Source organism: Vigna unguiculata, chromosome 1 (assembly GCF_004118075.2).
Source record: "Vigna unguiculata cultivar IT97K-499-35 chromosome 1, ASM411807v1, whole genome shotgun sequence".
NCBI classification, from domain to species: domain Eukaryota; kingdom Viridiplantae; phylum Streptophyta; class Magnoliopsida; order Fabales; family Fabaceae; genus Vigna; species Vigna unguiculata.
The window spans coordinates 24,187,063-24,259,151 of record NC_040279.1 but is presented as its reverse complement, the minus strand read 5'-3'; the positions used below and the strand labels follow the sequence as shown (position 1 = coordinate 24,259,151).

Here is a 72,089-nt window from a genome sequence, read left to right as displayed (position 1 = left end):
TTTTAGTTGATATTTGCTTAACTTTTTCTTGATTGACGTTAACTGAGATTGTTTCAGTTGATGTTGAGCACAATTATTTTAGTTAACATTAATCAATGCTATTTTTACAATGTTGATGGTTGGGGTGTTTCTGCCAGCTTTTTTTTTATCAATGTCGACTGAAAAATTTCCCCAGTTGACATATTGGTATAAAAGAACAATCCTAATTAATGTTGTCCGAAAATTTTCCAGTTAACATTAAAAAATAGCTAACAAAGTATTTACAAAAATTAAAATCTTTGTTGATGATTAAAAAAACCATTGCAGTGACAAAAAGATAATCATGGCAAACATCGATTGAAAAAAAAAATTAATTCATATATGCAAGAAAATAGTCTCCCCTACATTGATCGATAAAACTTTAATTAATATCGAGCAAGAAATAATACTGGTATACAAAAAATATTCTAACAAAACAAAAAAACTAATTCTTATTAACATCAATGAAAAGAATCCGAGTTGTAAGTAGTCATCCTGGCAACGTCTTAGTCTTAGTCAAGCTAATGATGCCAAAACCAAATCAAGCAAACGGGAAAATGCCAAAAGCAAATTGATCACATTGTGATACTCTCATTGTATGCTAGGTAGATCCTGGATATTGGATTCTGATGCTTTTGATCACATTGCCAGTATTCCTTCTCTTTTCTCAAAATTCTCATCCACCAAATGTCCTCATTTCATAACCCTTGGGGATGCTTCAAAGGCTAAAGCCATTTTGAAATTAGTCAAGCTATAACTCTTCTTTCATTAACTTTTGAATTCAGTTTTTTATCTTTAGATGCCCTTTTAACTTAATTTCCCCAGAAGTCACTAAGGATTAGATCACCTAAAGTTTACAAATTTTTTATGTGAGTCTTGTCAGTTTGGGCAACTTGTTCGGGCTACATTCCTAAGAACGGAAAATAGTCAAATAGATCCTCCCATCGATATTCATTCAAATGTTTGGGATCCTAGTTGTGTTTGTTATACATAGGCAATTTGTTTCTTTCACAAATTATTTCTCAAGATGCAGTTTGATATTTTTAACAGAAAGTCATTCTAAATTGTTTGTTTCTTTTCCAAAATTGGTCTTCATACTCCATTTTTGTAGTGACCATCCCAGAATATTTTCCTGTCTAGTTGTCCTAATTCACACGATAAAATGGCATTGAGAAAGAAAACAGATTCACCTTCATGACATTCCTGTCAGATTTCATCTTAAAACCAATTAACAAACAAAGTTGCTCAAAATATGAGTAGCACTCTAAAAATTGACACAGACGACATTAAGCGAAGTTGTCCAATAGATGCATAAGTCTTTCTCTAACAATTGAGATAGGTGATGTGAGACTTCCCAACAGTTTCTGGAGGATGGAGGTTACTGTTCTTATAGAGATTATTTAATAAAAGTATCATCAGTTCTTCATTCTCTCATTTCCTAAAGAGTCTCTTTTGTAAAGTTTCACGTTGTGTATTTGGTTATACTTGTTTTTTGTTCATGAGCTTTCTCTAGGTAAAAGTATGTTATCTGCTTGTGCTGTCAAATGCATCTTTTTTGAACAATCCAGTTTTGTTAATCCTCTGATTTTGAATACACAAGAATCAATAATTTCTTCCCAGCCACAATAGGTGTTCGTTACTCCCTCGTTACTTATCAGCTTCTTCCTTGACATATGAATCTAGAACTCAGTATTTTCTGATGACAGGTGACTGCTTGTGCCAAATGCAACTCCAAAAAGGGTAAAAAAACTTTGGAGGAGGCAAAAATGAAGTTGATTAAGGCCCCAAAGGTACCACCTACTTAACTAGCTACAACATAGTTGCTTTCTTCCCATAATTCATGAAAGGGCAACATACCAAGGAGTTGTCAATGTTAAAATTCCAACTTTCACTTACGGTGTTGTATTGAAACATAGTACTATTTCAAAGTATTCAGGCTTTATAATGTTTCCATTTTCACGATTAAGTGAATGTTACTCTTGTACTTCAGGCTCCAAAGGACTATGACATTCTTGCCATACCTCTAACTGCTGCGGCCCTAAGAATGCTGACATTAAGAAAGGGAACACCTGAAGAATGGCGTCAGTATCTTAGGTCTCCTTGAGTTAACACTCGGTGATAGCTGTATAGTCCTGCATGTCATGAAAACTGAATTTATCCTTGGGCACCCCCCAGAATAAATAGAAATTGAAGAAAGAAAAAAGAAAAAAGAAAATCTTGATTTTTAGGTTATTTTAAGATACTTCAACTTTGTAAAGAAATTCATTGTAAACAAGGCTCTCCAATCACAACGATGTGTAAAACCTATGCATATTAATTCCTGTCTGAATTTGGAGGATTTGGTGTTGTAGCTGCTTGTGGGTGCATGGATTAGTATGTGTGGAAGCCTTGGTGGAATGCAAATATTTAACTAATCTATTCTCAGATTTCACCCATCTCATCTATTATTTTTGCTTAACTTTGTGAGTTAAAATTGGTTTTCATAATTAATCAGTAACCTTGACTAAGCAACCATTTCATTGTAAATTTGAATTATTCACCATCAGAAAATTGAAATTTGATCATAATGCTTTCAAGATATTGTAATGGGGCCACATTGTGATTCCTTTAGTGAACTCACATTCAATTTCATACCAGATGAGAATGCAGAGCTGTTGCAAGATGGGTACTGGTAAGTAATGTGTCCTGAGCGAACCTAGGCAAAACAAAAATGAACGGTTGATACTGATTTTGGAAGTGTAATGCTTACTGACACAAGTTTAAATTCAAATGTAATCATATCTGAGAATCTTGGTATTAGTAGACATTTCTTTATATTAATACTAAGAATGGATGATACTAAAATGATTCAAAATAGTTTTGTTCTTCATTCATTCAGACTAATACCTATACATATTAAGCAGATGTTGGTAATAGACATTTCTCTTAATCCTCTTCATGCATAAAATTTTAAGAACAGAAGCTTTGGTAACAGATGAGTTGTCAAAAGGGTAAATATGATAAGAACCTTTGTTCTGATCCATCTTTGTTCTCATCCTTCGGTACCATGTTCAGTCTTTTCAAAGTTTGAAAATGGTTTTTCAGAGATGATAAATGCCCCCTAAAATTTTAAATGTTTGCCCAGTAGGAGCTCCTCTTCTGGTACTGCACATGGTTCTCTGTTTGAATGAAGCAACTTGTGTTGATCTGCAAATGGCAAACACTATCATGCATTGGTTCAGTGAAATGGACCTAACACATGACAAGTATTTATGCCATTTACATATTTATGCAGTGGAGACAGGTTTTCTTATTGGCCAAAACCCAGATACATTTTTCCAAGTATTTTTGTATTGTTCTTCCATCGCAATTGAGGTTCAACTTGACAACAGTACAGTAAAGGTGGACATAAATTACAAGATAAAATAGTATTTTTTTTTTTTAATGGAAGTGTATTTAAGTTTGTCTTTTAATGTTAGTCTAATTATGTACTTTAGTGGTCAATGCAAATAAATGTTGAAACCTCCCACAGATACAAGAGCAGTATTGTTTAGAAATAAATAAGTTCTAAAACTATTTCCAAGATGAATAAAGGCTCTATACAAGTCTCCAGATATCAATTGTTGTTTTTGATTATTGATTATGGATTTTTTATATCATGAGACATGTAAAATGATCATTCGTATTAATTTAAATTTAACTTGTATTTTAGACTATGTAATGCACTTGAACAAAAAAAAAAATTAAATACTATTTTAATATATCAATTATATTTTAGATTTCATATAAGTAATTTATATTTGATACAACATTATTTTTAACCACGAATAATGACAGTATTGATGATTTAGTGTAAAAAAATGAGAAAGAGAAAGACTCCACTTTGTGCACAGAAGATTGATGTAAAAAAAGGAAAGGTGGGTTTGGTTTGGTATGGTTAGAATTAAACTGTGTGTGGGTTGGTGTAAAAGTGACGTGGATTTCAAAAACATAGCACATATCAAGGAAAAGATAAAAAGGAGGCATTTGAAAATTGTACATTTAATTTGAAGTTGATATAACTTTTTTTTTCAAATCCCATTAATAATTTTTTTCAAAAGATCCAACATTGGATTGAATTTGCATGTTATTCAAGTTTAAAAGGAAAAGGTTTTTGTACTTAGCCAAATCCTTGTGAGGGTGGCAATGGCTAAGATTTGTGATTAATTTATTGGAATAGTTTTGGTGTGAGCCCTAAAGTGATGAAATTATTGGTTGCGGTGCCCCTGAGTTGCACAGTGAAGAGTCATGATTCATAGGACCTCATCCATTCCCATATCCAATCAAACTAGGGAACAGTGTTCCCTTCATTATTTAGATGTGCCCTTTTTCTTCCATCTCAGGGCACTCATAGAGATGAAAGGCATGAGAGAGAGAATGTATCCAAGTCAAAGCATCACTTACTCAACACTTTTAATTGCAGTTGGATGGGTGTGTACCATGTGTATGTCTGGTCACTTGTTGTCACAGAAAACAAGGATTCATGCTTCATTTTCAAGCACTTGGGTGGGTGGTAGCTTAAGTGCCTACAACTTCAAACCAAACTCTCAGTATTTGTGGGTCCTCCTTCTCTTGTGACCATGACCAGGTTGCATGCATCATCAATCAATGCCTCATAATACAACATTGCCTATTATTCTGCTTCATTGCACATTCACCCCTTTCATTTCATTTAGACACCATGGCATGGGGAGCTTTTGTATGGGAAGTCAACAAAGCTTCATTCCTCATGTGCGATCCAAGTGACATCGATTGTTCCGTGCGAGAGAGGTCAAAGTGATATCAATTGTTCCGTGCCAGAGAGGTCAAGTGGGACGGGTCAAAATTGAATCGTGGTGTGTAAGTTGTTACACTCTTAAGTAAAAAAAGTTAAGTTCTGACTAATGACTATAACTTTTGACCTAGTAATAAATGTTTATTTCCAACCACGTGTTTTCTTCCGATCTTAAATTCATTAATATAAGATTATTATGATTTTAAGTCTTTTGAGATAATTATCTCGATAAGTATGCTGAGTTAATATTGTTAACATCAATTATTGTATATTAGATATTTCATCAAAGTTTTGTTTTAAAAATTGTTTCAAAAAATTAAGAAAACATATTTTAAATTTGAGAATAATTGAAGTATAAATTTAAATTTCACATTAGACAGTAGAAATAACAAAATTAAACACTATAAAAAAAACTCGTATATTTACTATTTTGAGATTTTAGTTATATATGTTTTTCTCTAATAAATCCGTCGAAAAGAGAAAAAAAAAAAAAGACCAATTCATTAATGTTGGTAACGGTTTATACTCTTATGTGATTAACAACAACAAAAACACAACTACAACAATTTAACTGAAAATTACTCGAGAAAAAAATATACCAAATGACTATTAAAATAAAAATGTCTACATTCCAATCACAAACCAATAAAGTTTTATATGTCTAATTCAACCAATTTCTTCATAATAAAAACAGAAATATAGATTAATGTACATATGTCAATTTTATTTTGAGCAACAAAAATTTATGAAGTTGAATTTTTTTAATATATTTACCAAATTTTTGGTTTATGATATAATGACAAAAAAAAAACATGTGAAAGCCGGTGATATGAGAGTTGAGAGGAATAAGGAGTATTGAAATTATTCATATTTTGTTATGTTACTCTCTAGGTTCTGTTTCAAGCTGCTGCTTTCAAAATCATTCATTTTCAATTAATTACTCATCCAACTCAGACCCACCATAGTTCATCATGCACATATTGGTGGTGGAATTTTATTTTGCTTTAATTCTTTAGTTTTCAAGCAATCAACAAGAAACCATATTGTAATTGAGTTTCACTTTCAAATTCAAATATGCATCCTTTCAAATTCAAATGTGAAACCATGACCTTTCTTTCTTTTATTTACTTCTCTAAAGTTAGTTTTTAGTTATTTATAATTTTACACATTACTTTTATATATATTATTGACAATAATACGTAGTAGATAAAAGTGTGAAAGTATAGTTTCATGAAACTAAAATTAAAGTGAAATTAAATATATAGTAGAGATGAATTGTTCAAATATTGATGGATGGGTAGTTATATAAAGTTGCACACATGTACATGTAAAATAAGAGTGACAAGTGAAAAAATAGCACTAGTGTAGGTTTTCAAATATTGAAACTTTTGACAACTACATCTAACATCTTTTTAAACAAATATATTAAAAAGCTTTATTTTTAAGTACAATCGGAACATTATTAGTATCTTTATGAAATTTATACAATAATAAATATAAAAATCAAATATGTTTTCTTCATAGTACTACAAATACATTATTATAACATGACATATTTTATTGATGTGATCTTCTTAACTCATTCATATGCATCTAACATATTCACATTAGAAATCGGTAGTAACGTTAATCTAGATAAAAAAAATTCACACACTTTAATTTTTTATTTATCAATTTCGTTTCTACAAAAAGCAATATACATTTCTTTCAATAACCAGACAACATTATTGGGAATCAAAGAAATTGACACAATGATGTTGGTTATTTACGAGTTCAGATTTTTTTTTTTGATTTTTTAATGTTGTTTTATGTTTTGTCTTCAAAATATATTAATGTTGATACTTTAAAACTTTTTAATATATTTTAAAATATCAAAATAAGTGTTTATCAGTATAGAAAAACATATGGGTTAATTTACACATTGATTAGTGAATCTTATTGAACATTTGAAGCTTAATTTAGTAAGATTGTTTGAGTTGGATAAAAACGGGGAAATTAAAGACTCAATGCAAGATATGGGTAAAAGCAATTCATAAATCACAATCCTGTGATTGCCTCCAATTCGAAGAAATTTGTTTGCAGCAAAAGTTGATGAAGAAAACGCCACTGATTTCGGTGAAATGTTTTACTTATATAAATTTAGAAGATAGAAATACATTTTTTTATAATTATATTATAAAATACAATTTTATTTTATTTTTGCATTTCAGCCATAATTTCATTTCTGGAAAATAAATTTATATTAGAAAAGTAAAACATAATTAGTTTAAATGTACAAGGTCAAATACATTTTCTTTTTTACATATTTAGATAACTTTTTCTTTTTCACAACATAATTTTACAAGAGAACCTCTTATAATTAGATAACCTTTTCTTAAAAAAAAATGCATTTAGCATTTATTTTTAAAATTACTCACTGAGCATTTAAATTATTCTACTTGATGACTTTTTCTCAAAAACTTTGAAGTTACTTGCGCTCCTAAACCCTTAAAGTCAAAATAATCAGTTATTTTGAATTTGAATTTGAATTTGAAATTCTTAACATCTATAATTTTCTCAAGAGAGAGAGAGTAAAGAGAAATGGTTATATTAAAAAAAATGTCCACCAATTAATTTACACACTTTACAAGATAATTTCGTTTTAACATTAATTTGCACCTTCACTATATAACTAACTAAAAAGCTATAACTGTGTCACATTAACAAAATTTCATAAAGTGGATAAGTAATTAGATTCTTAGTAACACGAATGTAAGACTTACTTTGTAATATATGTACGAAAATTTGGACCAACAATTTTGAAAGACTAAATAATATATTTGAAGTTTTAATTTTGATGCAAAATTATTAGAGTTTATATCGATAAAGTTTACCTTCCCTCCCTGTGATAGGACCACAAAATTGAAGGCACCAAAACTTGGCAAAAGTTAAAAGATTTTGGAAGAATCTGAATGTTAAAACATTTAAAATGAATCTGAAACTGGCAGAAACAGTCTGTGCCCTGCTCTCTTGGACTCTTCCAATGCATCTTTTGAGATGTTTACAAACCAAAACTGAAACAGGGGCATCTAATAGTTACCTCTCTCTCTGCACTCTTAATATTATTATTTTACCCTCAAAACTAAACCAATTTTTCCAAAAACAAATTACCAACTTTATTTTCCTTGATGCTGAAAGAAAAAAGAAAAAAAAAAAACATCGTGGTTTATTCTATTTGCATGCCAAAGGAAGAAAAAGGCAGGGGAACAAACAACAGAAGAGGAAAATAAGAAAGGTAAGCAACGAATATAGAAATAAGTTAATGGTGTTTTGGGGTAAACAAGGTTAACGTGAGATGAGAGATGGTGATTGGTTTTTTGTCTGCATAAGATAGTGATGTGAGCTTTCACAGTGATAATTTTGATTTGTTCTCTTTTTGCTTTTAACCTTTTATCTGCCGACAAAAAACCAAGGCCCGTATTAATAAAGGGTACCCTCAGACAAAGCTTGAGTTCTCTTCTAACTTGGAACACCAATTTTGGCTCTCTCTATTTCCTCTCTTTCGCTCCCTCTCTCATTGCTTCAAAATTACACACTCTTGAGTCTTACCCTCATCAACATGAATATGTGCCAAAATGTATCAGTTACCACTGAACGCCACCAAGATCAGGTCTTTGCCCCTTCTTGCTCAAGCAGCCTTGATGACCTCTTCTCTGCACAGAACACGGTCAGTTGGTCACTTTAATGTTGCCTTGTTTTTTTTTTTTTTGTTTTTTTTTATCCTTATCTTTTTCTACTTTTGAGACTGTTCTAGCTTAATTTACCTCGACCCTCGTAGTTATTTGCAACATGGTTTGAGAAAGTGTTTGCTTTATTTTGGCTGACTAATTCTTTACCAGGTTGTAGCTTTAGTGTTATACCATGGTTTGTTTCTGATATATGTTGTTGTTGTTGTTCTTACTATGTTGGACGAAACATGTGTAGGAGGTGGATGTTGAGTTGGAGTGGCTTTCAGAGTTTGTTGAGGACTGTTTTTCAAGCCCCCCAAGCTTTGTGTTGGGAGGTGGTGGGACTAAGAGTACAAGCATAAGCATAAGCACAAGCAGCAGCAACCCTTGTTGTTCAGGCACATTGAAGAGACCCCAACAACAGAATGAGTCTCCTTTGCAAAGTTTTTCTGTGCCTGGGAAGGCCAGAAGCAAAAGGAAAAGGCTTTCAGCCCCAAGAAGGAAGGACCCTTTGAGCATATGGTCACAGCATTTGAACCCCCAGAATGAAGCCTTGAGTTGTGACCCTCCTCTCCTGAAACAGGCTTATTGGTTGGCTGACAGTGAACTCATGATGCCTAAGCCAAAGGAGGAGAAAGAAGTGAGTGAAGTGGTGGAGAAGAGCAAGGAAAGTTTTGGGGAGTGTGAGGTTGAAGGTAGTAGCAGTGGTGAACAAGCAGCAGCAATGGCTAGGAGATGCAGCCATTGCCTGGCTCAGAGGACCCCACAGTGGAGGGCAGGACCATTAGGTCCTAAGACACTTTGCAATGCATGTGGAGTTAGGTACAAGTCTGGTAGGTTGCTACCAGAGTATAGACCAGCCAAGAGTCCTACTTTTGTTAGCTACTTGCACTCCAATTCCCACAAGAAAGTCATGGAGATGAGGATGACTCAACACCACTAGCCCTTTATTTTTATGTAAAAATCAAACTTCAAATGTTAGGAACAAACTATTTCCAAACACTGTTATCATTTATCATATCTCATCATACCTTTCAATCTTCTTAACAACAACACATTCTTCACTGTTAAACCAAATTCTTTACACAAAGGGAATTAATGCAGAAGTGAAGATGAACCTTTGGTTTCAGGTCTTAACCTGCAGTAGATATTCTGTGAACTCTGCATTTGTGTTATGTTATCTGTGTTAAGACTGTGATATGCAGAAGCAAAAAAGCGTGTGATTAGTGAGTGATTTGCACAGCACTTCCTTGACTTTGCCCTTCTTTCCCATTTTGCTTTGGTCATTTTTTAGCTTTGAATATTTCTTTAAAAGAACAAAGACGTGAAATTTGTTCCAATTGGTATCGTATTCTGTCAGTATAAGCATGTGGGAGTGGTCTTGATTTATTTATTTATACTATGCAGTTGGCATGCACCAGCACAGAGAGAAGATAAGGTCATTTCATCCATTACGAAATATGCACATGCATGTGACTTTCAAATTCTTAAACCTAAACAAAATCCTCAAATTTCTTTATTCTATTCTTCTGCTTACTGTGATTTGATTCCATTTCTAGAAATGGGGCATGTATGAGAAACAACTTCAAGAAATTCTTCTCCTTCTTTACCCTCCAATCCTTTTTATTCGATGCTGCTCCCAGGAGTAACTTCAACCTGCAAAATCATGCCACAACCAAGGTTTGGAATAGTTTATAAATCAAATTGGTAATTATATAACACAGTTCCCTGTGAAAACTTTCTCTTTCCAAAATTTTAGTCAAAGAAAATCAATTTCAAGAATGATTTTTAACTTGTATTTAAATGATGTAATTTAAGAGAATAATTTGTTTAGTTAATGAATTTAGAATTATTTGGAATGAAATAGCTTGTTTGGGTCAGAAAATTAAAAAAAAAATTAAAAGTATTTGAAATAATTAAAATCATAAAAATTTAAATTTATTGAATAAAAAAGAGAGAAGAAAGTGAAACTTCAAAGCCAGTAATGCATTTTAAAATATGAAATTCTTAAATATTATTTAAATTTTGAAATTTGAATAATATTTTTATAAAGTTTAATTTGTAAATTTTATATTTTAAAATAAATATTATCTTAAAAAATTCAAATACTTCAATGTAAAGATGCTATAAAAATCACACTTTGATAATATTTTTATCTAATTATTCAAAATAGGTTACCCTTAATATGAAATTTTTTATTCCTATAATTTAAAGTCTTAAATTTTTATATTATGTAGCATCTTTCAAAATTCAGGTTTTAAACGTATAACTTATTAGGTAATTTTTGCAATATAGATGTACAAAATAGAATTATAAATAGATAATTGCTATTTGGATTATTTCATTAAAAAATAAGACTATTTTTGTGAGGATTTTGAAAAAATAAATTAAGACATTTGTTTAACCAGCATAGCCTTAGTTATTGTACAAGATTGTTAGATTATCATTTACAATATTAGTTAGCAATGTCACATCACAAAATTGACCCTAGAGATGTTACAGTATTTTTTTGGTCAGAGAAGTGCCTTATTTCTTGGCTTAAATGGTGAAATTTTGGGACACTAAATAGTTGTTAATTTAAATTTTTAATAAAGTCAATTTGATGACATCACTAAATTTATTAATTTTAATACTTTATTCAATAGTTTACTCTGACTTTAGCCTTTTAATTAATTTGAATTTTGAACTAACAATCTGACAATAAGTAACAAGTTGAAACTTAAATTATGCAAATAAAAGATAAAATTTAAATAAAATTGAAGTTGTCAAAAGTTCAAAAGTCAAATCGAAATAATTCATCAGCTATTAATGAAACAGGACAAGAATATTCAAATATTATTTGGGAAAAATAACTTTATAACTTCATAAATAAATGCCCATGTCTCATGTATTATTACAATGTTTGAAAGTATTGAAATGTTTAAATAGATGTCTAAGATGAATAAAGTGTTGAGTATCATGTTAAATATTTATATTAACAAAGAAAAAAAAAGTCAAAATATACCTAAGATGTGGATCAATTTTAAGATGGACAAACAATTAAAATGTGAGATGTCATTAAAACTAATATTTATTTAATCAACCAAAATATATTATACAAGCACTACAATAGCACAAAATATAAACAACAATGATAAAAATAATTTGATCAAACAAAAGTAATTAAAAAATATTTTTTAATCAGCCGAGAATATTATATAAAGTACTAATATAGCACAAAATACAAATCTTGATAAGAATAATTTGATAAAAAAAATAATCAAGAAATTATCAGTAGCAAATACATCATATAGAAAAAATAGATTTAACTTCTGTAAGTTTGAATCATTGTTTGCTAATTCATACGATTTAGGGAATGTAAATAAATAAAAATAATTTTTAACACACTATACAAGTATTTAACAATTTTATGTAGATTCTTGGATTAATAAAATCGTAATATGCGTTTCTTTATACTTAAATGAAAATACCTTGCAGAAAATTTTATGTCAACTTATAAATATTTGCATGTTATTATTTTAATCCTTAGGTCTCACCATCATAACACCGAAATGAGATTATCTTAAAGGCATATACAAGTTTTTATTGAGGTTTAAATCTTAGTGTTGTGCACAAGACACTCATGTTTGATGTATCTAATATTTTGCACAAGTGAAAAACAAGTATTAAAAGAAATCTAACTCAACACAAGACACTTTGGTGAAAAATGATGACTTTGAAGAGTTGACAAAATTTTAAATTATATTTCTTAAAGTCTCAAAAGAATATGTAAGAAAGAACACTTGAGAAGGAAATTACTCACACATCTTATAATGATCACAAAACATTTTAAAGGAACAAGTTGACTAGGACCACATATCAAAGATAATTTTGACATAGTGCACCAACAATTACACCTTATATCATCAAAATTTAACATCTCATATTTTAGTAGTATAAAATTAATAAAATAAAATATTTTATAATAATATTCAAAAGTAAATTAAAATATATATATTAATACAATTTTTTAAGAGTTTAGATTATAAAAATATATTATTTATACAACAATGTCTATCGTAGCATTTTGTTCAAAGAATATAATATTAAAATATAGTTAATGTATATATTCTTATTAATTTCTTTATTAAAAAATAACATATCCCTTAAAAGAAATGTTTGATTCATGAGATAATTAAATTAAATTTTTAAATTGCATTGGTGATTAAAAGAGCATTTATTAACGTTTTTTTTATTTATGCAATGATTGAGTAATATCAACAAGTTGAATATAAAATAACCAATTGGTTAATAATATAATCACTCAATTTAATTTTTTGCCATTCATTCTAATCATATTATTAAAAATATATGGATTAATTTGGTGGAGAGGTATAGATGAATAACTCTTTGCAATGTGTGTTTCTTAAGTAAGTGTAATATGGTAATGTTATAATGTATCATTTTTTGTTAATTTATGTAAAATTATATTTTTTATAATTTTCTTAGTTTTGTAAAAAATATGAATTCACAATGTGTCATGTATACATTTTATTATGTAAATCATTATCTTAAACATCATTAACGCAAATCGACAAAAGATCGAAATCATATTGAAATTAAAAAAAAAAATGAAGAGAACATATTGGACTAAAAAGTTTGAGAAAACAAAAAACACTGATTACATATTGAAATAAAAAAAAATGAAGAGAACATATTGGACTAAAAAATTTGAGAAAACAAAAACACACAAGAATCAAAATTGTATAGTCTTTATTAAAATTTGATGAAAATAAAAATGAATATTAAAATTTTAAATTCAAACTTGTTGAAGTTTGTGAAAGAGTATTAATTGATGTTTGGAAAAAGAAGTCATGATAATTATTATATGACTCAATTAAATTTTTAAAGTATTTTATCTTTTGACAAATTTGAATTAAGTTATACTAAAAATTTGTTATATTAAGTGTTTAAAATATATATTTGTTTATTAATTACCATGTCATTTAGTTTATTGTTGACAATATGATGTGGTTGTAATTTCTATTTCTTATCTTCAACATGTTGATCAACTCACATATTTCCACTATAATATTTTCTAACTTACAGGTCACCTTGTTCTTGGAAAAGGAAAAAACAAGTTGAAAAATATTAGAGAAAAAGGAAAATCGACGGATTAATTAAATTTCATTAACGACAAAATTAAACGAGCCGTTATTCAAACAAAAGTAAAAAATATTTTAAACATAAACTCACTTAAAAATATTTAAATTTATAGTATATTTTAAATTTAATAAAATCGTATTTTAAAATGAAATATTTTTAAATTGTAAATACTTCTCCTAGGTTTTGGAAAGGAGCCATTAAGACCTTTATTAGGGGTCCTTCATCAAAGTCCCTGAAAGTGGGCCTAGATAATTAAATTAAAACAATACTAAAATTAAAAAACGATGGTTAGATAACGAGGTAACATTACACTTGCAATAAATTTATAGTTTGGGCTTATTCATAACTATGTTTACATTAATGTGTATATATTGGGTTGTACAAAAGAAAACGTCTTGCACTTTTGCTAATTGAAATTCACTTTTTGAGGAAACTATGCCAATTATTAATCCCAATAATTGCATCAATATTTCAATTCTAAAGTTAGCCACAGTATGTGGAGACTTATATTCATATTCCATACACAGGTAATATATTTTTTTTTTTGGTTATTATCTACTTATAATCTATTGTATATACAAATTTTTTATTTTATAATAATTATTTTAAAACTGAAGGGATCATACTTTCTTCGTTGATAATATATTTTTTTACAGTCACATTATATAGAAATTAAACTTATTCAAATCTCATCCAATAAATTTAGCATATTCATTTAATAAATAGGTGAGGTTTAATTTCATATTAGATTAACTTATGTAAATAGATCAAATCGTGTTTTATAGACATAAGAAATACGTATATAATTTTTCTCATTCTATATATGTATTTAAAGTTGTTCAAATGAATATTAATATCTTTATAACTCAAAAGAAACATATAGGTAAAATTTTGAAGAAATTTAATTCAAAATCAATTTTCACTCTAGTTAAAGAAGAATGAAAGCAAAGGAAAAAAAAAGTGAATGCAACTCAATACAAAAGTTTTATATTAATAGCACCGGTGCGAACCTTTCTTGATAACAAAAATAATTGGCTTGAAAATAAAAAACAAGAAAAAAAAAAAATCTAAGGTGCATTTCTCCTAGGTGCGATATCATGGTTTTAAGAAAAACAACTAATTGTTGTATTCAACCGTGAAAGCATAACATAGTTCTCCTAAAATGATAGCATGACGAACAATTTTAAAAGTACCCAAAGCAAAATATTTCCATAAAAGCATTTTGCAAAAGTTTATAATATTGAGTAAAAATCTTATTTTTCATAAGTTATTCAAAACACATAGATATAAAGTCTCAAAATATATGAAAACTGATAACTGAAAAAATATAAATTAATTATTTTTGCACTGATACAGATAATCTTACAAAATCGCTAAAGATTTTTCTACAAGTAGAAAAAATTATTTGAAATGATACAAACTTGAGAGATAACATTAGTTAAAATTAAAGCAACCAATAAGAGTTATTTTGACTTGTTGGTGAAAGCAGTTTAAGGAAGAAAGATAATGTTTTATTTAATAATGATATGTTTTAAATAGAGATTTTGTAATACTAGGGTTAGGTCTAAGTGTAAGTTTAAAGTCCCATATTTGTCTAGAAATCAGAAAGTAGAACATTATACAAGAATAAAGACTTATAAACTCATTGCCTAAGGTTTTGGGTTGAGAGTGGTGTCAATGCCTTATGTGGTTGAGCTTAGGTCTCGTTGATATTGTATCTCCCCAGTGAAACTCTCTCTATAGACCTAACAAGTAGTCCACTAACAAATTGTAACTGAAATAACATAATAACTTCCTAAACAATAATCACTAACATAACTGGAAAATAACTAAGTAATTTAAAAAAGTAATTTCCTAAATATTTGGCCGGAAAACAAAAACTGTCATGATCGATAAGTCCAAACTTCTCTCTTAGTGACACTCAAACTTCTTTCTTAGAAGTGTTTTGGTGAAGATATGTGACAATTTTCAATCTTTAGTCTTGCAGTACTTCAAGCACACAACACCATCTCTCAGTACATCTCTGAGGAAAAAATAAAGGAAAAATAAATTGATACTAAAATGCTTTGTCTTCCCATGAAAAAAAATGAAATTTTTTGAGATGGTAATGGTTGTCTGGTTGTCCACCATTACTTATGTAGTCATCTCTTGCTCCAAGTGCAAATCAATTAATATTTTTCTAAGCCATATAAGGCTTGATTTACAACTGTTGTGGCTACTATGAATTCAGCTTCAACGGTTGATTGTGCAACAATTTCTTGTTTTCTTGAACTCCAAGAAAATATTCCCAATCCAAAACTCAAGCAATAGCCTGAGGTGCTTTTCATGTCATCTAAAGATCTTCCCCAATCACTGTTTGAGTAACCTTGCAACTTGAATCATGTGATCGATTGAATGCCATAATTTAAAGTCCCCTTGACATATCTCAACACCCTCTTTACTGCTTTCAAATGAGAATCTTTGGGTCAATTAAAAAATCTTGAAAGTACACCTATTGCATACAATATATTGAGTCTTGTTATTGTGAGATACATTAAGCAACGAATTAAGCTTTTGTAGAGTGCATTCTCCGTTTATTCTGAAACATCATTTCTACATAACTTCTCCTTTTGACACATAGGAGTGTTCATACTTTTACGGTTTGCATGCTAAATTTCTCTAGGATCTCCTATATATACTTCTTTTGACTAATAAAAATTCCACCATTCGTTTGCTTAACTTCTATACCAAGAAAAAATGACATTTCTCCTAAGTTTGTCATCTCAAAAACTTGCAGAACATCATCCTTAAACTGCTGAATAAGTTCATAATTGCTGCCAATAACTAGGAGATAATCAACATACAAAGAAATCACAACAAAATTAGCTTGGTTATCTTTGATGTATATAGTGTATTCACTAAGACTTTTAACAAAGCCTAGTTTAGTTAAGAATTCATCAATTCTTCTGTACTAGGCTCTTGGGGCCTGTTTCAAACTATACAAGCCTTCTTCAATAGATAAACTTTGTCTTCATGTCCTCTCACCAAGAACCCTCGTGTTGTTCAACAAGGATTTCTTCCTCTAGAAATCCATTTAAAAAGGCTGAGTTGACATCAAGGTTGTACATTTTCCATCCCTTTTGTGTTGCAATAACTAGCAACATCCTGATAGTATCTTGCCTTGCAACCGGTGCAAACGTATCAAAGTAATCTACAATAGAAATTTGAGCATGCCCTTTCATGATTAACCTTGTTTTATACTTGTTGATTGAACCATCCGCATTCAACTTTGTTTTAAGCACTCATTTCATTCCTATGAATTTCCTGTTTTCAGACCTTTCAACAAGCTCCGAAGTTTGATTTTTTTTTTTCGATCATGGAAAGTTCCTCCTGCATTGCATCCATCCATTTGGGATCCTTCATTACTTCACCATATCTTGTTGATTCTAAGACTGCTACATTACATTTGTCATAGATATCTAAAAGTAATCTAGTACCTCTTACAGGTGCATCATCTACTCCATTACAAGTACACATCCTTACTTATAAGATTTTTTCTTGTGGAAGATTGAAAAACTCTGTAAGCCTTGGATATTGAACTATATTGCACAAACATCCCAGGTTCAACTTTCTTGTCTAGTTTGTCTCTCTTAATTTGTGGCACATAAGTGAAACACAAGCATCCAAACCTCAAATGGAGTCTTCCTATCAACTACTTTGGTAGGAAGTCTATTTAACAAAAATATTATCGTGTTTGCTGCCTCTACCCAATATTCCTTTGGTAGTCATTTCTCATGAAGCATACATCTCATGGAACATAACTAAGTAATTTAATAAAATAATTCCCTAAAAACTTGACCAAATAGCAGGAAACAAAAACACTACAAGAAAACTTCTACATAGTAACAAATTCTAGTGACCAATAATGATTAGTAACTATAGTAACCAATTTATATACTAATTTACAAAACTAACAATTATTGGTTACTAAAATAGTCACTATTATGAATAAAAAATTATAATTGGTTACCGAAATTGGTCTTTAAAATTAGCTACCATGGTTTTGGCTATCAAAAGAAATTAGTCACTAAAAATTAGTTACCTAGATTTTAGCTATTAAAATTACTTAGTTTCAAAATTGGTCACTAATTAATTAGTGACCAATTATAATTTTTTATTTATAATAATAACTATTTTATTAACCAATAATTTTTAAATTTATAAATTGGTATATAAATTAATCATTATAGTGACTGATTATTTTTATAGTTTAAAATTAGTTTTTAATTGAGGGTTTTCTTGTAGTGAATATTAAATAAATATCTGATGCACATTAATGCACACTTACGCAAATATTCAACATGACTTTAAGATATAACATTCCTTGTTAATTTTGAAATGTAGTGTACACTAATTTTATTTCTTTTAACATTAAGAATGTAATTTTATTGATATTTTATTTTTAAATTTTGCCCATAAAAAAGACAATAACGTGTTGTATTTGAAAATCAATATGGTAATATCAATCAGCTGCATTCATTAGTGAGTGAATTTTATCGGTCCTTTTTCTTTTATTCTATTGTGTGGTTTCTAATTTTGTTCCACGGTTTTTCTAGCTAAAATGATTTCATAGTAAATAAAATAAACATTTGAGTTCAAAAGAATTCACGCTCTCATTTACAAGTTTCAAAATGACTCAAAGATTAAAAGAATTCACATTTTAAAATCACTATCTCACATAACAAGCCTAAGATATATATATATATATATATATATATATATATATATATATATATATATATATATATATTTTGTTCATTCACAAACTTGAGAATCGAATACTTTCATGGGTAACATTTGTTGGCTTTTTTTTTCTTTTCTCATAATCTTTAATGTTAATTTAAACTGTTGTTTCTGTCGAAATATTCGATAGATTCTCATGATTCCTTGTTCCAAATCCAAGCCGACATTGGTTTGACAGATCACACATCAGACACCATAAACCATGCACCTGACTCCTCAGAGTACTAGATTGCAGCAACCGTATAAAGACATGAACTTGTTGGAGATTGAAGCCACTATTATGATTTAAAAAGATACCCATCCACCTTGAAACGATTGATAACACTGTTACTACCGTTATTAATCCATCAAATTCTCACTAATCCCAAAATTTAAATTTGAAATCTGAGGTTGAGTCAAAGGTGGAATAGCTGATTATGAGGCTATTTCTTGTGTCTGTGTCCAATGCATAATAGGTACAAAAGTTAACAACTTTAACCCACGCCACAGTGCACATGATGGAATATGAGCATGTCACCAACACCAAGCAGAATGACCCTGTCTTAGAGCTGTAAAGAATATGAATTATTGAAAAGATGTTTTAATGGCCTCTAATTATTAGTAACAAAAGTCAAAAGAAAAATGAAGACTGAAAAATGAAAATGCAGCTATCACTTTATCAGGAATAATAACAGCTAGGTAGGTTTAAATATGCAGCAGACTTAGGTGGTGCTACATGTATCAATGTACTACTAGTCCTTTCTTTTACCAATTTTCCTTTGAATTTGTTGACATAATTAAAAAAAAAAAGTGTTTGTATATGATATTATGTTTGATTTTTTTTTTTGTTTAAACTTTTTAAACTTTCTGCAGCTCCACCTATCTTCACCCAGTATGGGGGTACATAATCAGTGCTATTTTATGACATAGATCACATCAACCAAATACCCCAATGGAGCTTGGTAGGTGTTGGAGGATGCATTCATAATTGAGACTTGAAAGCAACCTCTGCCAATGAGTTTCAATTTCTTTGTCTGCCTCCTCAAAACCAATATGGTCCCACCATAATACGATCACATGAAAGGAGAAAGATGAACAGGTAGCTAAATACAATTTGATTCCAAAAAGTACAGGGAACTGGACATGCATTTTTTTCATTGTGTGAATGTGTGTGATCAGATTTGGCCCAATTCAAATATAACGGCTACAAGAGCAGTAATAAAATAGTGAAATCAAGCTTTTCAATTATCTTCCCATATATTTAGTTTTATAAGCTGCACATTAATTTGATTTTAAATCTAAAATTTCATAGAGTACTGTTTAAAACCATTCAAGAAAGGAATATTTGCATCTTTAAGATAAAAGACTATTCTGAATATTTGCTTACAGAAACACATCAAGTTACAATCACGAGATAACTTCAACTTTCATTTCTGAAAACTTCAGAACTCTGTTTAATGTTAAAACTTGCATATGATTACACATTTGGTCCCAGTGGCATGCTCCCTCTTTTGTGTCGGCATTCACCTAATCCATGACCTTGCTTTTCGCTGGTTCACCTAATCCATGACCTTGCTTTTCGCTGGTTTCGATCCTTATCATAGATATACTTGAAAGGTGGAGTATGTTTTTATATAATTATATATATATTCAAATGAAATAGTTTTCTTTCTATTAACCAATGCAAACGTTCAAAGTTAACATGTCAACAGTGAAGCTAAGCTGAGATTTCTTAAATAAAATTTCACATTTTAAATCTTTGTATAGAAAAAATAAATAAGAATATCCCACATGCATAACTTGACTGCTATCGGAGCTCAATCTGTGAATAGTTTTATTAAAAGAATCTGTAAATTAATGATAAAAATAGTAGGCAGAGTATCTCTCCAAGAAACAATAAAGCCATAAATAAAAAATAGCACCTCTAATGTATGTACAAAGAAATCCTACCAAAACAGGATCATGAATAAAGTAGTAAACAAGAAAGCAACCAGTGAGGGAATCAAAGAAGAGGCCGAAGAAGCAGCTATCTGAACGATAAAATTGCATGTGGGTGTTGAGATATTGTCCGTAGTAATTTTGGCCAAACCTTGAAAATTGCAGGCCATTGGGTTCTGATTCTGCACCTGGAAGTACATGTTAAAGGCATAAGAGGCATTGCCATTAGCATCAAGGTTGTTGCAAGAGGATCCGTATCCAAGTGCAGTGCAATCTCCAAAGGTGCAAGCATAGTTGATGTTTTCTGGAAGGTTGGACAGATCCTTAGCATCAGGATTAAACATGCACCACCTGGGAGCAAGGTACTTCACATTCTGTGCACCTATCAGAAATTTGATTTGGTTCTGTCCAGAAAGGTCCATTGGAAACTTGGGTTGTCCATCATATTTGAATATTCCCCAGTGGCGTTCAAAGTTTCCTGGTGCAATGCTCTTGGCATCCTCATCAATGAGTCCAAAAAGATAAACTTCAATGTGTCCTGGGCGGCGCGGCGTGCCTCTATTGCTTGCAAGCCTTGGCAGAAGGCCATTATAGAACCTCGTAGCATACCCAACATTGGCATTCTTGTCTCCTTCTGTTGGCCATCCTACTTCTCCCACCAAAATAGGCATCTCTCCAAACCCCACTGATTTCAGAGCAGCAACCAAAGTATCAAAATTTGCATCAAACACATTGGTGTATGGAGTACCATTATCGTTTACCGGATTGTCTACACCGTCAAAGAAGGCGTAGTTCAAAGGAAAATCATCGTTTCCATAGAGACTTAAGAAGGGGTAAATGTTGACGGTAAATGGTGCATCATTCTTGCTGAGAAACTGCACTATCTGGGTCATGAGACCACTGATATCAGGCCTGAATATTCCTGCAGATGGAACAGGATTGTTATCTGGAGACTGATACACATCTGCATTCAAGGGTACTGTTGCCTTCACTGTGTCTCCAAGGCCTGCTTCGTTAAGGGCATTTTGAATGTTCTGCAGAGCAGGAAAGGTGATGTTCAAGAATGAATTGTTGTAGGATTTCAGAAATGGCTCGTTCCCAACTGCTACATACCTACAAAAGAATATGTAAAGATTAATGCATAGTCCTACATTTCAATGTCAATAAGGAAATCAAGAAAAGTTTTGGCAGGGAAAGAAAGTATAAATTTCATTGCAAATTACTGTTTCGCAAATCAAAAATTGACAGAATGGCTTTAACACCAGATGACAGTATTTAATGTTTTCTACTACAGATGGCTGTGACATTTGGTAAGATTACTTGGCAAATCAATTATTCGAGAGTTTGAGCAATTCAATGATTAAAGAATGACAAAATTAGTCCCAAAAATATTTTACATGTTTGCTGAAGAATGACAAAAATTAGCATTCAAGAGGAGTTGAGATAAACAATATTGAATTTCCATCCAACAAAGCATAACATGTGGCGTTTAATAATATAATAAGAAACCTTTTGCATCTAAGAGAAATGTTGAAAAGATTCCATTATTTAGACCCTAAACTTCTAGCCCCTTTAATTTTATTTAAACTTCTCGTTAACCAATGCAGAACTGCAAGTCACAGCACCAACAAACATACCCTAAAAATATAATTTATCCTTGTTCTGTTTGCGATTATGTTATGTCTAAACTTGAAATCATTTTTTTTAATGCATGCACACATAATAGACATAAACACAAAATATTCCCTTCCCCAAAAATGCTACATGCTCATACCAGAAACTCCTCACATCCATTGGTTACTTGCACATATCAATGGGAATTAAGATGGATGCTAAGGTAATGTACAAGTCATCCTATATGGGAATTTTGACACTTTTATATCTCTTCCCTCAAACATTCCGCTGATATCACCTTCTAGAATGGCATAATGATTCTTAGAACAAATACCCTTCTCCTATGCCACAACAAAGTTGCAAAGGACTTCTCATGCACCACTACCAAAAAAGGAATCTAATTCTGGGGGATCGCCCTATACACAGAACTTCCCTGATAAAAAGAAAAGACAACTTTTGGGTTCACTTTTGAAAGATTCCTTTCACACATTTCCAGGGTTGGTCCCTAAACTGAATAATAATAATAATATTACGTATTTCTTACACTTTTGAATGATTATTTATTATTATTATTATCGTCAGGTGGATTGCCATCACCAGTAACAAACGCTCCTAATGTGAATGATAGAAGATTTTTCCTAAGCATGCCATCATTGAGCAACATCAATGACAGAATTAAAAGAAGTAGGGCGAACATAAATTCACCAAGAAGTCTAAAACAGAGAATCAAGGACTTGAAATCAAATGCACTTGTTTAAAATGCTCAGATAAACCAACAAGTAACAACCACATCATATACCAAATAACCTCTAAACTTCATTCGAAAACAAAGTAAGAAAGGAAAAACAAATTCTATACAATAGCAACAACCAAGTTTAAACCTAAGATTGGTGCAAACTACACACCCTAATGGATTTAAGGAAGGCCAAATTACACAATAGAATTAGAACAATAACAATTGAAGCAGTTAACTGAAATTGAAAAAAGAGAATAGAAAACTCACTTGATATTAACACCCCCATTGAAGTTGTAACGCGTGACGTTTTTCTTAACCCACTGTTTGGCCCTGCCATAGTCATTCATCTCAGCAAGCTGGATATTAGGGATAGCCACCATGACTTCAATCCCAGTCCCAGCCAAGGCACTCATGGTCGAATCATCTGCATCAAAAAGCTTCACCTTCTGAATCCCATTGTCCTTCAACATCTGAACCACTGTTTCTGGCGGTAACTTGTGTGTTGCTTGGGTTCCCCAATTCACACCAATCCCTTCCCCACACCAACACATCACCCCCACCACCAACACCCATCTCAAAATCCAGTTTTTTTCCATTGCAAGGGCGACAAAAACTTTTCCTCTCAAAATAATATCAAGATTTTCCAGCTAAAATTAAACCAAACACAAGAAAGAGGAAAAGCAAAAATGTGTATGTAAATGGTTAACAAAACACAAACGGAAACTCTCTCTTGTTCCTATATGGAGAGTGGGGGCAGCAGAAAGCAACCGTTTCTGAAAGTGGGGATAGAAAAGTAAGCGAAAATTTCACAACTTTTTCACAGACGAAATCACGATCAATGAGACGGTGATAGACCTAATAATGGGGTGAAAGATCAAACCGGAGTAAATAAATCGAAAAAAAAAGAAAAAAAGACAACCAAGAGAGAAACAGCACAACAAATCACAATTAACAAAATCTTGACATAAGAATCAACAAAAATAGCTTATTCTTGTTTTCTCTCGTTGTCTCTTATTGGTTTGTTCCTTCTGACAGAGAGAAACAGATAAGGCAGAGAATGTGAGGTCCTGGAACCCAGATGAACAAAACCAAACCAGTTTCTCTAAAATGTTGTTAGAGAGAGAGAGGGAAAAGGTTGATTGAGTGAGAAGAACTCTGGAACTTGTGAAAGGGAAAGTGGGGTAGTGGGAAATGACAGAGCCAAATTCCCGCACGCTTTTTAATAACTATTATTGTTGTGGGGGCTACCTTAACCGCTGTTCTAGATAGCTATAACGGCTATCACTTGAGAAGTTAAAAGAAGATTTGAAGAGTAAAGAAGAAGCAATTAGAGTGTGAAGGAGAAAAGGTATCATAATGATCATAATAATGAAATTTAAGACCCTGAAAATACGAGTTTCTGTTATTGACGAGAATGACTAAGCCTTTAGGTTGAAGAAAGGATCAAAATATTGTCATTGGTAATGCTTAAAGGTCATTGTAAAAATTTTATTTTTCTATTAGGGTTTAGGTCTTTATAAGACATCAAGTCACAGTGCATTAGTAAGAAATGAGTTCTCAATCAAGTAGGATATATTGAAAATTTAAAAGATTATTTTGGTATGTAAAGAAAGTTTCGATGGAAAACTCTGTAAATTTTTTGGAGGTATGTTATGATATATAAGATTTTGTTCAAATATTTATGATTAATTTTTTCACTTAGATTTTGCACTGAAAAATTTTATGGATTTATAAGATTTAAAAAGTTCTATAATTTTTTAGTCAAAATGTTACTAGGTATTTATTTGAACAAAATAAATGTTGCACTAACCCGTGTGTGTATATATATTAATTAGATTCAAAATAATGTAATTTAAATAATTATATATTAAAATTAAAAAATATATTTACTTTATATATATATATATATATATATATATATATATATATATATATATATATATATATATATATAACGTTTACATATTATTTTATACTGTTATGAGCAATTAAATGAGAAGTTACAAACTGACAAGTTTTTTATTTTTAATATATTTTGAATTTTGAAAGTCTTAATGTTTATTTTAATCTTCTTAACCAAAATGTTAAATATATTAGGACATCTGATACTTGTTAAGTCACATGAGATAGTATTGTGAAGACATTAATCGGAAAAGCTTCACTCATAAATTTATTAAAAATTAAAAAGTTATGAAAGATTCATTAAATATTAAAAAAATTAACATTCATGGTAAGTGTACTTTATTTAATCACAGAATTTTCGCCATAAAATGTACTTGTGAGTTTAAGAAAATTGTATACTTTTAAAACAGTTTATAACATTTATAACGTCTAAAAAGTTAAAAAGAAGAAGAAGAAAGTGTTAAAGTGTATTAAAAAGAGTGTGATGTGAGATTTGAAAAATGAATATTATGCGGTGAATTTGTAAAAAAGTGATAATAGCGTGAAAGAAGTTTCACAGAAATTAAAAGAACACGGTTTCCACAGCACAAAAGAGGAACACATTAGATTCATTTGAGATTTGATGATGAAATAGGTGACGCGTACCTTTCAAAAACCGAAATGATAAAACTCTATTGTCACGCCAAGTGTCATAGATTTCATACTCCAATATTTATTTTTTCTTTCTATTTTTAAGGGAAGTTTAATTATTTTATTTTATTATCTATAATTTATAATTATACATAAATGTAATTCTGTAGTTTCTTCTTGTTATCCTTTAATTTATTTAAAATTATTTTGTTTTGCTTTATTATTCTCTCACGCTTTTCAATTTTGTATTTGTATGTTATGAATTTTAAGTTCTTTTTTTAACATTCCATTTCTATATAAAAATATTCCTTCTCTTTTACCTTACACAGTTTACTTTCTAATATTTTTTTTAATTTGATTTATTTCTTTCTATAAGGATCAAACTTTTCTTTTTATTCTTTAATATTTATTTGTTCTTTCCTTAGCTTATGACTTCATATTCTTTTCATTTTAATTTTGATTTCTTAAAAATATCTCAAATTCAAACAAAATAACATAAAAATATATTAAATTTAAAATTAAGATATATTAGTATTATAAATGGTAAAAACAATTACGATGATTCCAGGGCAGATCTTGAAAAAATTATTCAAGCACCAAATTATATTTGTTCAAATTCATTATATCTAATTATTAAAAACTTTAAAAAATTATTTTTAATGTCTTTAATTATTGGATTTATCTAAAATTTGTAAGGTTTGATTTACATAAATGTATTTTTTTCATGTTCAGCACAAGTTTTTATCTTGAAAGAAAAAGATTATTATTATAATTTTTCTGATATAAATTTATTATTACCAACTTATTTAGAACAAGATAATTTACCATGTTCGAATGATACACAATAAACAAATTTATCATATACAAAAAGAAAATAAATTGTTTTATAAAAAAGTAGAAAATAAATTTATTCAAAAAAAATCGATTCAAAAGGGTTTTTATTAAATTTCATCTTGGTACATATTTTAAAAATAATAAAAAATTAAGGGTGAAAATTTTAATGGAAAGAGAAAAATATAAAAAAGTGAAGTACATGAAAAAGAAAAAAAAATCATACATGAAATTTAAAAAAAGTAAAAAATTAATATAAATAATATAATAATATATAAAAATAATTTTAAAATACATATAAAAATTAAATAATAAAAAAAAATTGGGGAGCATGGCTCTCGTGTATCACATCTAAGATCGGTCGGTGAATTATCCAATTTTACTCAATAAAATAAAATAAATATAATAAAATAGTAAAAGTGTTTTTCTGCTCTACTAAACTAACTCGCATTTCGATAATTTGATCATGATTGGCTTATCAAACTTTCATATAGAGTGAACAAACCAACATGACGATCCTTAATTAAGTATAGATATGTTACTTCATCTAAATCAATGATAACAAAAATAGTTGGTTTAATATAATAATATTAACATATTCTGTTTTTAATATAATAAAAAATATTATTTTAATAAAATAATTTTAATTTTGATAGTTTTGTTTGAATTTAGTATATGTTTGGCCTTTAATAATTGCTACTATGTCTATTGAAAAATTAAAATTAATATGCTAAATTAACATATAATTAACCATCAAGGATTTTAAATTTATAAAACAAAAAATCTAAGAATAATTTTTTTAAAAAATAATATTTTAATATAATCGGGCATTTTTAGAATATCTTACATGTGTTTATTTAAGGAAAAATTAAAATTAATATACAGAGGATTTTAAATTTATAAAAAAATAACAAAAGAATTACATGTTAATATTGTTTTATTTTTCTATAATAAATATACATGATAATTACTATTCATACTTGTTCATTACCTCAACCATTAACAAAATTTAAACAAATTCAACGAAATTAAAATTTTTTTACTAAATTTATATATATATATATATATATATATTTCTTCTTATTATGATTAAGACGAATATCTATTGTATTAAATCGACTATCAAGCTTGTTTATATATCTATAGTTTGTTCTAATTACTTAATAAGTTTATCTTTTTTATTTTAATTATACTTTTGATGTTTGTAATGAATAATACATATATTTTTTCAATTGTATTTGTTATGATTCTTTTCCTATTTAAAATACTTAAATTCTCGATTATTTTCTTCAAAATCTTTATAAATTAATCGATCATTTAGAATAATCCTTGATTTAACAACAAATCAATGAATATTTGTTATAAAACGTGTGAAGTGAGACTGGGATGAATTTTTAACAAGTGAACGAGTGATACGAGATTAGTGGAACATAAATGTTCAACATCATATTATCACATATTATCACGAGTTTGGATTCTCTGCTGATTTTTCTCTGTTGTTCCTCTGTTATACTTTCAAAATATACTGATGTCATTAATTTTAAAATTTAAAAAATATTAAAATTATCTTTAAAGTACCAAAATAAAGTGTTTTTTACTCTTCAGCATAGAAGAGTAAAAAAACTCAACAAAGAAACCGGATCCTATTTTATTATATAATTGAAATATTGTGATGGAAAACTTTTGTAACATAAAAAAATCATTTGAATATACAATTATAATTTATTAACAGAACTTTCAATTGAAAAAGAAAAAATATGTATTGACTGGGAACATAACCGGGCCACATGCATCACAACAAACATAAATTTGATTATATTAATAAATAATTTATTTGATGCATGTTTTCGTCCAAAAAGTCAAGTTGTTTATGTAGTTTATTTTAGTCTCAATTTAATTTTGATATTTAAAAAATTGATACAATTTGATCTTTTTTTATTAAATGTCTTAAAGTGGATAAAAGATTTTTCATCAAAATTGACAATAGAATAATATCAATTACACCAACAAAACAAATTATCTTTATTAACAACTTCAATTTTGATAAAAATTTTATGACCCATTTCAAAAAATTTAACGAAAAGAACGAAATTGTATCAATTTTTCAAAAATCTGAACCAAATTAAAACTAAAAAATATGGAAGACCAACTTAATATTTTTAAACGAGAATAAGTACAAAACTAGTAATTAAACTTAATAAATAATATATTCATATTTATGTATATATTCAAAGATTTCTTAAAATAGATAATATTTTGGAGTAAGTACATGTAGCAATTAATTATTGAGTTTATAACTATAAGTGTATAATGTAGTTCTAATTATGAGACATGAATTATTAGTTGAGTTGTTAAAATAGACCATGCATAACTAACTGATTTGAAAACCCAGCAAAATGAGTAAAGGTGATTAAAAGAAATTATGAACTAAATTAAATTTGATTATATTTAGTCTTAATTGACTTGCCGTCTAAATAGATTTAGTTTGGACAAAGTCATAGATCTACGAGTCCGTGAATTTTATAAAATAATAATTATATTTTAAAAAATTTAAAAATATATTTATATACCAAATATCTAAAGTTTAAATTTAAATTCAATAACACAACTTAAATTTTAAAACGTATATTTATTTTATTTTTATTTGATTATTTTTTCATTTTTTTGAAATGGATTAAAATGATTTTTTAGATCGACATAAAGTTAGATTAGACAAAAAAAAATTTAATTGATTTAAGAAATAAGTTTGATCCATCCAACACAACTTTTAAGTGCTTTATTTAGATGAGAGGTGATTGATCAATTGATTGTTCTAATTATTAGATAAAAAATAAGAGATAATTTAAATTAGTAAAATTCATTCTTTTAAATAAATTTTTTAATAAATAACTCTAAAATATTGATTTAATCTTAATTTATAAAATAAGAAAATAAGTCAATTTCAATTATGGTTTTAAAGCCGAGATTATGTCATTTTATTGTATATAATCTCTAATAAGATAATTGATTTGTGTTGTACAACTAACAAATAATTAAGTGTTAATTCAATAATAGAATGAGTTAAACAATTAACTTAGGTTCATTCAAGTAAAAGTGCATTAAAATAATTTGAATAGGTGAAGATTCTTAATTATACATTTAATTTACTATCCACTTGTTACTTTTATTACTTTAAGTATATTTTTCATTTATTGAAATGTCAAAGTCTCTTCGCGACCACACTCACCTCCCAAACAAGACCAAGAAGATACATCTCCGTATAAAAAAAGACAAGTACGGAACACCTTAGACAAAAAAGAGCAACTAATAGAAAGAATAATTTGTTCTTGTGAGGTCACATTTGTCCTTGTAAAAATAAATGACGTCCATTACGGAGCTAAGTTGATCTTCCGTAGATTGCATGATAAAATAACCATAACAAAAAATGAGTGACAAAGTTCAACAGAAATGCAAGAAAATCACTCAAATGAAATGGCATTGTTTGTCTAACTTCGAAAGGAGTTGCATGAACTAAAAAGATAAATGTTGAAGAGATGGACACATTATGATAATAAAACTCACAAATAAGAAGAAAGTTAAAGGAGATCCCAAATATCTCTCATGCACCTAGCACAAAGTGAGGGAAGGTAGAGTGAGAAACAAAGAAACAAATACAAATATATTACATAGAATGTGTTATAATATTAGACGAAAGAGATTTCTTCATATTTGTTTGGAATAAATTAATTCTTTATGTGAATTTTTCTAAAAATGTTAAAAATCACAAGTTTTCTTATTTATAAAATAGTATTTTGGATGCTAGGTGCACATATTAAGGGTGTTTAAAAAAATTTAAATTACCAATATAATGTTTATTTTATGTATAAACTCTTTTTATAGTTATAACTTTAATGTGTGCTTGAATTCTTAATTAAGATAAAAGAATATTAGTTTGTATTGTTAGAGAATTATGATCTTTAGAAGGATTGATAAAACTTCAACTTCAAAGAACATACATTAGGATACTCATAAGCATTATAAGATAGCCTGTGAGATAATAGATTTATATTTTTTATCATTAGAAAATGGTCCATTCACTATATTAGTTGTTTCTCTTAGCAACTTCTTTAGCTTGCATTTTCTTATACAAAGCACCGTCTTTTTTCGGGTTAAGGCCATGGTATTTTCTACAAAACAATAAATGTCAGAAAACGAAGGAAAAAGACAAAATCTGAAAAATATATTAAAAGAAAGAAGTACCAATGTAAACCTTATGGTCTTCAACTTGGTACTTTAGTTTAAGCAAAGTTGGAGTATTGAACAAAGTATCCAACTAATCCTTTTTCACAATGAGCAAGGTTTTATGTTATGTGTATCTTCTACTTTGGTAAAAGGTTGGATACTTAGGTTTTGAGAGCAATAAAGGGGGAAACCTTATAAAAAAATTAGGGATATGGTTAAGAGCTCATACCTTCATAAATTTATTCTTAAAAATGTCAGTAAGATAGGAAGAAAGTTAGTAGTCCTCACCCATTTACACCACTCAATTTATTGTAATGGTGTATAGCTCTTTCTCAAAACAGTCCAAGGATAAGCACAAAACCAACTTCGTAAATAGTGTATCATAAAAAAGGGCTTTAGACCTTAAAATATTTGTAAATAAGTTCCTTTAGGAAACAACTTTTTTTTATGATGCCTTTTTTCTTGACTAGAATAACCTAAAGCTTGTGTATGTCTAAAGGAGCATAGGTTTTTTTCAAGAGGTGTAAATGGAGGTTTTCAAAATGATTTCTAGTTCATCTTAGGGATAGAAAGTATAATAATTCATTATTTATAAATTAAAGAAGAGAAGGTTAGAAAACTGGATAACATCAACCATTATGGATGTGAAAATTGAAACTTGGTAAAGTGCAATGAATAAGAACTAGAAAGGAATATGCATACCTTAGTAGATAAAGAAAGAGTGTGAATTGAAAATGGAGAAAAAACACGAGTTACAATAAGACAAAGAGGGGAATGATGAATGAAACACACACACACACACACACTCAAAACTTCCATAAAGCAAGGAAAAGCGATTGAAATAGAAATCAATACAAAGGGAGCATGTGGCAAGCCATGGAGTGTTAACAATTAATAAGACAATTACAAAATGAAGAGACAACAAAAATTCAAGTCTTTATTGACTACACTTCACACTTTAAAAAAGAAGCTTTTGGAGATGACACAACTCCTTGTTGGGGTTGTGTGCTCAAAGGAACCTTGTTGGCCCCTTCAGTAGTCCCTTTTTCTTACACTTAAGACAAGGGGATTGTGTGCTAATAGGAGCCTTGCTAATAATATATTCTTTTACACTAAAGAGTTTGGTTTTTGTGCATATAGAAATATTTTTTATCCCTTTGCTTTATTTTTGTGGTGTTAGGCCCAATGTCGATTGGGTCAGCGTTTCAAAATAATGTCTTTCTAGCCTTATGCTTTATTAAGTTAAGGCTAGGGGATTGTGTAGTGTTAGACCCAATGTTGATTGGGTCAGTGTTTCAAAATAATGTCTTTCTAGCCTTATGCTTTGTTAAGCTAAGATAAGGAAGGTTGTGTGGTGTTAGGACCGATATTAATTGGGTCATTAAGTTAAGTGTTGATTTGAAAAGGAAGGTTTTAATCAAGTCAGTAACCTTTGAGGACAAAAGAAGAGTCGCGTGATGAAGGAGAGACATTTAAGGTAGAGTATTGGAGTTAATAGGAGGTTTTTGATAATAAAGACTAGGAGGAATCCAAGACGTCTGAAGAAGCTTAGAATACAAGGACCCTGAAAGCAAGGAAAGGGCATAATGCTTTTATCTGACTATGACTCTTATCTCTTCTGGTTAGAAAAGTTTTGGTGCCGACTATGGAGCTTAGTGAAATATTTTCTAACGCCCAAATTTTTAATTTTTCCAATGCATAGTATCACAGATAGAATTGGGTGACATTAAGAAGTTTATGCTCTCTGTTGCCATGTGTCGTCGATCCACACTCTATCACTCCTAGCCCTTTCTTTCATTTCGTATTTATCCTTCTCAAAACTAACCACAAGTCCTCATTTATAGTTACATTCAGGTTTAGAATCGTTAGTTTTCAAAGGAGAAATATGAGGTAATGGATAATTGGAACTCAACATGGAAGCGTAATCTTGTTGGATAGAATCGTTGAAATTCAAACTCTCTTTCTCACAATTCGAATGCCTCAACAACAACACACTAGAGTCTCTTAGTGTTCCTAAATTATCCAAAAACAAATTTTTGCTACTTAACTTGCATGCCTCATACCCTGTTTGTCTGTTTCTGGGTTCCAAACGAGGAACCGCCTGGCGGTACGAGCCTGATCGCCAAGCGACACATGGATGCTAACCCAATTTTTGGGTTTTTGAATGAAGGGCCTGGCGGAGATGATCTAACCGCTAGACGACGCGAGCCTATTTGGCTCAATTTTGAAGTTTTTGGGATTCTGGAACGAAGTTAAACGAGAAGAAATGGAATGCGTATATGTATGGATTGTGGAGGATTAAGAATCATTATAATTCTGCAATAATTGGATAATAATTGGGGAAAATTGTATGAATGTGAATTTTAGGGTTGATGATTGGTGATTCTCAAAGTTACACGAAAGCAAATGGGAAATTGTTAATGAAGTATCTTAGATTGGAAGTTTAGGAATGAACCATGAACCTAAATACATAAGTATGGCCTATTGAGTCATAAATGGATGGAAACCAAAGTTGTTGTGAATGGACTAAGGTTCGCAGGGCTAGGAAGAATGTTGTGGTTCTTGGAACAGCAGGAACCGCCTGGCGGCGGTGCCATACCAGAGATGCGAGTGGTGCTCTGATTCACGAAAAACGTTGTTTTTCGTATTTTCGCAGAACAGGAACCGCCCGACGGTGACTTTGTACCGCCAGATGCAAGGTTCCTGATTGTTGGGAGGTGCCACCATTTTTCTAGTTTGCACAGTTTTTAAAAAACTGCATTTTCCGGTTCGTTAACCGTATGATTTAGGTGAAATTTTGACAGGTGGTCCATAACACGTAGTTCTTCACTTTGAAAGTCATTAGCGAGAGATATGTGTTATGAACAATTACTGGTTTTGAAGTCTTTAACATGCATGAATAACCTCTTGATAATTCCTAATAACTTCTAATGAAGCATGATTGGGTTATGTTGTAAGTCTCTATGAAATTGAATGTTCCTTTGGGTTAGTCACATGTTGAGAATTGGTTTATTGGTGAATGCATGTGTGTTAATATAAATTTGCATTGGCGCAATTGTGACCTTTCAAGGCACCTTATAAAGAAAAAAGATTACTAATGAAGGCATTCTACAAATAAATAAGACCTAACAAGATAATTTACAAAGGCTAATATTTGGTTAGTGTTCAAAAAAGAACATTTTTAGCTTAACGCTCATTTAGGCTAAGGCTAAGGGGAGTTGTTTGGTATTAGATCCAATGTCGATTGGATTAACATTTCGGAATAATGTCTTTCTAGCCTTATGCTTTGTTAAGCTAAGGCTAGGGAGTTGTGTAATGTTAAGCTCAATGTCAATTGGGTGAGTGTTTCAAAGTAATGTCTTTCTAGCCACGTAAGTTATAAATAAGGATTCTCAACCTAAACAAGTAAGTTACTGATACTAAATTTTAATTAAAGAGTTTACTTAAACTATGTTCTAGCCAAAATGTAAATCTGATCACCTAGAACATCCAAAGAGTGTTCTCCCTTTTTCTTATCTCTTAGAGTCTTCTTATCCTCCTTTCTTCCGACCCTTCCGTTTTTTCCGTCTTTATTATTCTTTAATACCCAAGTTACTCTCATCGTCACTCTCCTTATAATTATTAATGAGGTTGGTCGTTTTCTATCCTTTTATTAGCGAGGTCGGCTCTTTTCTTATCCTTTTATTAATGAGGTTTGCTGTTTTCCTATCTTTTTTTATCAATATTAATCTTGTTGGTCCAATTAGTCCGGGATCTAATTAGGCCTAACACCACGAAAAGTTTGAAACACGAAATTTTGTTAATAAAATAAACATACAAAACCATTGATACATAAAACATAAAAAGCCTCCTGTAGTGAAAGGAACAAATCAAAGGATCAAATTCCTTTGAAATAAGGTTGGAAGGGCTGACAAGGGATAGTTTGAAAAACTGTAGCAATGTATAAATACCATTTATTGTAGAATTTCAAAAGGAAAAACAGTTAAATTAGTAGAAAATAATTTTCTACAAAACTGGTGCTTCTAAAGCCTCATTTTCCCTTTTGAAGAAAGCCCTTTTCCCAGAAAACCACTACTGAATTTGTTCCTTTCTATTAAGGACTGTGTTATTTTAAAGTGTGAGCAGGGAGACATACTATACATTAATCTTTAGCCTTTTTGAAGAAAGGTGTGTTTCTCCAAAACTATTGAATGAAAATTACAGTTGTTAGAGGGTCTCCCAAACTAAAAAAAAAAAAGAAAAAGTGAGAATTAATGTTAGTTGAGAAGTTATAATATACATTAATCCTTTACCTTTAACTTCTATACATATGTAATTATTATTTCATTAATGATTGATTGTAACTTGCTTCTTCAATTGATATCTACCGTGTTAGAACACGATTTTTACTTGCATATATATATCATTCCCATTATGATGTGTGTTTTTTTAAGGTAACAACGACTTTTTCTAAAACGCGTTAATTAATATTTCAATGTGAATGGAGCTAGGTTACAACCGCCAATAATTTTCTTCTTTTTTGTATTTATGAGCCAAAAATGTAATGAAGATAATGCAAACGCACCCAAAGAAGTTGAAGAGAAAAGAAGGAATGAATTGATGAGAACCGACAAATTTGAAAAAGGTGACATGTAAGTTCGATTACACTGCGAAAATGATAGAACCTACAAACTTTCGACATTCGATAACTCATAAAAAATGTCTGATGCTTGGATGACTTTATGAAACACGTTATTATCATGATGAAATCATTATCATTATTTATTAATTGTACAAAATAATCGGTTAAATTCTCCCGATTTACAAGATCATTTTCACACTGTAAAAGTAATTTTAAAAGAGAGCGAGTGTTTCCTCTCACAATTTAAGTCTTACCACAACTATTAACCGGCTTGAAGTTTTTTTTTTCAAAGGGTAATTAATTATTAAAATAAAATTATTATGAAATTATATTTTTTTTTTCATTTTTGTGTATATATTTCATTTTTAAATTTACACTTCACGATATTAGAATTGTAGTACTTAAAAGATTCATCTCAAAAAAATTTATTATTACTAGTATTTTTCACATTTCATGAAATTTTGCTCACAAATTTATTATAAAATTTTTCAAAATTTTTTTTTCTATGTTTTTAAGAGTTTTAATTCACAGTAATTCTTTAATAAATAATTATTTTTTACAAAATTATAAAATTCATAAATATTTTTATAAAATTTTCTATAAAAAATAAGCACTTTATATAAAAAATATTGGTAACAATTTTTCATAATTTTTTTTTTCATTACAAAATTTGACCTGCATATTTATGACAAAAAAAAATTCAAAAACAAAACTGACACCAAATATATGTATTTTTAATGTTTTTATATCTTAAAATAAGTAAATAAGTAGATTTGAGTGGAAAATTTACGGTGATTGAAAAAAAATTATTTATTATGTTTTTATTTGAATTATGTAAGACCCTCTTATTTCAGTCCCAATATTTAAGGGCTGCCCCAAAATCTAATAGGCCTAAGGGCTGGCTCATAGGGTGTCCAAGGCCTCTAAGACAGCAAAACCCCTCTCACTCCTGTCATTCTTGCAAAAATAGTGCTCTCATTCTTCTCCTTTCCTCTCCACAGAGGCTCTGCTAGGGTTTGAACCCCATTCGTCATCAAGCTCAGTCTCGTTTTCTAAGTCACGTAAGTGGTTTCTGTTCATGTCCTTCTTCTCTGGTTTGGTTCTTCGTGATTTTTGTTAGGGTTCCTCGTAGTAATCTCGTGCTCAATTTGTATTATGGTTTCCAGGTCGTGAATCTGCTCCGTGGTCTGTGGTACTCATTTGTTTGGGTGTCGGGATATTCTGCTAGCTTATTTCCAAGTAAGGGAAGCTAGGGCTTTCATATTTTGGTTGTATGTTGGTTGTTTTACCTTTGTTTTGTGATTAATATGACTGGATAATGCTTGTGTTCGGATGAATGTGAACTAAAAAATGTTTGGAGTTGGTGTGTTGCCATTATTACGTGAAACAAGAGAGGCAAACTACTATTTTCGTCCAGGCGAGCTCATCTTGCCTAGGCGAGAGTAGCAGAAACTTGCCCATAAGTTTTGCATGAGTACTCGCTCAGGCGAGTAAATTGAATTTTGAGCGAAAGACTATCTCGCTCAGGCAAGACGGCCTCGCCTAAGCGAGCGCTCGCAAAATCTCCCAAGGCCTTTGTCGTAGTCTCGCCTAAGCGAGAGCCTGCAACTTAAGCGAGGACACTCCTCTTGCCTGAGCGAGGGCCCCTGGCTTGAGCGAGACTCGATGCAGGCCACATTGTTTTCACCCTTGATTGTTATAAATTGTAAGATTGGCTAGTTTACTCTATTTAAAGTATGAGGCCTATGAATATGTATGAAATTTTCTGGTGTTATGGATTGGAATAGATAAGTTGACATGATATTGGCATGTGGCATGTGTGGTATGGTTGATTACAAAAGTGACATGGAATTGGTATGAGCATGAATGTTATTTTGTTGAATGGAACATGTTGTTGGTATGTTTAGGGCGTAATTCCACGATAGTTTCGTGGTGGTGCCTTATGGGTTAGGACGTAAGTTCATGAATATCTAGGTGAGATCTCATGGTGGTGCCTTAGTTGGTCATGACGTAATTCCATGACTCTTGTTAGTGGGAGTTCATGGTGGTGCCTCATTTATATAATTTAGTAAGGATTCAAGGTAAGAATTGCATCCTGACGCTCTAATGAGTCAGTGAGTGTCACATAGAGCATATCGACTCAAGTGATGAGAGTAGCAGGAGGCCTGAAACACTTTTTGTGGAGAATGTAACACTGGAACAATTAGCTCGATGGAACAACTCGGTAGAGCAGTAAAGATCACCACAAATGCAAGCATCTGTTGAATCCGACTAATTATATGTATCCGGATGAGTCATGTCGTGAGTCTTAGTGTATTGTTTACAAGTCATAACATGATTGGTTGACATGAGCATCTTGAACTATAAAATTGAATGTAACTGTATGATAAATCATTTTTCTGCTCTAGCTTACCCTTTTGTTTGTTGCATGTTCTGTGTGTGTGGTTTTCTCTTTTTGCGATGGTCATCAATTTATTGATGGGAGCATATGCGAGAGCTACTCGTGGTCAATAGGGAAAGGATGATTCCGTTGCTTAGCCTCTCTGGGATAGTCTCCGTTTCTTCAAGTTTTTATTTAGGGTCATGACTCATGTATCATCATGTTTTTAAGTATTTATCCTTTGTACTTTGTTTTGTATTGGCATCTTGGTGTACCTTGGTTTCCTTTGAGTACTTTTATATAATTATATGAAGTGGCGTTAATACTCTGAATCTTCGCTCATTATATTATATTGTGTGATGTTTTCATTTAATTAAGTTTAATTATTAAATGAAACGTTACAAATTATATTATACTAATTATTTATTTTGTTACATTTTATAAAAATATAAATATCAATAAAAAAATTAAAAATATTTATGCATAATCGATTATTTGTCAAGTTATAATCCATTATGTTTGATTTTAACTTTGTCTATTACATAACTTTTAGAAAAAAAAAAGAACCTGTCTTGAATTTTGTGATTTTTTTCTTCTTTTTCGTTTCTGCTTGTAAATATCCGTTTCTTTATTTTCGCTGTTGAAAAAAAAGATAGTCTCAATGTTTTTCTAAAAACTTTTATTAAGCATGTTTTATAAAGACTTGACTCATCAAAAATACATTAAAAAGTTATTATCAACTATCTATGTCAAGTTGATTCGTTTTAACCATTTTGGAATAACTTGATACTCGAACTTCATTTAGGAAACATCATACTTGATATAAGAGGAGAGAATTATAGTAAAATAGTTACGAATCAAATTTATTATAGAAGAGGATAACTTGAATACAAGACTCAAAATTTTAAAGAATACAATTATAAATGTTAACAAAAAAGGGGTTTATTTTATTATATGAACAATATAAATAAAAGAAAATTGAAAGGGATAGTTTTAGGGAGCGATAATGCGTATTTATTTAATGAATAAAAAATATTTTATTAAATAAGTTGTACAATAAATAGAGGAAACCTTAATACCAAATTTACTTCTAAAATATTTGAAAGCATAACAAGTCTAATCAAATACAAACTACTATGTAGTAGAATAAATCCCAACAAAGCTAAAAATATCATGAACTCTTAAACTGACATTGGTTCTTAATATCAGTATTAGACTAAGAAATTTATTTTACTTTTTACTCTAAATATCTCTTTCACTTCTATAATTTGACCTTCACTCTTATAATAAACTAGATAAAATCTTTCATCACTTGTTTGATCTTTCAAGAAACAGTATCAAACATCAACATGTTTACCTATTCCTTGCAAAATAGCACCTCTGAATAACTTTATGGTTGAAATATTATTACAAAAATGTTAAATTATACCTTTAGTTCCTTTTTCATAGTAAAATATTAATTTGGTCTCTTTATTTTTTTTTATCTCAATTTGATTTCTATTTTGTAAAATTTGATGTAATCAAGTCCTTTTCATTAATGGTGCGGTAACAACGTTAAAAAGGTATCACGTGTCAGTTCCTGGATTTTTTTAATTTTTTAATTTTTTAAAATTTTTATTTTATTTTATTACTTTTTTTAATTGTTTAAAATATTAAAAAATTTCTACGTGTCAATTTGACATCTTGCCACGTGTTAGTGACAGTGTGATGTGGCAGTGACAGTGCCACATGTCACTATTATGTTAGGTGTCATTTTCTCATTCTCAATTTAGTCATTGTATTTTTATTTGTCTCAATTTATGTAAAAATTGAGCAATTATGTCCCTCTCCAAATTGAAACCAAGTTTAATTTTTATATAAATGATACACAAATATTTCTATCAAAATTGATATTTCTAGTAAATATTTTGAACAAGATTAAGTTTATTTAAATTTATATTCTACATTAAACTTTATTTAATTTTTTTTTAAAGTTGTTAATAGATTTTTTTTTTCAATAAATTATATTGATAATAATTGAAAACAAATAAATTTAAAATTTGAAAACAATTTTAAATAAAGTTGGATATGAAACTCAAATTTAAATAAATTTAGTTTTGTTAAAAATATATAATAAAAATATCAATTTGAATGAAAATATTCAATTTAATAAAATATTTGTATAACATTTATTTAAAAATTAATTTTTTTTCAATTTGTACACATACGAAATTGCACAATTTTTACAAAAATTGAGACTAAATTGAGACAAAATAATAATACAGGAACCAAATTAAGAATGAGGAGATACAATTGGCATAATAGTGACACGTGGCATTGTCACTGCCACATCACACTATCATTGCCATGTGGCATGATGTCAGCTTAACAGTTGGCAAATTTTTTTATTTTTTTTAAATGAAAAAAAAATTCAGGAACTGATACTTGACATTCCTTTAACGTTGTTACTACACTACTAATGAAAATGACTTAATTGTATTAAATTTCCTAAAATATAGACCAAATTGAGATAAACAAAAAATTGAGGGTCCAAATCGATATTTCGTTACGAAAATTGAGACCAAAGGCATAATTTAATCTTACAAAAAAATAAGAGTAGGCCTTTTTTTTCTTTAAATGGACTTCCTTTAGAAGCTTTCTTAGACAAATGGTTGACAAAACACATGTTGATACTACTACAAACTTTGCTTTTACTCTTGATAGAGTAATAATTGGTTGCTTTTAAGAAGACCAAGAAATAATTGTTGATCCTATCTTGAAGACATAACCAAATGTATTTTTCCTATCATCTGGTCACTAGCAAGTGATTATTCGTATAGTCCATCAAATTCAATTTCTCTCCTTTTTTTGGTACAACATTTCATATTCATTTGTACCTTGCAAAAATATCTAAGAATTCTTTTTGTTGCTTGGAGATGTAATTCCTTTTGGTGTTCGATGAATCTATAAATGGGACATAGACCATACATTATATTTAACTTTGTCGTAGTGAGATATATCAAGCTTCCCACACTTTGCTTGTACATAGTGTAGTCAATATTTCTTCCATTATCATATTTTACTAACTTCAAACTTGTATTTGTTGATGTGCAAATTGGAAATTGGATTGTAGTTCCCCATTTGAAACCTTCTTAGAATCTCTCACATATATTAATTAGTTTTATTTGATTGGATAACCTCTACAATAAGGAAATAATACATTATTCCAATATTAAACATGTCAAATTCGATTATTATTAACCTTTTAAACTTATCAAAATAGTATAATCATTTCTAGTAAATAATAATTTGTCAACATACAAACAGACCATAAAAAAGTGTATACTTATAAGGACAATTTTTTGAAAATCTTATATAAGAAAATAAACTTTTGTACAATTATACCTAGTCGGTGGGAATTGCTCAAATCCATATAAATCCTTTTCTTTATTTACACACTTGATCAACTATTGTTTTATAGTTTTTAAAATTTGATAAAGCTTCACAATGTTCCTTCAAGAAGTAAACCCAAGTTTTTCTACTTAAGTCAATAATGAAGGTGATATGATATCGTTTACCTTCATTTCAAATGGGATTAATTGTCCTATAAATATCAAAGTGCATAATCTCCAATAGTTTTCTTCCTCTTTTAGATTTTTCTTTCATAAATGGTTCTTGGTGTTACTTGCTAAGAAAACATTTCTCACATGTATATTTAAAACTAAAGAAATATGGAAGGTCAGCTATCATATTTTTCTTTTGAAGTGTGTGTAAATCTCCAAGACTAAGATGACCATAACAAGTGTCTCAATTGCACTTGATTGATTGAACTTGTTTCATAACATGATTAAGGTAAAGAGAAAACATTTAGTTTGTTGTTACAACCACTTGAGTGATCGATCACAATCTTTCATCTAGAATTTGACATAGGCCATTTTTAATTGTCATATTGTAATCCTTTTCTTGCAACTAACTCATACTTAACAAATTGATCTTTGAATTTGAGACAAAAAAAAGACATTAGACATGTTTTAAGCAACACTATTTTTAGTTAGTAAAGTTACTTCCCCTTTTCATATCATTAAGACTGTAGAATGTTTCCAAACTTCACATTATCTCTATAGGATTCATCAAGAATGAAAAATACAGACTTATTTCCACTCATGTGATTAAAGCACCTAGTGTGTAAATACCATAATTTTCTGGTCATTGGCTCCTTTTCATGACAAGCCATCAACAATAATATTTCTCCAACTTGTTATTCCTCCTTTTTGTGAAATGTGACACTTCACCTTGTGCATTTGACAAATTTTGTTACAATTCTGATTTATAATGACAATAGTTGTGACGTTGATAGCATTCCACATTTGTTTGCTAATTTGCTTTATAACCACCTCATCCCCTCCCTTCTTCCTAAGATTGTATTTTTTTTATGTTGATTTTGTTGATAACCATAGTTTCCTTTGTCTCAACCTTTGTCATATCCTTTATCTTTACCTATGTTGTCGTTGCTTGATCCATATCCTCTTATCTACTTTATCTGAATGATCATATGAGGTTTTTAATGTTAATTCTACATTGTCTTAATGTTGTAACTTTCTTTCATGAACCAATAATGAACCTTGCAATTCATCAATGGATAAAACATCAATATTTTCTTTTATTCCTCAATGGAACAAACCATATAATTAATTTTTGGTATCAATGAGTGCAAAATTTTTTTTACTACAATCACATCTTATATTTTCTATCCACCTGTTCTCATCTTACTGATGATGGCCATTGTTCTTCTGAAGAAGACAGAAACAGACTCCCCAAATTTCATTCTATGAATTTCAAACTCTAAACGAAGTTTTTGAAGTAGTTGCCTATTTGCTTTAGCTAATCCTTGGAATTTCTTTTTCATTGAATCCCAAATTTCCTTTGATATATCTTTGAAAACAAGATTAGTTTATTAGTTGCTTGGAAAAGATAATTATTTTTTTCTTAATATCCTTTAGTTTGAAAGCTTCAACTTCTTTTTTCTATGTATATGTTAATGTTATGTTCTCAACCAACTTTAGTATTACCACAGAAGCTATATGTCAATATTCCTTAGGTCTAAAACAATTTTCCATCAACATACTTTAATGATCACAATGACCATCAAAGTAAGAAATTGCTCACAATACAAAATATTAGAGGCCATTTTATTTTTGTTTATGATAATATGTCGTTAACAACTCGATTATCACTTTTATATGAACAAATATAATTTAAACAATGAAAGAAATAGTGTTTGAAAGGGTAACTGCTAATAGTAATTATGGATTGGATTTTTAAAAATCCAATCCAAATCTATAAAATTGAGTTAAATTGTAGATCCAGACCTCCTTTTGATCCAAATATTTGGATAAGTTCTAAATCTAAATTAAAATATTTTGATCCAGTTTTAAATCCAGATTCATTTCTAAATTCTTAGTTTTAATGAAAATTAATTTTTTTATAAATCTAATTTTAATTTTAAATCTATATTTATTTATTTAATACATAAATATATGAAAAGTTAAACAATATATAATATATAATAATATTATAATTTAAGAATATTAAAGATTAATGAAAATATATTATATAAAATCTTAATATTAAAATTAAAACTAAAAATTCCACCACTTCAAATCATCATTACAAATCTTTTGATGCAAAACTTGTAGTCTGCGATTAGTCAAATATTTACAAACTCATGTATATAGAAAAAAAAAAAAAAACTATTCTATTTGATATAACAACTTAAAATTGTGCAAGATCAATTACTACAATTTCTGATAAACATTAAATTTTAAAATGAAGCACACGTGATTAGCCTAATTTGTTTTTGTTTTTCTCTTTTTATTTGTAATGAAGACGTCTTTGGGTAACACTACTTCATTTCAATAATGATTTAAGTCGAAATTGTGCATGGTAGCATAACTTCAATATTACGTGGTTTAAATTTAAGTCATGCATGATTGACACAACCTTAATATATATTTGATGATAAAATCCTCCTCTAAGTACACAACTTTTTAGTATAATCTATTAGAATTTTTTTTTTTTATATTTTTGTGTTTAAGTTTAGAAATGAAAACTACATAATAACAATTTATATATGTTGATAATTTTAAAAAAAATATGCATTTTAGTTAAGTTGAAACAATTGTACTCATTTAGTAAATTTTCCTTTTTCTTCTTTAGTACCGATATGTTTAGTGCATATTTAGCCTTTGGTCGATATCTGTCATTATATTTGAAATTTCATTGCATCAAATAACAATTAACTTACTCGAAAAAATAAAACTGTGTATACCAATATCCCCTAGTTCATAGGACACTACAATATACCAACATACAATCCTATAACTTAATAATAATAAAAAAAAAAACCGAGCAATATTCCAGGGAAAAATAATTTGATCCATGAGAAAAGTAGCATAATTTTGCTCAATTTTCATGTTGAATGATTAACTTAAACTTTTCAAGAAAAAAAAATAATATATATATATATATATATATATATATATATATATATATATATATATATATAATCAGTTAATAATTACGTGACTTCTTAGTTCAATTCCACTCCTGATTTTGACAATTCAGATGGCAATAGAAATATGTGATTCTGGCTCCATCGAAAGTCTGGCCACCACCATCTGTACTGTTGTCACTGTCCAGTAAGACCATGATGAAAGTTAAATTCTTAGTCCGATAACAGTTCATCCATCGGAGTACATAATGCTTCATAGAATTTGGGTTGAATCTTATGAAATTAGCTTGTATGTTTGAAGATTGTCCATGTTTTATTTTAGTCATATCTCTAGTTAATTGGAGACTAGATTACCTCACCTTTAAGGTCGCAATTAATCTGCAAAGAAACCACAACAACGGCAGGTTAAAATAGGAATTTCCCCCCTTTTAAATTTTCAATTTCAAAATATCAATTGTCTTAGCATTGAAGAATGAAGTTCATAGGATATATCACTGACAGAAGAATACTCAGTCGGAAATGGATTTGACAGAAGAGTACATTTCAGTTGGTTTTAATTATAACAGCCCATGTCCTTGCAGTTTTTCGAAAGAATAATAAACCTAACTGCTTATCTTTATAGCAAAATCAGGCTTCCATTATTTATTTTATCTTTAACTCTTTCATCGTATTTTCTTTCATTTTCATTGTCCCTAAACAAGAAGAATGACCAAACAAAGCTCAAATAGAGATAAGATTGGAAAGGAAAACGTACATATTATTCTAATCCTTGCAAATAGAATAGTACAAGCAAGTATCAACCTACGAAAATTAGTATGAAGAAGATGATACAAACGCACTGCTTTCATAAAGGATGGGAGCCTAATAAACTGCTAGTCACGATGTGCATTGAATAAATAACTTTCTGGTCAAGAATTCCAAGCATCTCGCAATACCTGCAAGGACATGGCTGTTATAATTAAAACCAACAAACAACGCTTTGAAAAAGCAGACAACCAATGTTTGAAGACAATAAACTTATCAGCTAAAATGAGATTTTAGACATAACAAAGATTGGAAGGGTCAATAATAGGAGCCATTCAGAACCAAAGAATCTCAAACTCTTCAAAATACCACCCCAAATCAATCTTTGCATATCGGTATAAAGAGAATAGCTACACCGTAACAAGCATCGGTCAATATGGGAGAAATAATAACTCGGTCCTTCTGAATGCAGAGCATTTCTCCAAATAATACAAATGTACATCTCAGATTTATCTAGAAACAGGAACAAGTTGAAGAAATATGCTTCAACTTAACGCACTGAGCTGAATGGTTAGGCCTTTAACCGCATGAATAGTAGCATTATTTCGTCCTTTCATATTTTGCTTTTTGTTGTCTTATAAGGGTAATTACCATTTTATAAATTGAAGATCCCAAGCAAGGTCAAGATAAAAGACAATAAAAGTCATGAAAAATCAAATCATGTGAATTCTAGAAAAGTAATTTTGTTAGCCTTGTTACATTCAAATCTTTAGCTGAGATTCATTCTAATTAATTAACTAGACTTTAAGAAAACTATTAAATTTAATGACAGTTTTCTTCCATTAAGTTTGTATTTTGTTTGATTGGATAAGACTTCAAAGCCAAAACTAGGTAATCAGTATAATAGAAAAATATTCCTCAAAATCATTAAGCACAAAGAAATATAAACACTTGTTACCGGATGGCGTCGTTTATACAAGGAGATCATCTTCAAGATAATTGTACTCAAAAGTGAATTCAGTCTTAATTCTTTGACACCTGAATAACCACAGACACGGACAAGTTAGAACAAACACAAGCGTAAAGTCAAACAATGTGCAATATTGTTCACGCATTCACTAAAGTTTTGGCAGCAAATATCAATAATTATGTTTGCACAGCATACCATCCATGTTGCATGTCATCATTTGCAATATGGAAATCAAAGTACACATAAGTTCCCTGCTCATATTCATCAGTGGCAACTTTGGGCTCTTCATGCCGCTGAAACCAAGTGTTATACTTTCTGTGGTATCTCCAAGACTGCTTCTTTAACTCCTTTGCAGCCAAATATTGTTGGTAAGTATTCTGCAGAAAAAATACATATAAGCCCACATGGCAAAAAGACCCAATACTTAAATCCCAGAAAGTTAAGATACCTGTTGGTAATAAAATGCAAAGAATAGAGTATCAGTGCCAAATGGTTCCAGACCCACTCTCTCCCAAAAGGCAGGATTATTAACAATAGGTGACTGTACTTGAGGATAACTTGGAGGTGTAATTGTCGGATGCTTCTACATTACCAAAGAAAATTCATCAATGAGCATATAATAGAATATCCAATGAACAGGAGGATGATTATAACAGGCAATTCATACAGGCGTATAAGTCCTGGGACGTTCAGAGTCTTTGGGTAGGGGAATTTTGAAGTGGGCTGCCTCAAGCATTTGCAAATTATACAACTGATCACGCACTCCACCAGAACTAACACTGGATGCACTAAAACTATCACCAATTGCTCCATGTTCAGCACCATTTCTTCTACCAATGACACCAAGGTTGCCAGTAGGTTGATTGGATTGTAATGGTTGGCCCGGAGACAAATCAATATCTCTGGAAGTTTGAGCAGATTCTGAAAGAGAGGCAGACACTCCTACCTGCAGCATAATCAACAAATAGTCAACCCAGATCATCATCAAATAATAAAATTATAAATATATACACACACACACACACACACATATATATATATAATACATCAATCAAAATGCATATTTAGCCATCTGCAAATCAGGGAAGTCCTACCATTTCTATTCAGCTCATATCTCATCAGCTTAACTCATAAAAGTACTACAATAGAGCTGGTCAACTGGTTTTCAAATTAGATGAATGCTATCAAAGTAATAAATTTGTTTACATGATCTAACAACTAAATGGGAGAAAAGGAATAAAGAATTTCCATACATGCATGTGCTCTGTTCCAGACCCCAGGTTTTCCCCAGCTTATTATCCCAGATTTACTGAAGACTATATGATGCATTACAAGCATGGCATGATTGTAGAAGCTTATAGATGCTTATATATTGGAGTAAGACATATCTTGAATACAAGCATATTAAGAATTATGAAGCATACAGGCGAATCTACAGCATATGCTGATTTTGAATCATCTTCATTTATGAGATTCTTGCCAATCGCAGTGCTAGCAGTAGATTCAGTTGTTGGCTCATCAGTAAAGTTCTGATGTTGCTGCTGTTCTTCACCCTTAGAATTGCCACCGTCTGCATAATACAAATAATATAATAGTCATAATAACACCAATACTGGTATTAGGTATTCTATCATAAAATAATTATAATTTTATAATAGATGGGCTTGTATATTGAAATAGATCAGTCATTTCAGTACTATTTTATACTTGATCCATAGTCCAACTACACAGAAATGTAATTCCCAATTTACTTGCTAGACTAACACCTCTCACATATTTATTTATTTAAGCATGGAAAGTGATATTTGTTGGTAGTTTGATAGGAGCCTAATGGCGAATGAACAATAATCTCAACAAATCTTGCTAAGATAGAGGCTTTCATATGCTTCAATATCGCATTAAAAATGTAGAATTTAAGTCTAACTCAACTTTACAAAACTAACTTATAAAATGAGATTTGCATTCACTTATATACTATATTTTTATCTTACCTCTAATTGATGTAGGATCTCCAACAATCACCTTTATCATACAAATATTTACCAGTCATTACTCTTTTAAATCTTCACTTTATTACATGATGGGAAACTCAAAAATCAATAAAACATGTTCAATATTTATCGGAAAAATAACCATAGTTGAATAACATGGTTTGAGAACTATGGGAACCCCTGTATATAATCATATTATTCCAATCACTCCCTGGGCCCAGAAAGGAAAGGAAGAGAAAGTATTCCAATTTAAAAGGAGAAAACTATTCAGGAAAACACAATAACATATGACTTTTCACTAGCAAAAACATGCCTGAATCTTTAGAAACACCTGGCATCAGTGACTGTTGACTAGAGGGGGAATGGACAGAATTGGGTGGCTGCTGTAGTGATGCAGAAGAAATACCACTGAGACTAGTGGACTGGACCCCAAGTCCAATACCAGATTGAGAAGAAACAGATGAGCCATGAGAGTTAAACTGCATACATTACATTTTTCTGATGTATAAGAAATTATGTCATACAAGGAGTTATAGGTTATATATTATCGTTTAACAGAAAAATAAGTTTTAATCAGATTAAGTTATTCATAAAGAAAAGTACATATGGAAGGAAAATTGAAAATGAAAACATAAAGCTTCAAGAAAAACACCACTAACAACATTTTAAAATGTAAATTAACAGTATGCAATATTTACTTACTGATACTTATACCACATATTAAGAAAACAGAAAAGAAAACTTTGTATTGAGTATCTGAGTTTTTACAAGTGATGAGCTTCTGTTTACAGCAAATACATATAGACTACAGAGGCTCATTTAAATGATGAAATCATTTATAACAGCTGACTAACAAGCATCCAATCACAGCTGTAGCTGTAACAAACAACCTGTCAGTGACAACTGACAAACAGAAAACAACAGATCAGACAATATAACTAATCAGACTACAAGTGATCAAAAAAGTAATTCACTCACTGCACAATCCTCCACATGGGCATTATATGCGATTGATTACTATTTGCAACTCAGTCACACACCAGTCTGAAAATTTTCAATTCTACTTGATACTACAAGATGAAATATCTGGTGATTGTGGATGATCCGTGAATTCATATTCTACTCGGAGTAAAAAACATTCATTCCTTTAATTTCTACTGTTACCAAAGCAAGTACAGAAGGCTTTACTTTTCCTTTACATAAACAGGATTCATATTTAAGTAATTTAAGTAATACACTCACAACCAGACTAATTATCAGGCAGTAAACTATGACCAACAAAAAGAAACATGAATTTTCTTCCCTTTCCCCGTACAACTTTCTCCATCACTTTGTACTGAAACAGATTTAAAAATAGGTGCCCAATTTAGCTTGGAATATTATCAAGAGGACCAATGCTTCTGTAGTAAACCACATTAAAAATCAAGAAAAAAGTAACACTAGAAGAACATGCATGTTTAAGCTGGATAGCTCTATTTTTGTGGACAGTAATGAATCTTCTAAGAAAAATAAAAGAACCAAGCAAAGAAAAGACAAATTTGATAAACAAGCACCTGTTGCAAAAGGGGGTTTTGTTGCTGGGCAGAAAACTGCTTATGGTTTCCCCCAACAAGAGAAGGCATATTAAGAAGGGTACCGTGCCCTTGTTGCACTTGCTGATACTTCTGTAAAAACTTTTCCCTTTGATCAGGAGCTATTTCAGTTCTTCCACGAAGCTGGCCCTGAAGAAGTAGTATAGATTAAACAAGATCTATTCAATGATAATAATTTTACATATGCAATAACAGAACCAGGATGATACTTTCATTCAACCTAGCAATAACAACAGTGAGTGAAACATTTGTAGTGGTCTACTTGAATCCATCCATGTAGTTATCTAAAAGTGGCCAATGTAATAATTTTTCATGTAAATGGATTCACACACATACACAAAGCAAAAACATATATATATATATATATATATATATATATATATATATATATATATATATATATATATATATATATATATATATATATATATATATTAGTGGAAGATCACCAGTGGTATTAAAATGCATTAAAGGTCTAATATGAAATGCAACTATCAAGGACATCAGCAATGGCATAATGATCCGGACAATACGGTAGAAAATAGCTCTGATGATAAACAATCTCATGCATGATAAATCAAATAACCGATGTATATATAAATGTTAGGAACATTCTATAGTTGAATAGTTCTAAGGCAATAAATAATCAATAGTCGTCAACAAAAGTAAGAATTAATGTTATACGAATGTTACCACTAACATTGTATCTTAGGGTACCCTAGATATGACATGCCATAATCTACCAATATATAAAGATAAATTATGATGACTGGGTATCACAGAATTTTATAAAGAAATTGGATTCTAGATGTCAACACATGATAGATTATAGTTTTGATTTGAATCCAAAAGCTGATATCCTCCCATACTATTTGTGCGAACAAACTAATCAACAGCCATTAGTATAACAATCTAGTTGCAAGTAATGTTTTAATATACATAAATGAATTTCATACTTTGATTGAAACCACATAAAATATCTCCATACTTGCAACCAATACAGATGTCTCCAAATAAATTACAATTAAAAACACCGACAGAAAATGCAATTTTTTTGGAGGGTCTAACTAACCAATAATAGTTCACACTTCAGATCCCGCAAAAAATTAACATAGAGGAAAACTACATAGCAAAGCAAAGGAAAATAAAGGACAGAAAACTTACCGCATCATTCTGATTCTGAAAGGGACTTCCTGGTCTCCATTGCATGCCAGGAACCACAGAAGGGGAGAAAACTCTCCCAGATACAGCTGCAGCAGCATCATTAACAGCACCAGAGTCTACTGAAACAGTTCCATCATTAGCCTTTGCTGCCTGAGGCAAGATCAATCTATTACTTAGCGGGGATACAAGAGGCTGCACCATCGCACTACTTCCAAGTCTATCATCAGCTGCCAACATGTTCCTTTTAGCTATTTCAGAAGCTGAAGGGACTGATCCCAGGGCCCCATTGCTAGGGACTATGTTTGCAGAACCAAGAGGGATGCTGGCTGTTGCTTGATTTGATAGAGAGTTTCTTCCCCTCAAGAGTGTCGCATCAGAAAGTGATGGAGACGGTCTCCTGCTAGGGAAGCTATTAATGTCTTCTTCCTTTGTAGACGTAGACTGATTTACAGAAGATGAATTGGTAACATTACTACTCTCCAAGACATTCCGCACGGAATTTGAACTAGGTATGGCTGCAACAGCAGGTGGACTAGACAGTGTATGACTAGAAACATTCACAGAAATCGGAGAAGTGTGGTTGCCAGTAGGAGTTGAAGCAGTAGAACCAATTCCACCACTTTTAGGAGGTGGTGTTTTGGCAACATTGTCAGAATTGCTATCCTGGGATGCTGTGTCGTCAGCTTGCTCCTGGACAGAAGTATGTTCATGATCAGAAATAATAGTTTCCTGGATTGGGAATTAACAATAATGCCTATCTATTTAAATGACATCATGAGAATGCAGCATTTCTACCTGTTAACTAGTCAAGTAAAATAGTGATTACACATGGACTAGCTGAAACTCAGATCATGATCCCATTGCTTACAATTATTTGTAATATAGTACTACTAGACGCTTCATACAAAATTGCTCAATTTTGGCTACGAAGTTTCAAATGTAAGAATTATATCGTAAAATTTGGGTTAAAATAACTACTTTTTGAGTGTTTTATTCACGTTGAAAGTATATAATACAAATCCTTTACATTGTGTCCTGAAAGTTGATTATTATTATTATTATTATTATTATTATTATTATTATTATTATTATTTTGCAACACCATCTTGAAATGCAGCACTGCTTCCAATAAGCCTTGGAATTTAATCTTTTTACAAACTGATTGTAGAAAATAAAATGTATTGCTCATATCACATTTATCATCACTGCAAACCATCAAATAACAATTGGAGGGGAGTAAAAACAACCTCATTTACACAAAAAAAATATCTAACAGGACCATCCAAGCAGAGAAAATAAACTAAATAAAAGCAAGAGCCCTGCAGAATATTCTGAAACAACGACATTTCAATTTTCAATAAACTCCTAAGAAATATTTTCATATCGAAGAAACAAAAAATACATACAGATGTTTGTGATGCAGATGCTGATGCTGATTGTGATGTTGAGACTGCTGAAGAATTTTTCACGCCAAGACTAGGTGCCACCTGAAAATATATACACATTAGGGTTCCTGAAAGAATAATTCTAATTATTCTAATATTTTAACACGAGGGAAATATTAGCATAGATAATGAATTTCAAAGATGGGAAGCCTAGAAACAATATGCACAACATAAATAACAATCATAAAATAAAATAGAATAATGACCATTACTGAGCCACAACATGTGTAGAACCCACAACATTCATTAAGGTATTTTCGGAGACAGTGTAGTAGCATCAGAAAATAGACATCTAATACATAATTCAGAGGGTAAATGCTAACACGCCAAAATTAATTGATATATGCCAATCCCGTAAAACAAATCTACAACATACACGTCCAATTGTATTTGAGTGGTATGTTTGCAACCAACCAAGGCTAGAATGATTAAATAGATACCTTAGAAAGACCAGTGGGAATTGTAACAAGATCTTCTAGGGTCTCCACCTTGTCTAAAGGTAATGAACTGTACAGTTCATCGACATCACTAAACTCATCAAAATCCTCCTGCAGAAGAAAATGAAAATTAGAAAGAAAAACATGGAAACCTAGAAAGAAAACATAAATTTTGTGCAGAAGCAAGCATTAGGAAACGTTTGAATGGTGAGTTAGAGAATTTTTTATTTTAGTAAAAATTATAAAATGTTTATACATAATTTATATAATAAATGTATATGGAATTGTCAGAAGGTTATGTGACAATCTCTCACTTTGTTAATCTAATCTCATTTTTTATTTTTTAAACAAGGGGAAATGCTTACGTAAATAAATAAAAAAATTATCCCTCTTCCTCCAAACACACCCTTACACTTGTTTGAAATTGAAGATTTTGAAAGGAAAGATCTGGGTGAGAGAAATAAACTTCCTTAGAAATTGTCCCTTGTTCAGAACTGCAGTGATGGAGAGAGCAGCATGCCTCTAATTTCATCTCTCCATGTTGAGACAAAAATGCAAGAGAAGGTATAATATTTTGTTCCTAATAGCCAAAAATATGCTTACATGTTTTATTTAATTGTATTTTAAAAAGGTTATTAAACATAATTCTATTTCCTTTCTTCTTCCATTTATCCAATCAAAAAAGTGAGGAGAGAACTAAGCTTTTCTTCTCTTCATTTTCTTCCCTTATTTCCTAGTCCAAAGTGCATAAAAACCTACTCATTATCTCTTCTCATCTACTTCTTCCTTCCTATTGCTTCTTAAAACCAAACAAATAGGCTTCCAAAGAAGACAATATTGGAAACAGGAAATTTTAGGAAATACGAGCTTCACAAGGTTTGTTTTTCCAAGTACCATAGATACTTGGCATATCCACATTAAACGTGTCGTAGGAAATACTAGCATCTTACTTGCTCTCTTGTAAATTGATTTAGCATTACTTATCTTTACCCTTGAATATACACTTGTGAAGAACTTACACTTCAATTTGCTTCATGTATCCATCTCCAATATGTATCCAACATTGATACTCTAGGATACTTCACACACACACACACACACACACACACACACACACACACACATATATATATATATATATATATATATATATATATATATATATATATATATATATATATATATATATATCAATGAATGAAGCACCAATCTTTTACTTGTTTCACATGTCGCACACCAATATTTTTGGATACTTCACTAACACATGTTGAAGTATCCACGCTAAGAAAGTATTTATATCCAATAAAACTACGAGAAAGATAGAAGTATACGTATATAGAAACATATAAACAGTGTTTCTTCATAAACCAAAGAAGAAACTGTACTCTGAATTATTTTTAAAAAGCACTGAAATTGATACGTACTCCTATATGTACATAATAGAAAGTAATTTATGATGACAATGATTCATAATTTATAATAGTAGCTATATATTTATTATTTTTTACGAATTTCTACAGATTTTTAAACATGTATCTTGCATGTACCATATCCAATTATTTTTAGAAGAACCGTATCATCGTATCAGAATGCATAGTATCCAAGATACGTATATACATTAATGCATTATATTAATACAGATAAATAGACCATTATGTTGGGTTACACTTAAACATGAAACATGTTAAAAAAAACTCGAGCTCAAAAGGTATGACTGTGTTGTACGCATGTGCATAATGCTATTGTGGTCGGTGCTGAATAGAAGGAACAATTCTTGAGACAAATTGTGGCAAAGGAGTTGATATAAAATCTCCTAAGAGGCTAAAGTATTTTCTGAGAATTGAGGTGTCTCACTCTGATAAGGTATTTACAAATATCAACAGAAAATGTGTCACAAATTTAATCAAGAGACAGGTAACACAGCTCATAAATAGACCTATAAATAACTCCACAAAGTCAAACCTCAATCGAGTAATGCAGATGATAGTGTATGGTGGCTAAGGAGATATTGTAGCGTCTTGTTATTTAATCTATATAACTCATAAGGTCAGAGTGTACTCATTGAAAGTTTGGTTAGTCAATTGTTTCACTGCTTGACACATTCACTTACAAGCCACTCATAGAATTAAACAGTACCTTAAAAGAACCATAGGAAGAGGAATTTATATATATAAGGAAAGGGAGTGCAATTCTTAAAGCTTACATTGATGCTGCCTATGCAGGGATAGTGACTAAAAGGAGGTCCACTACTGAACGTTGCACTATTTTTGGAGGAAATTTAGTAACTTGGAGGAGTGAAAAATAGAAGGTTTCTTTCCAAGTACCCTAGATGACTGGTATATCATAAGGTTCAAAGCATAAAAAGTAGTAGTATCTAAATTTCTCTCTTCTAAAGTGATTTAGCATTAACTATCTATAATACACTTGAATAGACAATTGTGCTGGGTGGAAAAATACCTCAAGCATAATCCTAAGAAAAGTCTCATCCACATTATACACAGGTTTGGAAGAAAGATTAGCATTCACTTGAGTGTTAAATTTGTAAATCGGAACAATATCTACAAGACAAACCTGATTACGCTCAACATAGTCATCCAAGAAATCTTTAACATCATTAACTTGCTCAGGACTTAATTCATCATTATCTAGTAGCCTCAAAATGAATTCACATTTTTTTATATGAGCCTTGTGCCGAGTAATTGATGTCTCTAGATGTGTCTGGAAAACAAAATAAACATGTCAACGGCCATGGCAAAGGCAAACAATCATTTCCACACAATACATCCAATAATTCATACCAATCTGGGTGGCCTGTTCTTTCCTTTCTTAACAGAAAGCCCTTCAAGCTCTGCTTCAAAGTTATCAATCTGTGATTCTAACTCTCCAACCTAGTCAATATTTAAAATAATAAGAAAATTTGAAAATGATAAGACAGACAAGTATGTAAGTCAAATTAATATGAACTCATTCTAACAATATATTATCAAAGATATTCCAATGAACATCACGAGGAAAGCAGACACTAGACTAATATAAACAGAATTCTGAAAGAAGAAAATCAGAAGAACCTATAATAACATAGATATTGCCAATAGTGAAAAGGTCTTAACAGTCAACCAGCATTATACATATTACCATTGCCAACAAACAAACACTAGACAGAGAAAATGAGGCTAACCATTTGCCTGAGTAAGCACTTTGGACATGAGCTACAAACACATGTATTAGCCATATTGAACACATAAAAAACATAAAAGCTATTCAAAGGAATTGATTTCATACCACATTGTTTAACCAGTCCCTTGTCTCTGATTTAGCCTTCTCTTTCGGATCCTATTATAGAAGACAGTGAGATAACAAATTACTCAGCCAATAATAAAACACCAAGAGAAAACCCAAAAAAGAGACAAAATTACAACAAATAAAAAGGTCATATTTCCCAGGACAAAGACTCACAGTCTTGGGCTGCTGACCTAAGCCTTCTTTAGAAAACGCTTTGGTCTTTGTTTCCTTCTCACATATCTTAAATCTTTCCATTTCTCGTTCAATTAGCTTACGCGCATCCACCAAAGCTTGCTCATACGAGGCACTAACCTATGTCAAGATGTCACGAGAGAAAGCATTGTCAAACTCAAAGCAGTGAGGCTAAATTTCAATATTTAAAATGTTATACACCCCGTGTCCTCGTCAAACATGTCAAACCAAGGAGCACTACCATCTAACCAGGAACATTCAATATTTAAAATGTCAACACAATCCACACAGCCCATATATGTATTACGACTTCTGAATCATTGTAGATTCTACCCTCCCTGGAAACACATTTATTAACAAATGCACAATTGGTTGAACTCATTTCAAGAAAACAATCATGTATCCCGAGAGAGCTTTTAAAAAATGAGCTTTATTAATTAGTTGTTCCAAAACCACTACAATCCAAGGCTAAAAGCAAAATGTACACTGACACTTTACCAACCAGAATTCCAAGTAGTGAAAAAATGTGTTCGAATTAGTGAATTCGAAAAACAGCTTAGAATCTCAATCCTAATCTGAGAGCTTCTTCTCGTGATTTTCCCTAAAAGTAAATGAAAAGTATACTTACACTAATATTATCGTCTCATGTACCTAAATATATCTACCAAATGAGTCAAATATACACCTAAAGCTCACCGTGCTGGATAAATCAATTAATTTAAGAAAAAAAAATACCTTCTTGTCCTTGATCTCACTGGACTGAATCCATGTCTTGATTTGGTCTCTATATCTCTGTAGCTTCTTAATCTCCTTCTTGAGGTCTGCTTCAAATTTCTCCTTCTGGTTAGCATTGTCCGTGTCGTAAACCTATTCTTGAAGAAACCCGTCATTTTGTTCAGAAACAGTGTAATTGGAAAAAGGAATAGCAAAACAAGTGAGAGAAGCGAATGAAGCACCTTGTTCCAGATGCTATCGAAGACTTCAACACCTTCCTGAACCTTCTTGAGAACACGATCTATCTCTCCCTGGAGCTTTCGACTCGCACCCATTTATCGCGCTTCTCACTTCACCCAATGCCAGAGTGGCGGTCCAATTGCGATTTACCAATTGCTCACTTTGATTAGGGCTTTAGGGTTTGTTTCTGCACTCGCTAGCTTGCTTTCTTGCTCAGAGGACGCGGAGATTCTACCACGGCATCACTCTCTTTGTCGTTTCATATATAAACTCAATTTTTTATATTCGTATTAAAGGAGGTTAATATTATTTTTTCAAACAAAGTTTAGTATAATTAAATAAATATTAATCACTATTTTTCTTTTCATTTAGGTTCTAGTATTTTTCTTACCATAAAATCTATTCAACTTTTTACATTTTTACTCCTTTAATTTTTTTTTTTAGTGTGTCCCGATAACTTTTTAAAAGTTTATTTTGAAGCTTTAAATTTGTAAATTGATTTATTTTGGTGTTTTTTTGTCATAAAAAGTTTATTTTGAAGCTTTAAATTTGTAAATTGATTTATTTTGGTGTTTTTTTGTCATAAAATTATCATGGTAAGGTTGTTGACATTATTGAATTAAACTAATATGGTTTAGAGTCGATTCATGGTGCCTTTATTTACATGTCAATGAAGTAACACTACAAATTCTAGATACATTAGAAATGATGAATTGGGGTTCACATCAATCAATTCTTCTCATTTGATCCATATAGGTGAAAGGGTGGATGATGAACCATACATTCAAGTTTCTCAAGCTCAACTTGTGTATTATATGAAAGACAAGAAGGATGAAGGATGTCGACCCCATATAACCTAAAACCAAGAGACTTATTTTATTCAAATGACAACTTTGAAACATATTTGTCTAGGCCGGTGTAAATGTAGAACTTGATTAGGTGTATAGTCTTGAAATAAAGGCATAATAATTTCATTTTTGTTTGTTTTTATTTAGCATGTTATTATCCATATTTTTAAACTCAAATGATCTTGGGGATATTCATAAATATATTGCTTCATAAATAAAGTTTGGAAAATATGAGAAGAAGAAATTACAGGTCCATAATAAAAGGGTTAGAAGGTATATTTTCTAATGTTCTTGTGTAGTTGTAGGTGTGTAAAGAATGAAAATACATTGATAAAAGCACATAATATTGGTTGTTGATAAAAGGCTGAGAGGTAAAACCTTTCTATGGTAAAGAAGTATATTCTACTTTCTTTGTATGGAGCCTTCAGGTACTTCTAATGAATTGTCATTTGTGATAAACAGGTAAATTCTACTTGCTTGTAAGGGCTTGGCGTGGAAAATGAATGGTTTTGGCGGCCTCTTTGGGATTGGTTGTGTCGAGGGGTTGGTCAATAAGGTTTTCTAGGTTATCAAGGAGAAAGAGAAATCTTAAAGTGGTGCCTTTATGGCCTAGGGTGAATTTTTCATCACAATTATAACAAAGTCCTTGAGTTTTATGTTCTTAAAGTTGTGAAGGGGTGAATTTATTATGGGTAAGAGAGGATTAGGATGGTTGGTTTGTGAGGAAGAAAGTTGGTATTGATTTTTTGTTGGGTGTGGGTTGAATGTGTTGTAGGTGAAGGGTCATGGGGGTTTGGCTTTGGAGTCTCGTATTTTATCTTCAATGAGATTGGCAAGGCCAATTGCCTATGAGATGGAGTAAAGTTCAATAACTGTTAGCTCATGTCTAATGTCTAGTTGAAGGCAATAAATAAAGTAGTTAAGGATGATTTCAGGGGATAAGCCAATGACACAATTGCATATTTTTTTCAAAATGTTCTTGGTATTTAGAAACAGTGCCTAGTTGGTGTAACTTGAATAATTTTGCTTGATGGTTTGTGTAAGAGGATGGACCAAAACGAAGTTCAAGAGAACGAGTGACCAATTTGTGAAAAGGTTGTTTTGGTGCATCCATTTAAACCAACTTAGGATCACATCTTTCATGTGAAAGGTGACCATGGATAGATGTTGTTCAAGGGGTATTTGATAAAAAGAAAAGTATTTCTCAACTTGGAATAACCAATCTAAGAGTTATGGACCTTCAAAAAAAGCTAGTTATAGTTTTAGTGATTGGATAATGAGGGGTGGTGGGGGTGGTAGGTGTTGATGGTGAAGGGCATATATGGTGGTTATAATGGCTTCGTGGAAATGGTTGTTGAAGGGGTTAGGTATGAAATGTGTTGGGAAACTTAATGGAAGAGAAAAAGGAGGAAGCATAGAGAAAGCAATGAAAGCACCAATGTTAGACCTTTGCTACAACTACACTAAGATTTCTAAAGGAAGAAGAGAAGACACTAGGTGGGAGTAAACATTCTCTGCTCTTGTTTTCCTTTCATTGGTTACCCTAAGTAGGAAAAGTTATTGGGCCTAAAGTGCCCAGGTAAAACAAAAAAAGAGCAATACAAAATGAATAACTAACAACCCAATTTTAAATAAAATATTCCATATATTTAGGCTTCCAGTGTTCACGTGGAGGCCTCTTAGAGGTGTTGACCCTTTTTGTATCAAACTCCAACTCACAAACACACTAACTAAAATGCTTTTTAAACCTTATTTCCACAAAGTTGTCATTCTTTGATTAGTTGCAGATAAATAATATGTAACTTAAAAATATAGGAGTTAACAAATATTTATGCAAAGTATTTTTATATTGATTTGTTTGTAACTCAGAATATGTCCATTCTTAATCAACACAATCAAGTTCTATTAACATTGTAAGGTACCAAGTAAGTATTATTTGGATTCAACCATTTTTTTGTTAAACCTCGAGTATTATTTGGACTCATTCACTCTTGGCTAAATGCAAAGCCTTCCTTGGACAAAAATTTCGTTCTTGAAATCGAAGAGCCTATGTTTCCTCTAAATTTTTATTATAGATCATAACTTACATCAATTCTCAAATAACACATATTGATTATATTCCATCTTTAGTATTATCAGAGAATACATATTGATTATATTTCATGTTTAATATTCTTTCAATATAAATTAAATTGGAGTTTAAAGATTAAAAAAATAAAAGCATATTGAAAATACAAGTAAAGATGAAATGAGAAAATCAAGATGGTTAAAGGTCAATTCACAATGTTAGAACCACACAATTCCTCTTATCATAATTCTATAAAAATTCATATCCAAATTTGAACAATTAAGTGATTCAATTAATCAATTAAACCAATTATATGACTCAAATCAAAGTATCATTCATTCTATTTCACATATATTTATCATGTCAACATTCAATTGATTCCTAATTTGATTTCTAAAATTAGAAATGAAAATTACAATCATAAAGTGCAAATAGTTGATGCAAAACTCAATTTAAATTATTTGATCTTGACTATATGAATTAGTTCTCCAAGGATGAAGCAAAACAAGGAAATGAGAGAAGAAGTGGAAGAGGCAATTCCAAAAATTGAGAGAAAATAGAAAATGAAAAAGCAATTTTTTAAATTAGAAATTAAACCAATGATTTTTGTCTACATGTTTACAGCATATTTAAACTACATATATACTTTGAAATTTTAAGTAAATATGGACCTAAACTAATTACGAAAGTCCAAAGAAAAACAAATACTTACGGGTTCCTTTATAAAAAATTCAACAAATTTGTCTTAACTTGAAAAAATCGTAAGAAAAATTAACGAAGAATTTCAAATCTAAAAAGCCATGTGTCCATTTTGAAGCATAAAAAATGTATAATCCAATGCAACTAGAATCAACTAAAAATAATATCCGCAAAAAATAAAAAGGTATGACCAAAATATTAAGTATAGATCCTTTAGCGGAAAATACAAAATTATAGCAAATATACATCAAATTGAGCATTTTGTAAGTTGGAGGACCAAACTAAACATAAAAAAAATAAAGTTAAGGGAATAAAAGTAGAATTTAGCCAACTTATTAGTATAAAGATAAGTTACATGCAACCTTGTATATAAGTTGTTAATATTTATTTCTTCATCCTCCCTAGATGAAGCATTTGATAAAGATTCGGCATTATCTTGCCAAGCTATATAAGCTTTCCTAACTTGGCCTCCTTTCTTAGTTTTAGTAACAATGTTCTTATCCTTATTTTAATTGTTGAGACATTCAATCTTAATATGTTCCTACTTTCCGCAGCTAAAACAAGTAAAATTTGGTGAATTAAAATCATATTTGGTATTCATGTATATTTTTTTATAATAGTTTTTGTCATTTTTTCCTTTCATAAAAAACCTTCCAAAATTTTTAACAAACAAAGTCAAATATTTTCAGTCACTTTTAATATTTGATATACCTTCATGTATGACTTCTAGTGTATCCCAGATGTCCTTCCTTTGTTGAACTGCACTAAGACACTATAAAAAATTCACCAAGACTTAACATATATGATAATATATTTGACACAATCTTGTTGAGGCATTTATTCTCAACAACAAACTATTCACACCAAGGTTTTTCAACAATTTCATTGTCAAAAACATGCACAGAAATAAACAACACATTTATAATTGTATCTTAAGTACATATTGCTCAATAAATTTAATAAATTTTTTTATTCTTACTTTTCAAAATTTTTAGTTTACCCTACAAATATAGGTGGTCTATTGATATATGCATCTTTAATAAAGGGGAGCATATTATCAACCATTTTCTTGGAAACCAAACTAGAACATGAGTAAATCTCAAGAACCTAATCTTGATATAAATGAATACCTTTTGGAGGTTGAGTTTGAGAGGGAAGTGAATTGAACTAGTACCAATTTTTTGAAATAGGATAACAAATAGTTATTAAACATTGAGAAAAATGCAATAAATTATTTTTAGTGTAGATTTAACAATCAAATTCAAAATATTTCAAAAATTATGTGCAATATAAAGGGATATAGAGACAGAAATAGACACCAAGATTTATATTGTTCACTTTATCACAAAAACTATATCCAATTGCTCAACTATACCAGCCAAACATCACACTATATAATTTCAAATTTAAACAACATTCAACAAAATAATGAAAGAAAAACATACACAAAACATAAGTTATGAACCCTACAAGACTCAACTTCACACCTTGTAACACCTTCTTACAAGATCAACAAGATCAACTTGTAAACCCTATCCAAGTTATTATATAAACACAAAAGTACAACAAAAGAACAATATCACCTGGCCAAGAGATCAAAACAATAGTAGTAAGATACACTTGGAGATAAACTATGTTTTCTTGGTTCAATCAAGATGTTGATCATAATTTATTCAAAAAGAGCCTCAAGAAAAAATGTAATTTGCTCAATAGTTATTCTCTCTTGGAATTTAAAATACCTTTTAAATATCTCAATTTTTAAAATTCTCTCTTGCACACCTTTTTGTGTTATGTGTTTAGTCTCATCCCACGGATGCAAACCCTTACATTTATATGAAATCAATCAAAATTGAAAAAAAAGTTGTAACTCAAATTAAAACATAAGTTAATCCTTATAATCTGAGACTATAGAAAATGTGATTTTATTATGTCTTAACATGGTTCAAATAAAAATGATTAAGAAAAAAATTGAAAATAACTTAAAACAAACAAAATTTATGCCAACAATTTGAAGTTTATCATGTCTTCTTAAAATTTACACCAACAATAATTGATAGAGTGATACAACAATTGTACTATTGAAGTACCAATAACTATTACTTTTTTTCCTTTCTCCTTCATACTAATATTTTAATAAATGTGTTCTCACCGTTTATATCAACATAATAGTGGGATAATGGATAGAGGATTGTAAATAAATAAAATACTTTCGTTCAGTTTAGACAATGAATAGAATTTGTTGTGTTTATACATGTATGTGTGAAGTATATGATACTCTTTCTAAGAAATAATTTAAATTATTTAAGTTAATTCATTTTTTAATATAATTAAAAAGTAAAAAATATTGTTATTAGAAATTTTTTAATGGGAAACTCAACCATAAAATAAATTATTTTCTATTTTATCTCAAATATATTATATCTTTATTTAAAATTTTGATTTTTTGTTCTTATAATTTTTATTTTGCAACCAATTCTCAATTTCAATAAGTTTTGAGTTGTTCTTCCTTTTATTTCTTATTAAATTATAATATTTGTAAGCTCAAGCACAAATTCAATCTAAATCTAATACTATTATGAGATTTAGAACCATTAACAAATTGTATTAAAAATGAGTGAAAGAGAAATGATCCACATATATTATACATTTCATTTTAAAACAAAGTAATACAGTTAGGTATAATTGAATTGTACAGCATAATAAATTAAGATTTTTTTTAATTAAATTCTGTGTCACTATTAATAATATGGTTTAATTATGCCTTTGGTCCCCATTTTGGAGTCAAAATCTCAAAATGGTACCCAAATGTTTAAAAGTCTCAAAATGGTCCCCTTTTTTGTTGAAACGTCTCACGTTTGCCCTTGCCGTTAAGTCAACATTGACGCCGTTAGAGGGAGTGCCACGTGTCAGTTCCTCGATTTTTTGAATTTTTTTATTAATTTTTTTTTGAATTTTTTTTTTATTTTTAATTTTTTTTTTGAATTTTTTAAAAAAATTAAAAAAATTGCCACGTGTCAAGCTGTCATCGTGCCACGTGGTAGTGACAGTGACACGTGTCAGTATTACGCCACGTGTCATTTTCTTAGTCTCAATTTGGTCCCTTTATTTTAATTTGTCTCAATTTAGTCCCAATTTTTGTAAAAATTGAGCAATTTTGTCCCTCTCCAAATTGAAATCAAATTTAATTTCTGTATAAATGTACACAAATATTTCCATCAAAATTGATATTTCAAGTAAATATTTTTAACCAAATTAAGTTCATTTAATTAATATTTTACATTGAACTTTATTTAAAATGGTTTAAAAGTTGTTAATAGAAAATAATGTTAATAGAAAAAAAAATCATAAATTACCTAGTTCATGTTACAATAAAACACATATAAATTTAAAATTTGAAAACAATTTTAAGTAAAGTTGAATGTGAAACATAATTTTAACTAAACTTAGCTATGTTAAAAATATATAATAAAAATATCAATTTGAATAAAAATATCAAATTTAATAAAAATATTGGTATAACATTTATATAAAATTAAATTTTGTTTCAATTTGAAGGGGGACAAAATTGCTGTTTTTACAAAAAATTGGGACTAAATTGAGACAAATTAAAATAAAGGGACCAAATTGAGACTAACAAAATGACACGTGGCGTAATATTGACATGTGTCACTGTCACTGCCACGTGGCACGATGACAGCTTGACACGTGGCAATTTTTTGATTTTTTTAAAAAAAATTCAAAAAAAAATTAAAAATAAATAAAAATTCAAAAAAAATTAATAAAAAAATTCAAAAAATTGAGGAACTGACACGTGGCACTCCCTCTAACGATGTCAACCTTGACTTAACGGGAAGGACAAACGTGAGACGTTTCAACAAAAAAGGAGACCATTTTGAGACTTTTAAAAATTTAGGTACCATTTTGAGATTTTGACTCCAAAATGGGACCAAAGGCATAATTAAACCTAATAATATTGATAAGTATTTCGATGTAATTTCTTTTTCAAAATTATTCAGCTGTCCGAATTGATTTAATAGTATTAAAATTTAGAATCCGTGGCCGTTTTTTATTTGTAACTAAAAGTTGCCACTATAATAGGTTTTAAATTTAAAAATTATTTTCACAAAGATTAATAAATTTATTTTATTTTTACATGATTTATTTTGTACCAAGATTTAAAAAATCCTTAAATCACAATTATGAATATGAATTAAATAAAATTAAAGAATATAATTTGATTATTATATATAGTGGAATGGAAATGTATATAAAATAAAAAATAAAATAGTTTAATTCGATAACCAAGTCATCAGTTTGACTAGTAGTTAGTCACCCCAGTTGATAACTAACTAGTTTGATTTTTATAACATTAATTAAAACACAACTAACATTGCCATGTCACATATTTATTTTTGGTAAATTATTATTGTAATTCTTTATTGTTAGGTTAGATTGAACTTGATTTCTTATGTCATAATATTTAATTTAGATTTTTATATCTTTAAATTGATTCAAAATACTCTTGACTGGTTGAGCACTACAAAAGTTTAACATAAAAAGAGACAAACTCGTATACTTCGAAAATTAAAAAAAAAAAATGAATAAGAAGGTACTGGAAGTAATATTATATTGAGAAAAAAGAATTTTAATATTATGAAATTATTGTATAAAAGAAAAGGAAAGAGAAAAAAATAGGGGTGGAGCACGCAGAAAAGCAAGAAAAGGCCACACTCACCCCTACGTGCGTCAACACACCACACGCAATCTTTGTCCTAATTTTCTTCCTTTTTCTGGTTTTACGTCACGGATCCAAATCTCCAACCACCATTTTGTTTTCATTTGCCTAAATATTTCTACGTTTTCTTCTACCTTCACCTTCACCTTCCTACGCTGCTAATTTTCTTCTCTATAATCTTCCATATCTTTGTAATGCTACCTTTTAACATATCTTTTATAAAATAATTTATTAGATCTATTATTTTATCCATCATAATCTAACTAATTTTGTTATCAATCTTATAAAAATTAGTCAACATAAAACTACTGTAGTATTAGAATTATAAGCTACTTTTATCAATCTAAATATTTTATTTGTTGAATATAGAGACGTGGAAGTGACGATAAGAAGATAAATGAGTAGTGGCACCATCCAAAAATTCACAAATGGCATGCTTCTCTGCCTGATGTTCTACTTTTCAAAAAGGTTCTGGAATGTACATTTAGATAAACAATTTGAAATATATATTTGTTTCCTATATGATAAAACTATATGTTCAGATAAACAACTTCAGAAAAAGCCTTTTTTTTTTTTTAATTTTCGCTGATTTGTGTTCGTGTTTTTTAAGTCGTTTTTGTAACTTCAAAACTATGTTATAGTTAGTTAAAAATATAAAAGAGTGATATTGTCCGTATTTAACTTAAATTATTCCCATCTATGCCTAACTCAATTATAGTTACTCTTCCCACAAAAATCACTATCCCTTTTCAACTACAAACCAAGCATGAGAACAGAAATAGCCCACCTCATTTCCTTCTGTGGAAAAGAAACTCAACCACAAATTCTTCAAATCAAAACGTGATCTCGGTCAGAACCACAATACCTGATATCTTAACTTGGCATCACTACTACCATCTACTTCAGGATCTAGAACATTACAGAACTAGGGAAAATATTAAATATTTTTTCAGAAAAAGAAAGAAACAAACTTTCCATTGATGAATAAAATGACATTCATTTTTACAACAATAGGAAATGATTCCTCCTCACACACAAAAAAGGGTAACTACTAATGCTACAATCTCTAACTTCCCTAATCCTAGCAAGGCAAGGCATGGATCCAAAAAGACATGCCCAAGAGGAATACATCATGCATATACTGTCATATACTACTTGACCTTATCTTCCATGATATCTTCATTCTCACAAGTATACTACATGAAGATGTATTGCACCAAAACAAACCTATACACTGTACAAGGGATGGAGTCAGATGATGGGTTTTTCTTGCAAACTGACCACGTCATCTCCCAGCAGTGGCTAAGGTTTTCTCTTTGGAGACCTCAGAAAAGAGAGTCAATGAATGAAGAGATTCTGAACAAGGAACAGGAGTGGAAGCAGTAGCGAACTCTTCATCTGCATGTTCAGGTTGTAAGGGATTTGGTGAGTAGGTGAAGGAAAGATCTTTGTTGGCAGCAAGAGCAAGGAGCTCTTTCTCCTCTAACCCTTTGGTTGGGCCCAAGCTGCATCTATCTGGGGAGTGTTTCGCCAATGCATCTTTAAACTTCTTGATCTGTAATTAAATCAGATTCAATGCTGTTACTAAGTCATGTAATAATCTACAAATACTTAAATGTCAAAGATATGATATAAAATTGACATAGCATGTATACTAACCGTGGCATTGGTGCAGCTAAAGCTACATAGTCGACCTTGAGCACCTCTATAGAAGCGGAAGAAGGGAAGAACATGGACATTGAGGCTATAACACATGGACTTCTGCTCCTCATAGTTCACCTGAAGGAATTCAACATCAGGATTCATCTCTGCCAGTTGACATATCTGCCATACCATAAACCAAGGAACATCAGAACAACAACACAAATTAACAGAGCATGAAATCAAAAATTGTCATGTGAGTTGATCTTTGAATGGATCAAGGGGAAAAAGAATACCTTAGGGTGAAGGGCTCTGCAGCCACCACAACCGGGAGAGAAGAAATCAACCACCACCAACTTGTCCCCTGCGCTTAACAGTGATTCTACAAGATCTTCGGCGGAAGTCACCTCTTTCATGTTGGGTTGAAGCCCCTTTTCCCACCATTTCTGAACTTTACCTATTCTATGGGTCATCTGCAAAATTCCACAAAAAAAAGGTTCAGAAACCCCATGAGACAAACACAAAATCTTGCCGAAATAAAAATATATAAGCAATTATGAAACTTTTCAAGAAAATTCACAGAATTCCCAACAACATAAAACGTCTTACTTCCTTCTAAAACCCAAAATTTACAAAAATCCCACAAGAAAATTCCAGAAAACCTCTCTGAAGAACACAAAATATTCCCACTAGAAACTAAAATACAAGAAACTTGGAAACAAAAATGTCACGCAAGTTAACGAAACTCCCGGCAACAAAAAGGATCTAATTCCTCGAAAGAAAAAAAAGTTCAAATTAAGGGTATAGTAAAACCCACAAGGGGTAGTCATATAACAAACCTGAACTGCAGTCGAAGCTCTCACCCGCGAACTAACCCTGTTGGGTATTCCTCGATTTACGTGAAAGATAAGCTTTTTACCCTGAAACTCAGAAGAAGAGGACCAAGATCTGAGAATCTGAGACTTTAACTTGAGAGAAGGGAACCTTCCGACGCCAGAAACAAAGCTACAAGAATTTGGAACCATGGATACTCTTCGTTGGTGGCGTTGACTACTACCATTCCAAGAAGAAACCAAACTCGCCTTGGTCAAAGCTTCAGCCATTAAATTTTCCTTCGCTTCAGAAACCACAAAAAATGAACAAACCAGAAAAGCCTGTGTTTTTATGTTTGAGAGAGAAGAAGAAGAGGAAAGAGAAAACCCTGAAAAGAAAAGGGTACGCATAACAGAACTTTATCCACAAGTGACGGCAAATCGACGTGTAAAGTTGCGGGCTTGAAATGTTAGTAGATAACGTTGAATTGTTGTTCAGTGAACGGCTGTGATGGGAAGACGCGGAGATCAACGGCGGCAGAGTGATCATGGCAGACACGCGGCGAACTGTTGTGGTTGGTTGGTTAATCACCATTGGATAAGGGACTTTCAAGGTAGGTGGGGCCCAAACGTGCGGTGGATCGTGATGACAGGTGTTTGAGTTGCGTTTTCGTTAGATTTGATCAGTGGTTTTGGATAAAGGGATTTGGCACATTCTTCCTCTCCATTTTTTTCTCCTCAAATGAATTTTCTTTTTAATTTATTTATTTTTATTCAGATTCTTATGTTTGGTTTTGATCATTCCATAATCAATTTATGAAATCAATTCATTATTAATAAACTGTATAGAGATATTCAAAATCAATGGAATAAATATTTACAGAAAAATAAGAGTGCAGCAGCATCGAAATATATTTAGATCGAATAGATTTCTTGCATTGAATTTTCATGAGTATTTGACAACAAAAATTTTATATATATCTCTTTTTAATAATTATCCATTTATTCCATACTTACATCATATTCAGTTTATTAAATTTAATGTTGATATAAATTCATTTATATAGGTGGCCACGGCTTTAAAGGTGTCTTTTCTTTGGGAGAAAATGACTCAAAAGTTTAGAAAATAAATTCAAAAATAAGATCTTTTATTTAAAATATAACTTTTGAGGTTTCTTTATGTAAAATTATTTATTAAAATCTACACAAATATTTGACATGTGACATCTATTTCTAGTAGAGTAATCTACTAAAAATAAGCATCACATAATCATAATATAAAAGAGCACATGACATGAAACATACATGTACTAACTATTACAGTTATCCATAATATACTTGGAATGAAAGTTTAAGCACACAATGTCATAAAACATAACACAAGAGTACTATTGTTTTGCAAAAGGATTGCTCAGCGAGCAAGGAATTTAAAACAAACTAAGAGTTCTTCAAAAGAGTTCAACTGTATATACACTAAATAAAGGGTAAGCTAGAGCAAAAATTGTTTTAATCATGTTATAGAGCAAATAAATAGTCAGATCATATTATGCACAGACAAAGCAGTAGGCACCCAAATCATGTGAAAACAAACAATTTCAAGACTCTATGACTCAATATCTGGATCATACTCTTGATATAGGATTCTAAAGGAAATATGCGCCTGTGCTGGCTTCTAAACTCTAGAGAGTCTAAACGCAAGGGGTTATCACCCAACCACACAGGGTTAAACCTCTAAAGGAAGTATGTCCCAAGACTAGGACCTCCTGCCACTCTCACTACATAAATTATTCTACTCTATATGAGCATGAATAATTTTTAGAGTTCATGATACCTTTCTTTATCTAGATATCTCCTATATCAAGGTATACACTAACCACCATCACCGAGAGTTTCCCTTGAAACTCTTTTACCAACAATTTCCACATGCCATCTCAATCATTCAAGTCTCATGCCAATCCACCACCAATCAAACAAGTCATGTTTTCCATTTCATACTCAACATAACAAGATTTCATTTAATCTCATACTTAATAAATGCATACCAAGATATACATATATCACAAAATAGTATTCATTCCAAATAAATGAGTGTCAACATTTAAGTACCTGCAAGAAATCAAGCACAACACACAACCATAATTCTTACACCAAAATTCCTAAGAAAATTTATTATCACAAAACCAAAATCACTGCAGTAATGCGTGACACATTTCTCAAGCTACAGACATATAATCGACGATCCAACCAATCAAACCACAAAATAGCATGTTATGAACCAAATGTCCAAATTTGAGCTCAATCCAACGGTTAATGAGTCGGGAAAGTCAATTTTACTAAACCTGCGCATATTAGAAAAATACACAGTCGCCCAACGACCAAGTCACTCGCCCAGCGATTGCGCGACGCATCAAAATACGAGAAATAACGTCAAATATCATAGTTTCATGAATATTTGAACCCCTAACTCAGAAATATACCAAAAACTAATGTTTTCCCAATCTTTTCTCATATTTCACAAAACATTAATCGCATAAAATAAAAATAACGTGAAACCCTAGCTTCCCTTACCTTCTTAGATGCTAGCAAACGCCACCAGGTACGAAACCAAGGGGTACCACAACTTTAAGAATTCAAATAATGAGCTAGAAATGTGAATAACAGGACAAAACGAACGCAAAAGGTTAAACCCTAACCAGAACAATATACCCAAACAGTAAAAACGTGAAGAAAGGACCAAGGAGCTTCAATGTTTGACTTGGAGGTATAATGCTCTCAACTAGCTTGGAGAGGAATGAATATTTGTGCCCTAGCAGAGCTCTTACTAGAGGAAAGAAAAGGGGAGGGAGAATCTAATTTCTACAAATGAGATAGAATGCATGGGGGTTAAGGGCTGGAAAGGGGTATTGGGTCCCCTTACTGGACTGGCCTTAGGCCCACGACAGGCTAGGCCCAAACACCTATAAAGCTGAAAGGAAAAAGGGGTTTACATTTGAGTTCTCCATTAAAATATGTGCAGAAAAAATATCAAAATTCATAAATTGAAATTTACCAAAGAATAAAATGAGATAAAAGAAACTTTGTAATCATAATATAAATTCAACAAAAAGAATAAAAACAACAACAACACAACTAGAAAGAAAAATATATTAAGCATAAATGAAGATAAAAAAATTGGTACACACATAAAACATGCTAAAACTCTTAAAAAAACAACTTTCAAATAGAAGAAATCAATAAAAGGTAATGACTAAAATAGGAAGTTACAAAATAAAGTAAAAAAAAACTAATCATTTGTTTTTGCTAAACAAAATTATAATTTATTGAAAAAAGTTTATAACTTATTAAATATAATTTTTAATACTAATAAAAATGAACAAATAATAATTTTATTAAATTTTATTCTTTAAAATGTAACATTATAATTAATTTAATAAAAGTATATTGCAAAAAAATGAAGTTTTTTTTTAAACATAATTTTATAATTAATTTAGTAAAGGCATATTAGTGCTATTTTTTTAATTTAATAGAAAAATATTAGTACTGAAAAATTTTAGGTCTTTTTTGGTGGAGGCCTAGAGCAAATGCTTTACCTGTTTTACTCTTGAGACCCTGCTCGGAGTAGTCAATCTTGATTTTAGGATGAGAAATCTAGTATATTTGAAATTGGGTTTGAGGCTCAATCAGGACAAAAAAAACCTTAATTTTTTCCATCATATTCCAAAAAATACATTCTTAATTTTTGTGATAAGAATTTTTTGACTTTATCAATTTTTATCTCTATCTTATTATTATTATTTATATTTTATTTTTTCTCTAACATTTAATACTATTATATTAATTTTATAGTTTCATACATGAAATATGATGATGATTATTATTATTATTATTATTATTATTATTATTATTATTATTATTAATATTTTATGTGTTAGTTATAAACATGTCAAATATTATAATATTTGAATTTATGACCCTTGATATTACAAGGAATAATTACTTATCTTGGATATTAGATGTTAAAATATATTTAAATGTAATGGATTTTGGTGATGCCATTAAAAAAAGAAATAAAATATTTGAGCAACTAATTTGCTCCTCTAACAACAAATATTCCGAATTTATTTCATGTCTTTTGTGGTTGAACAAAACAATGAAGCTCTTAAGAAAAATTATGAGACTCACCCAAGTGGTTTTGTTCCATTCCCATTGGTGAATACTCTTTGATTCCTATTTTTATATTCATAGTTCTGGTCTTGGTTGTGGTTATGGTCGTGCTAGTAATCATGGTTGTGGATATGGTCATTAAAGAAATTGACATTTTATCACTAGAAGTTGAACAATAATGTGAAAAAGGGGAAGAAAAAGGTGAAAATAATTACAATTAAGATGAAAATATAAGTTATCATTGTAGTGGTAAAGATCATTTGAGTCGTACTTGTCGTACACTAAAAATCAAAAACATAAAGAGAATAACATAAAAACACACTTTACTTATGAAGATTGCGATTTTGATTATGACCATATAGATGCCACTCATCTTGATATTGTTATTTTCTTTGTTAAACCATATGGAAGCATTGATCACCTCATTGGTAGGTGATGAGAGTGTTAAGAAATAGATTTTTGCATATCACGTTCTTAATTTTAAGACAATGCTTTATATTTTTTTCCATGTTTCATGTTGCTTATATATAAGTTTTTCTTGATCAAAATAAATATTTTAAATCTT

The 72,089-nt window shown here is 30.3% G+C and overlaps 5 protein-coding genes across 7 annotated transcripts in view; 2 read left to right on the top strand and 3 right to left on the bottom strand.

Moving 5' to 3' along the window:
* Window positions 1-2,313, top strand: part of LOC114192804 — a 7,116-nt gene extending 4,803 nt beyond the window's left edge. Inside the window, exons 6-7 of the mRNA XM_028082629.1 lie at window positions 1,725-1,808; window positions 2,009-2,313. Of these exons, the coding sequence (XP_027938430.1) occupies window positions 1,725-1,808; window positions 2,009-2,122 (198 nt within the window). The 3' untranslated portion in view covers window positions 2,123-2,313. The remainder of the gene's footprint in view (window positions 1-1,724; window positions 1,809-2,008) is intronic.
* Window positions 2,314-8,207: 5,894 nt separating this feature from the next.
* Window positions 8,208-9,567, top strand: LOC114175964 (GATA transcription factor 9-like). Its single transcript, XM_028060832.1, has 2 exons — window positions 8,208-8,516; window positions 8,774-9,567. Exons 1-2 carry the CDS (start codon window positions 8,409-8,411, stop codon window positions 9,458-9,460), a joined length of 795 nt encoding a protein of 264 aa, XP_027916633.1. The 5' UTR covers window positions 8,208-8,408; the 3' UTR covers window positions 9,461-9,567.
* Window positions 9,568-20,231: 10,664 nt separating this feature from the next.
* Window positions 20,232-23,923, bottom strand: LOC114193681 (glucan endo-1,3-beta-glucosidase 8). The gene is made up of 2 exons (XM_028083573.1): window positions 22,979-23,923; window positions 20,232-21,474 (listed from the first exon to the last, which is right to left on the bottom strand). Exons 1-2 carry the CDS (start codon window positions 23,305-23,307, stop codon window positions 20,370-20,372), a joined length of 1,434 nt encoding a protein of 477 aa, XP_027939374.1. The 5' UTR covers window positions 23,308-23,923; the 3' UTR covers window positions 20,232-20,369.
* A 19,939-nt stretch (window positions 23,924-43,862) lies between these two features.
* On the bottom strand, window positions 43,863-56,812 carry LOC114184425 (general negative regulator of transcription subunit 3). Of its 3 annotated transcripts, XR_003604591.1 has the most exons (18): window positions 56,560-56,812; window positions 56,339-56,470; window positions 55,586-55,723; window positions 55,412-55,462; window positions 54,928-55,017; window positions 54,701-54,847; window positions 52,133-52,240; window positions 51,654-51,734; window positions 50,248-50,937; window positions 49,045-49,212; window positions 47,805-47,970; window positions 46,925-47,070; window positions 46,168-46,446; window positions 45,949-46,083; window positions 45,696-45,877; window positions 45,489-45,568; window positions 44,588-44,721; window positions 43,863-44,164 (listed from the first exon to the last, which is right to left on the bottom strand). XR_003604591.1 is itself a non-coding variant. In XM_028071738.1 (17 exons), exons 1-16 carry the CDS (start codon window positions 56,650-56,652, stop codon window positions 45,502-45,504), a joined length of 2,673 nt encoding a protein of 890 aa, XP_027927539.1. In that variant the 5' UTR covers window positions 56,653-56,812; the 3' UTR covers window positions 44,493-44,721; window positions 45,489-45,501. The 3 variants fall into 3 exon arrangements, 2 of the variants coding, with proteins under 2 accessions (XP_027927539.1, XP_027927545.1); XM_028071738.1 differs by lacking the exon at window positions 43,863-44,164 and having other exon boundaries at window positions 44,493-44,721; XM_028071744.1 differs by lacking the exon at window positions 43,863-44,164 and having other exon boundaries at window positions 44,493-44,721; window positions 47,823-47,970.
* A 9,039-nt stretch (window positions 56,813-65,851) lies between these two features.
* LOC114184547 (thioredoxin-like 1-1, chloroplastic) lies at window positions 65,852-67,793 on the bottom strand. Its single transcript, XM_028071877.1, has 4 exons — window positions 67,388-67,793; window positions 66,845-67,021; window positions 66,567-66,731; window positions 65,852-66,462 (listed from the first exon to the last, which is right to left on the bottom strand). Exons 1-4 carry the CDS (start codon window positions 67,769-67,771, stop codon window positions 66,193-66,195), a joined length of 996 nt encoding a protein of 331 aa, XP_027927678.1. The 5' UTR covers window positions 67,772-67,793; the 3' UTR covers window positions 65,852-66,192.
* Window positions 67,794-72,089: the final 4,296 nt, after the last annotated feature.

What these genes read in the sequence shown, in the direction of transcription:
- LOC114175964 (XM_028060832.1), top strand. Translation starts at nt 8,409, where the DNA reads ATGAATATGTGCCAAAATGTATCAGTTACCACTGAACGCCACCAAGAT. An exon ending in TCTTCTCTGCACAGAACACG is followed by an intron (nt 8,517 to 8,773) that starts GTCAGTTGGTCA and finishes AAACATGTGTAG; the next exon opens with GAGGTGGATGTTGAGTTGGA.
- LOC114193681 (XM_028083573.1), bottom strand. Translation starts at nt 23,307, where the DNA reads ATGGAAAAAAACTGGATTTTGAGATGGGTGTTGGTGGTGGGGGTGATG. An exon ending in AATGGGGGTGTTAATATCAA is followed by an intron (nt 21,475 to 22,978) that starts GTGAGTTTTCTA and finishes ATTCTTTTGTAG; the next exon opens with GTATGTAGCAGTTGGGAACG.
- LOC114184425 (XM_028071738.1), bottom strand. Translation starts at nt 56,652, where the DNA reads ATGGGTGCGAGTCGAAAGCTCCAGGGAGAGATAGATCGTGTTCTCAAG. An exon ending in CATCTGCATCACAAACATCT is followed by an intron (nt 50,938 to 51,653) that starts GTATGTATTTTT and finishes ACTTCTGTCCAG; the next exon opens with GAGCAAGCTGACGACACAGC. An exon ending in GTCCCAGGACTTATACGCCT is followed by an intron (nt 46,084 to 46,167) that starts GTATGAATTGCC and finishes TTGGTAATGTAG; the next exon opens with AAGCATCCGACAATTACACC.
- LOC114184547 (XM_028071877.1), bottom strand. Translation starts at nt 67,771, where the DNA reads ATGCGTACCCTTTTCTTTTCAGGGTTTTCTCTTTCCTCTTCTTCTTCT. An exon ending in GAGCTTCGACTGCAGTTCAG is followed by an intron (nt 67,022 to 67,387) that starts GTTTGTTATATG and finishes GGAATTTTGCAG; the next exon opens with ATGACCCATAGAATAGGTAA. An exon ending in GCAGAGCCCTTCACCCTAAG is followed by an intron (nt 66,732 to 66,844) that starts GTATTCTTTTTC and finishes ATGGTATGGCAG; the next exon opens with ATATGTCAACTGGCAGAGAT.